This window comes from Heteronotia binoei, chromosome 2 (assembly GCF_032191835.1).
Source record: "Heteronotia binoei isolate CCM8104 ecotype False Entrance Well chromosome 2, APGP_CSIRO_Hbin_v1, whole genome shotgun sequence".
Lineage (NCBI taxonomy): Eukaryota > Metazoa > Chordata > Lepidosauria > Squamata > Gekkonidae > Heteronotia > Heteronotia binoei.
Genome location: NC_083224.1, coordinates 32187307 through 32258068, shown reverse-complemented (window position 1 = coordinate 32258068; position 70762 = coordinate 32187307). Strand labels below are relative to the sequence as shown.

Below are 70762 nucleotides of genomic sequence, written 5' to 3'. Positions count from 1 at the left end.
TTGTGGAGCACAGTTTGAACAAGTTTGGCTTACAGCAGATGTGGACAGCTAGTTACATTTTTAAAAATCTTGAGTTCCCATGTCCTGAAAGCAAGGCACCTTCTTTAACTCAAAATTCCAGTCATCAATAAATACTGTTCATTTCAGTGGGACTCAAATAGGATGCCATGACTGATCCCCATTGAAGCAAAAATGGAAATCAACCACTGTCACATGATACTCTAGGAACTTCCTACATCTCTATGATTTTTGCCATAAAGTTTTGAGGAATTCCTAGAGTGTCATGCAATGCTGATCCTTGGCAGTTTCTGCCCACCCAATCTCTAGGACTACCCGATTTTCCATTATTTTTACTTTACAAAGACCAGGGCTGCATCCAAGCCTCATAGTATAGAGTATGGTTGTGGAAAGTGCCATCAAGTCACAGCTAATGTACAGTGACCCTATAGTATTTTAAAGGCCAGAATTGAACAAGAATTGGTTTGCCATTGCCTGCCTCTCTGTAGCAATCTTGGACTTCCTTGGTTGTCTCCTGTACCAACCAGGTCCAACCCTCCTTAGCTTCCAAGATCTGACAAGATCAGGCTAGCCTGGGTCATCCAGGTCAGTCTCACAGTCACATGAACATACGAAGCTGCCTTATCCCACCCCCATATACTATGACCCTGTTGACTGAACACTTGAGGAGAGCAGGCAGAAGAACAGTGTCCCCACCTCCCACTTACGTGGGATTGCCAGCTCCTGAACATGATGGCATTCCATGGAGGCAAAGACCTTATGTACAGCCAGGAAGAGAGCATGTTTAGACGCTGCCTCCATAAGTAGGCACCATTTTCACAGCCAGGCAACCATGTGGAGACGGCGGGGTGTGCAAAGCTGCTATGCTTGTGTTCACTCTCTGTCTGTGGTCAGCATATGGAAGGGTCATGTGTACAGGGTTACTGAGTCCTACCACTGGTCTGTTAGTGTTGTGTTTGAGGACTAATGATGCTTTTACCTGTGTTCCTGCCCGGCTCATTGGAGCCTTTAGGTTGGAGCTTGGTGACTCGGGAATAATGAGCAGTAGGATCCAAATCCCTGCTGCCCTGCTCCAATCACGGCTCCCCTGCTGGTTTAAATAATATAATGGCGTCCTAGCATGGGAACCTTGAATTGTATATAGTTGGCCCCATTGGCCCAGTAAAGCAGTCTTAGAGTTCAGTTGTTACTATGCTGTACTGAATAAAGAGAGTATGTTCACTACAACCGCATCTCCTTCATGTGTTGAACCCACTATATTATAATTAGTGTCCCCTTTTCTAGCTCACAATGGCTCTCCAGGGTCTCATGCAGAAGTCTTTCACATCACCTAGAATCCAATCCTTTTAATTAGAGATACCGGGGATTGAACCTGTGACCTTGTGCATGCCAAACAGATACTCTGCCACTGAGCCATAGCTCTCCCCCAAGATCTGCTTGCTGCATCATAGAGCTACAACAAAAATAAAAAACTCTCTGTGTAAAATGCAATTTTAACTTGTTGTGAATAATAAGTATCAAAATACAAAACGAATATTATCAGTACATGTCACCAAGTTAAAACCTCTTAAGTTACTCAGTGCTCCTACTGTCTTTATGTGGCTGAAAGCCACTAAATTACATTCAGTTCAATATTAAAAGTAGGTGGTCTAACGGAGAACCAATCTGCTTTGCAAGCCGTTTCGGATCTCAAATCTTTCTTCCAGGGACCATTCTTATAAGTATTGTACAGTTTTCCAGGTCCAGTAGTGCCAAAACAATTCCTAGCTTTCTCTAATTAGCACGCGTAATAGCGGGAACGTCATAGTAAGTACTATCCTTATCAGCAATGCAGGTACCTTGGAAGAAGGATTTGAGATCCGAAATGGCTTGCAAAGTGGACCGGTTCTCTGTTGGACCACCTACTTTTAATACTGGACTGAATGTAATTTAGTGGCTTTCAGCCACATGAGGACAGTAGGAGCACTGAGTAGCTTATGAGGCTTTAACTTGGTGATATGTACTGATAATATTTGTTTTGTATTTTGATACTTATTATTCACAAGTTAAAATTGCATTTTACAAAGAGTGTTTTTTCTTTTTGTTGTGGCTTAGTCTCTTCTCCGTGGTCCCCTTTACATTGCTCCATCAGAGAGGACGGGAAGCAAGTTCTCAGCTATGTAGAAAGCCGTCTGGCACGTAATCTGTCCCTCTCTGGAGCTTTTAAAAATGTATTTCATGCAGAAGGCGAGAAGAGCACATAATTTGAAATGCAAACAAAAACAGGACTATGAAAATACACAAGGGTATAATTATTCTCAATCATACACTATTTTGCAAACTACAAGAGCATTCCATCCCCAGACTGTATTTTTATCTCTCCTTCTCCCAGAACTGCACAGATTTATCAGATGATGTCAATTTCTTTCAACATGTTGTTTGTCCTTCATGAAACCTCCATACTGTTTGTTAATCTTAAAGAATTTATGGAAGATCAACTTTTTAATTTCCTTGTTGAGGACTAAGGCTGCAGTCCTAAGAACATTTTCCTGGGAGTAAACCCTCTGGAACAAAACGGGACTTACTTCAAAGTAGACTTGCTTAGGATTGCTTCCTAAGATTCCTATTGTAAGAACTCTTTCTGGAAGTAAGACCAGCCTGAATAGGATTCTTCTTACAGTGCAATCCTAAACCAAGTCACTCCCTTTTGGAGACCTGAGTTCCAGTCCCCACTTCTAGCATGGAACCTCACTGGGTGAACTTGGGCCTGTCACAAACTCAGCCTGGCCTAACTCTAATGGTTGGTGTCCTAAACACCCACAGCTTTTTTTGTAGCAGGATCTCCTTTCCATTTTTTTGTAGCAGGAACTCTTTTGCATATTAGGCCACACACCCTGATGTAGCCAATCCTCCAAGAGCTTACAGTAAGAAGAGCCCTGTTATATCTTGGAGGATTGGCTACATCAGCGAGGTGTGGCCTAATATGCAAAGAAGATCCTGCTATTAAAAAAAGCCCTGGTTATACCCTTCTAAGGCCAGCACTGTGAGTTAGTATGGAATGGGCTGACACACTGGTGTTGCAGATCTCTTGAGAAATGCATGATAAAATAAAGTCTCTTTAATTGTCCCAGCAAATGGTGTCAGATCTCCTTATTCTGTGTCTGCCTGGAAAAAAAAAATCAGTGTGAGCACTGAAAACCAGATCCTGCGCATCCTGCACATGACATATGGTGGGCATGAAGCACATAAGTGCAAGTCAGAACCAACCTATCCCCACACCAGCAAGGGGCTTTCAAGGCAAAGGAGAAGCAGAGGTGGTTTGCTATTGCCTTCCTCTGCAGAGTCTTCTTTGGTAGTCTCCCATCGAAGAAGAAATTGGCTTTATATCCCACCCTATACTTTGAAAGAGCGGTCAAAATCTCCTATACCTCCCCCCCACCACCCAACAGACACCCTGTGAGGTAGGTGGGGCTGAGAGAGCTCTTACAGAAGCTGCTCTTTTAAAGACTACTCCTGCAAGGGCTATGGCTGACCCAAGGCCATTCCAGCAGCTGCAAATGGAGGAGTGGGGAATCAAACCCGGTTCTCCCAGATAAGGGTCCACACATTTAACCACTACACCAAACTGGCTCTACTAAGATCCGAGAAAATTGGGCTATACCATGCCCTCCCATGGTGGTCATTACATGAATGTTTTCCTGTAACTACTTTGTGCTCCCCCATGATGCAAATATGGCCTTAACTTCAACACAGTAGAGATTAGCAGGATTAGCACATTCCCGCAGAAATGCGAAAACCAGAGGATCATGTCATTTGTCCTGAATATGCATGAACTACATTTCCCATCCTGTCTATAACTGGAATTTCATGTTCTCCTCTGGGATTTGTACTACTAAGCTGGGTAAATACTTTACAAGCCCAAGAGGAGGTGAGGGAGGTGAAGGAGCAACATCAAAAGTAAATCGAAATTAAATATGAATGAGCTGATGCTGAATTAGAGAGTCATTTGAGGTTGCAGGCTGCTTTGCGGTCCTTTCTTATCTCGCTGGGGCGCAGGGATCATGTCACCGTCTTGATTCAGCTGTCGCACAATAACAAGAACAGCTAGTCTGTTGCTCAGTTTCAGCACTTGGAAATCATCAAGACCTGGAACAAAGGAGAAGTCCAGTAGCACCTTTAAGACCAACAAAGTTTTATTCAGAATGTAAGCTTTCGTGAGCATGCGCACTTCATCAGACAAATAGAACTTTGTTTTATTGACTCAGACCAACATGGCTGCCCATTGTGATCTATCAAGACCTGAGTTTGGTGTTGTTAATAAGCTGTGCACCTCCCAGGTTTCTAAACACTGATCTTTCCCACTCCTGCTTTTATGCAAAGCTTTGGGAAAGATTGTCACAAAGCCCGGATGGCCACCTCTGGATGGGAGAATTTGGATGTTCCCAATCCCACCCACATGGCAGCTGTTTTCTCTGCTGCTTCAGTGGCCACCTAAGGGATCTCTCCCCCCCTTAAAGTGGTGTATCAATATACTGACAGCATATACTGTTTCAATTAATGGGGAAGAAAATAATTGAAAAACTCCCTGGTGGTGCAAGAGGGAAGAAACTGGGGCAGGGGAAATGCAGGGAAACCCAATATCTAGAAACCCCATTGCTCAGGTGATGCATTGGCAGTCAAAGCAACTCCAAGGCTGCCAAAGGAAACCATCACCATGAGAAAGAAGAAGATGACAACAATGACAATGATGATATTGAATTTGTATCCTGCCCTCCATTCTGAATCTCAGAGTCTCAGAGTGGCTCACAATTTCCTTTACCTTCCTCTCTGAAAACAGACATCCCATGAGGTATGTGGGGCTGAGAGAGCTCTCCCAGAAGCTGCCCTTTCAGCTCTGCAAGAGCTAAGGGCTGACCCAAGGCCATTCCAGCAGCTGCAAGTGGAGGAGAGGGGAATCAAACCCGTTCTCCCAGATAAGAGTCTGTGCACTTAACCACTACACCAAACTGGTTCTCAGCCTTAAACCAAGCTGGCATTTATTCCATAGGTTTTAACAAGTAATGCTTAAATGTGTTTGTGTCCATGTCCCACATCGCATCACTGAATCTGACCCCTGGTCCATCAAGGCCAGTATTATCTACTCAGACTAGCAGCAGCTCTCCAGGGTCCCAGACAGATGTCTTCTCCATCGCTGATTTTCCCCATCACCCAACAGCTTTATCATTCTAGCCTGTGCCAAGAGAGCCAGTTTGATGTAGCAGTTAAGAGTGGCAGACTCTAATCCGAGGAACCAGGTTTGATTCCCCATTCCTCCTCCACATGCAGCCAGCTGGGTGACCCTGGGCCACTAACAGTTCTCAGAACTCTTTCAGCCCCACCTACCTCCCAAGGAGTCTGTTGTGGGGAGAGGAAGAGAAGGTGGTTGTAGCCAGCTTCAAGATGGGGTTAGATAAAAATATGGAGTAGAGGTCCATCAGGGGCTATTAGCCACAGTGTGTGTGTGTGTATATATATATATATATATATATATATATATATATATATATATATATATATATATATATATATATATATATATATATATATATATATATTTTTTTTTTAAGAGAATTTTACTTTTATTCAAGAAAAGAAAACATAACATCCACAAAAGAAAAAGAACATATAACTTAGTCTATGACTAAGCCACAAACCAATACATACATCATCCTCCCTTTACCAAACAACCACAACACATACCCAGCCACACACACTGGGAGACGGAGAGGTTTCAACAAGTAAAAAGTATTCAGTTATAATTTCACAATTATTTCATTCATATTTTAACAGAAAAGAAACTCAATGTTACTATCAAAACCATTGCTTCTTAACTAGAAGAAGGCATTTTCGTTACTCAATAAATATATCATGTTTCAATATAGTTACTCCGTATCGAATCCTTTACTTTTAACCCATTTATAAACAGGTCTCCATTCCTCCTGACACTTTTGCACATTTCCGTTTCTTAATCTTGTAGACATTAAATCGGCCTCTGCAGTTTCCAATAATCTGTTTATAAACTCGTCTCTGTTCGGGGTTTTGTCAGTTTTCCAATATTTGGCATATAATATTCTGGCTATCGTAATAATGTACATTAGCAATTTCAGCTTTGTTATGGGGAGTTTCTGCCTACAAATATTTAAAAGATAAAGTTCCGGCACATGAGTAATTTGCGTTTCCAAAATTTTTTGGGTCCAAATGTTAATTTGCGTCCAATACTTTCTAGCGGATTTGCATTGCCACCATATATGAAATAAAGATCCTTTAACTTCTCGACACTTCCAACACCTGTTAGAATATGTGGGGTAGATTTTGGCCAATCTGTCAGGTGGTGTATATAAATATATATGTATGTATGTGTGTGTGTATATATATATATATATATATATATATATATATATATATATATATATATATATATACATACTGTGGCCACTGTGTGATACAGTGTTGGACTGGATGGGCCATTGGCCTGATCCAACATGGCTTCTCTTATGTTCTTATGTGGTTGAAAGCCACTCTGAGACTCCTACAGTTATTTAAGCAGGTAGGGTTGCTAGCCTCCAGGTGGGACCTGGAGATCTCCTGCTTTTACAACAGGTTTTCAGCTGAAAGGGATCAGCTCCCCTGGAGAAAATGGTTGCTTTGAAGGGTGGACTCTATGGCATTGTGCTGTGCTGAGGCTCCTCCCCTCCCCAAAACCCGCCCTCTCCTGGATCCATCCCCAAAGTCTCCAGGCATTTTCCAACAGAGATCTAGCAACTCTGAGGGCAGGTAGTTGTGAATTTCCTGGACGTGGTGTCCCTGGAGGTCGCTTCCAGCTCTGTGTTTCTAAGTTTCCTCAGGATCACACAGACTGGTGGCCAACTCACTAGTTCCTCGCACATAGTGATTGTCAGTGCAATACTAAATGCAGCTCTGCCCTTCCATGGATTTAGAAAGATGCAATTTTGCTAAGAATTACACTGTATGATTGGAAACTGTGTCAATTTATCTACATACTAGGTATGCATACTGAAGATATTAATTCCTCTCTTGGGGGTGGGGGGGGAGAAAGAGTGCTTGCTTCCAAAGAAGATAGCATTGATATTTGTTTACTTCGTTTATACTCTACCTTCCTTGCTGAGGCTCAAGGAAGATTAATTAATAAAATGTGGAGAGAACAGGATCAAACATACCACCCACAGTGAATAAAACTGGATTACAAAATTAGAGACCAAATTACTAAAAGTAGTATAGTACCTGCAACCAACAATGTAAGAGAGATGGATTTCAGAAATAGGAGAACAATGTAAAAAAGCGGTACATGGAACAAAGCAATGGATACTGCCTAAACATTCACAGATATTAAGGACTAATTTTGTAAAAAAAATCCCCTCCTAAACAATTCCAGTTTATGCATTCTGCAGAAAAGTGTGAAATAACATGAAAGGGGATCAAAAATGCAGTATATATTGTTTGCGAAAACTCTGCCTGTTTGTTCACTATTTTAACAAAATGGAACTTACTCAGATACCTATATTTGGTTTTAATTTACTGGTCAATGATTTTATATTTAAGTTCTTTCTGCTCTGCACTCTGCCAACGGCACCTGAGCCTTCATTTGCATTTCAGGATGGAATATTTTACCTAGCTAAAATAAGCAATAAATCACAGCGTTAAGCACCCCAGCACAAGCACAATATTAGTCTAAAAAATGCTTCCCATACTGGACCAATAAGCAGATACAATGATAAACAACTTCAAGACAAATATTAATACCGATCTATAGTTTATTATGAACCAAGATCAGAAGTCAAGATCAACAAATCATATATATTAGCCGCATGTCTGAGCATACTGAATGTACACATTTACAAAAATAAAATTTGTTATAACAAAACTGTGTTCTTCTGCCTGATTAACCATGCCAAGGAACAAAATCTTGCTACCTTAAAGGCAGCTTCAGTATAATGATTGGTAAGAAGAAAAGAAGTATAAAATTGATTGGATCTGCCTCAATAATTGGACTTAATTGCAGTGATGTATGTATTCCAAATGGTCTAGTAAAACCAGCAGTATAAGAGGACATGATCAATTGTTTCTATCATTCCAGATTGGCCAGGACAGAGACATTTACCATGTGGAGTACATGCATATCTCCTTTCAAGAAGGGCAGGTGGACGATGTTAAGATGGGCCAAGGTAAAAGCTCTGAAATTCCAACGTGTAAAGACAGCTACATGGAGCAAAAACTCGGATTCCCCACTGCTGGGACAGAGTAGGCAAGACAAAAAGATGCTCTTTATCACGAACTAAAATTAAATTTTGAGAACCTGGTGGATTCTCAGAAAATGTGGATTTCCAGTGTGTATGCATATGAGCCCAATTCAAGAAATATCTGGGTTTCTTTTCTCATTGCCCTCTACATTCCAGGGCTGATACTGAGAAAAAGACACAGGGTATATGATTTCCAGGCACCACCAGTATTTCTCATTACTATAACTCCTCATCCAACTGTGAGTCATCCGCATTCTAAACTTTATCCTTTGTCCATGATCATCCTCAAAGAGCGGAATGTTTTGTATGGTGGATGCCTCCTGCACGCCCACCAGAGTTTCATATAGTACATATAGTACATTAGAAAAGGACTAAAAGGCAATGCAATCTGCATGTCACATGGGTTTTATATGCCATTTTTTAAATCAGGCTTTATTGTGTGCTCAAGCCATCACAAGAGCATGAACGCAACTGAGCAAAAAGTAAAAGAAGAGAAAATGGGTGGGAAAGAGAAAGTACTCACTAAGACATTCAATAAACCTCTTAGTTTTGTCTACTGCATCTAGACCAAGGGTGCCAAACATGCAGTTTGGGGGCCGAATCAGGCCCCCAAGCAACTGGCTGTCATCTGCTTCCTTCTGCATAACAGCTTGCTTTGCAAGGCTTGCTCAATTGCACAGGAGCTACAGAACAAAACCTCTATTTTCTCCATTGGCTGAGGCGCCTCCCTTGGAGAGGAATAGCTTGCTTTGCCAGGCGCTCTCAATCACACAGCAGAGCTACTGAGCTAAGCCCCTCCTCCTTCTATTGGCTGAGGATCCTCCCCCTCCTGGTCCCCTGAGGAAGGAAAGAACCAGAGCTTCCTTTGCCCAGTTCCCTGGATCCCATGGGAGAAATACAAAGAAAGCACCTTTAAGACCAATGTGCTAATATTTTAAGCATGTTTTTAAAAAATATATATTTGTGTTTGTCTGTGTTTGTTATAAAATTTATCTCTCTGCTACCTAATCTTAAATAGGTACACACAGGGCCCGGCCTGACATGGCCCAGCCCAAGCTCTCTTTTATGTCAGATCTGGCCCTCATAACAAATGAGTTCAACACCCCTGACTAGACATTGCTGTTTATCTGGCAAACTGCTGCGCAGGGCCGGCATTTCAGCTTCATCCCGAACATGAGTTGTAGGTATGTGCTATGCCGTGCAGTTTCTTTCTTATAGCAAGCTTAGCAAAGGCCTTAGTTCTCGTGAACTACAACAGCCAGCGTGTGGCCTGCAAGCTTATCATCAGAGCAACAGATGCAGGAGTTCCACTGGGGGACGTTTAGATAAATGCCTCGATCAGACGAGACCCACAGATGTGGCTCTCAACCAACAGCCATGTGACCAAATAAAGGCTGAATGATGAGTTTCTTCTCCATAAAAATATTTCTAAAAATTCTGTCTGCCAATGGATCTGTTCTGTAAAGTCCAAGCGGCATTAATTTTGCATCCTAGCACGATGTATTTCAGGTGCTTCTCTTTTCCAATGGATATTGTTTGTAAAGAAAAATGATGTGGCAAAATTATTCTCATGGAAACAAATAAATGTCATGATAGATAGATCCAAGCGGGCAGCCGTGTTGGTCTGAAGTAGTTGAACAAAGCAGGAGTGAAGTTGCACCTTTAAGACCAAGTTTTATTAAGAACGTAAGCTTTCGTGTGCTCTCTAATCGCACTTCATCAGACGAGGGGATCAAGTATTAGAAAGTTTGTCAGTTCAGCAAAATTCTCACAGGGGGCTTGAACAATAGAGCCCAGAAGCAAATATTGGCGGGGGGTGGGGGAGAAAGAGCACAATAAAATTTAGAGGTTCTAGATCTTTACTCCTGTGAGCTTCTGCCCAAAATGAGGCCTGCAAAATCCACTAAACTCTTGCAGGATGCCAGAAATGAAAATCTGCTTGAGCAATGGTATAAGACTGAACAGGACAACGCTGTATGATCCATGCCAACATGTCTACAGGAAAACTTATCTTCACCTATGCGTCAGCCTCCTTGAACACATCTCACATATGTTAGTAAGCCATGGCCTAGATGAAACATATGCTATTTTGTGAAGGATGCACATGCCAGAGGGTAAGCCTTTTTTCCCCACGCTAAGCACCTCCTTTAAAGCAGCCTCCTCAAAAATGCATTGGAAATGGAAGCGTTTAGTCATGTGCCTCCCTCTAGATGTACAAACTGAAGACAATTCAATGTGCAAATGTGTTTTCTGGGCTGTTGGGAAATGTACTTCTTGAGGAGTCAGAAGAGAAGAGGCAAGGAAGTAACCTTTGCTGCCCTTTTCAAACAAACCAACAGCAGAGACTCAACAACACTCAATAGAAGAGCAAAGCCAACAAGGACATTCTTGGACAGATTCCATAGACGGATCTTTTCTCCGAAAGAATCTGGACGTATGGAGGCAAGCCTGCCCACGATGCATAAAGCCTTAATTCAGTACTTGTGGCTCATAATAATTTGGAAGAGCAGCCTCTCTGCGAATGACTGCAAAGCTCTTTTGAAGAGATGCCTCAAACCCCATCTGTTCTGCAATAAAATTTTACACTGAATTAATCCTCCCCCCTTCCACTTTCCCAGCCCGTCCTCCCAGCATGCTGTTTGGCCCCTGTAACATCTCTTGCCGCGATCTCTGCCGTTCTCTTGTGCTTCTAGGAAGCCAGCTTTCCCAGGCAGGAAACCTCCTGAGGAGGACTCTGCACAACTCTGTTTGTAAAGAAGCCTGGCAGCTTTCCTGATTAAGAGAAGATAACAATGTGTCTAGCGAAGATAATTAGGGATCAGAAGGACCCCTTCCAAGAGCCAGCACTTCACAGCAGCAGCAGACATGCTGTTTTGGTAGCCAGTTCCGATGAAGCATTAACCCCTTTGCAATTAAAGCATGCCATGGAACGTCCTTTCCCTTGAGGCTAGCCTGAAGCCCACCTTTATGTGCCAGGCCAAAATATGTCTTTGTAACCTGGCTTTGAACTCCCTTTCAAATGTGGCTTTTATTATCTGCTTCCAGCCTGAAGGAAGGATGTTTATGGAGATCATTTTTATACCCCTGAATGTGTCATTTATGCTCTTTATGTCCTTGGGTTGGTTTCAGCAACTTGTTTTTAATGGCCCATTTTCATATTGCTTATTTTTACGATGTCAAGATTTCTAGGTCCCGAGGAGTTGGCTATGTTGCTGCAAAATAGTAAAGCGTCCAGAAGCACCTTAAAGACTAACAAATTTTATTGTAGCATAAGCTTTCGAGAAACACAGCTCTCTTTGTCAGATGCATAGAAGAGTCTGGTGCTACTTACTGGATTCATTACTAAGGTTTCTAGGGTATAGGGTTGTCAGCTCTGGGTTGGGAAAGTCCTGGAGATTTGGGAACGCAGCTTGGGAAGGGAAGGGTTTGGGGAGGGGAGGGGAGGGGAAGAGAGGAAACTCACTTGGATATAATGCCCTAGGGTCCACCTTCCAAAGCAGCCATTTTCTCCAGGGGAACAGATCTCTAATGCCTAGAGATCAGTTGTAATTCCAGGAGATCTTCAGCCACCACCTGGAGATTAGAGCAACCAAAAGAGCAATGTGGAAAGGTACAGCAGGGGAAAAGCACAAAAGCATCCACGAACAACCAACAACTCTGGAAAACTTGTGCAATGATATATTCAATACAAAAACATAAATGATAAATACAGTATACAAAGTCACACCAAGCACATTCCCCAAGACACAGTCTTATCTTTCGCGGGCAAAGTTCATAAATAAAGTGAATGTCTGGGGAAAACTTTCCTGAAAAGCAGGGATTCCAAGAGTGGTCTTTTCCGTCGAAATTGATATATAGCGATATTCCGCTGAGGAGGTGACACAGCGCAACTCCGAAATTTTAGAAGCGGCAGATTTATGAACAAAAAGCGATAAATCGCTGTTACACAAAAGCAGCAGAGTGCATTGGAGCGACAGGGAGGCGCATATAACCCTGTTTCACTGGAGGCTTTAACAAGCTTCACTAATCCTTAAAGTTCATAGAAAGCATTAGCTTAATACATTTTCTGCGGAATATCGCTATATATCAATTTTTGTCTTGAATGTATCATTGCACAAGTTTTCCAGAGTTGTTGGTTGTTTGTGGATGCTTTTGTGCTTTTCCCCTGCTGCACCACCTGGAGATTGCCAACCTTACCAAGGCATAAGCTTTTCGCAAGTCAAAGCTCTCTTTGTTGGTTACCTGAAGAAGTGTGCCTCTACATGAAAACTTATACTCAGAATAAAACTTTGTTGGTCTTAAAGGTGCCACTGGACTCAAAACTTTGTTTTGTCAGATATATATCTGATGAAGAGCTTAAACCAGGGGTGGCCAAACTGCAGCTTGAAAGCCACATGTGGCTCTTTCACACATATTGTGTGGCTCTTGAGGTCTTGCCCCATTGGCTTGCTTGGAGAAGGCATTTGTCTCTTTAAACCACTTCTTCAAGGCAAGCCAGCTGGTGGCTTGGAGAATGCATTTAAAATTAAAGTTCCTTTTTTTCCACCTCTCTCTGCATCCCCATCTACCTACCTACCTACCTTTCTTCCTTCCTTCCTATCTTGCGGCTCTCAAACATCTGACATTTATCCTATGTGGCTCTTACGTTAAGCAAGTTTGGTCACCCTTTCCAGAGCTCATACCCTGGAAACTTTGTGCGTCTCCAAGATGCTATTGGACTTGTATCTAGCTCTTTTACTGCAGACCAACACAACTACGTTCTTGAAACTATTTTTATGTTGTCATTTTTATGATTCTATTGCAATGAGGTGCTTTGAACAAGTCTTTGGATATATGGCTTCCAAATGCTCCACCAGAAGGATTCCCCCTCCCTGACTCGTAGAGAAATGTGGTTATGTCAGGGTTTGAACAAGGTTGCGCAAAGCAACCGCACTCATAAAGCCAACGGGAATCTTTCCAAATAAAGAAGAGAGATAATTTTTGTGATGCCCTCATCCTGTAGAACAGGTTTTGCCATTACTGCTGAAGGGCCATCCAATGCAAGATGAAGATGGCTGAACGCTGCAGTTCCGCCTGTGTGCAAGGGAACCATCCCATCTCTTCAGACATTCTGCATCTATATAAATATCAGGGGAACAATACAAACGTTTGTTAGTAAAACTGTCAAAATCCAGGGGGAAATCTTATCTAAATTAAATCCTTGGCATGAGGAGATGAAGCCTTCGCCTCAACAAACATAAAATGTCATCTGAAGAAATAAAATGTCATCTAGATGGAAAAGAATTATTCATATACTTCCAATAACAAATCCTTAACACAGTATTTTTCACCTAGGGTTGCCACCTTCAGCAGGGAAATTCCTTCCTTCCTTCCTTCCCTGCTTTTCTCCCCACTGAGAAACCAAAGCAGCTTACATCGTTCTCTCATTTGTTTTATCCTCACAACAACCCTGTGAGGCTAAGAGTACATGACTGGCCCAAGGTCACCTAGCAAGCTTCCATGGCATGAGTGGGGGATTTGAACATGGTTTCCTAGATCCTAGTCAGACACTTTTAACCACCACTCCACAGCATGGTATAGATCAAGGAGATCTGGAAGTGGTGAGTATGGAGGGGGGAAATTGGGAAGCGATTTCACCTAGAGTCTATATACCACAGAGTCAGCTCTGTGAAGTTTCCGTTTTCTCCAAGCAAACCGATCCCTGTAAGCTGGATATCAGTTGTAATTCTGGGATAAGTTCAGGCCCCGCCTGGAAGTTGGCAACCTTATTTCTACACTCATCTATAGCAATGTAGGAACCTATTTGCCATGATGCCACTGTGGAATGCACGGGAATAAAACAACTCCATGGGCTGGACTGATCGTTCCAGCGTTTCCCACCCATGGTGCACTCTCTGTGCCCTACGACAGCCATGGTTAATCTAAAGTCCCCCAATATCTTGCCACAGTGCAAGAAACCCTGTCAGCCATTGCATGATTGCTGGGCTGTATTTTGAAAGATGCCTGGAGAACAAAAAGGAGGAAGAGAAGGCCCATTAGTGGCTCCAAGGGTTAGTAGCAAGCAGAGGATGTGAGAAATGGTGGACTGCAGGAAGCAAACCAACCCTGTAAGGTAGTTCAGCCTGAGAGACAGACCACATGAGGGGCCCAAGGCCAAAATCATGCAGTGGGACGGCATGCCCCTGAACTATTCTGATGTTCTAACCACTATTCCGGTTCTCACTGGGAATACAGTGCTTAGACTCCAGGAAGCCAAGATTCTTAGCCTCCTGGAGATCTCCTGGAATTACAATTGATCTCCAGTCCAGACGACATAAATCAAATACCCTGGAGAAAATAGATGCTTTGAAAGGGGCAGGCCTTTTTCTGAGTAGGAACACACAGGAACGCAGTTCCCGTTGGCTTGGTGTCAGGGGGTGCGGCCTAATATGCAAATGAATTCCTGCTGGGCTTTTTCTACCAAAAAAAAGGGGGGGGGATTCTATGGCCTTATTCTGCGCCGAGGTTCTTCCCCTCTCCAAACCATGCCCTTCCTGCTAAATTTCCAGGAATCCCCTCCCCAACTCTGAGTTGGCAACCCTACCTTGGAGCCCCGTTTCCCCCCAAAACTAGTTCCTCTTTCTGCAGAACGCGATCAGCCACGAACAGGGGTTCTCGGAGCACGTGCAAAGTGCATTTCCCTCCTCGCTGCACCCAACGCACGCTCCACCCACCTGGCACATAGGGAAGGACTGTAGCCAGCAGGCCGGAAAGTGAACCCAGCCAGCCGGGCCCTCTGAAATGAGCGGCTTCAGCAGGGTTTGCACGGGAAAGCCTCGCCTCCCCGGGTCGGGTTCCTGCAGTAGGGCAGGCGGCGCTGCTGCCCCTTTAAGGAGGAGGCGGCGGCGGGTGGCTGTTTTTCGCTGGCTCCCGCTCCCTCCCCGGGCCTGATCTGCCGCCTCCTGTAGGCAGGCTCGTTCTGGGCTGCTCCTCCGGCCGGGGAGCGGCGGAGTCTCGCTCGCAGCCATGCACGGGCTAGGCCAGCCTTGCGCTCTGGCGGCGCTTTTCCCACCGGGGCTGCTGCGGGTGGTCGCCAGGAGCGTCGCCTTGCGGGAAGCAGCCAGCCGGAGCAGCCTGCGGGCTGCCGCGTGGCTCCTGAGCGGCCACCAGGTGCAGGCGGAGGAGGAGGAGCAGCGGGCGCCGCGCAGGAGCGACCCGCGGCGGGCCAGGTCGGGGTGGTGGAGGCCAGGCCGGACTCCCCAGCGGCGAAGCCCCCTTGCCTTCTGGCCGGCTTGCCCGAAGAAGCCCCAGGCGCTTGTCCTGCTCTTTCCTTGCCGGCTGCCAGATATGGAGGCGGCCGGTGCCTGCCGGCTGCGCACCGAGGCCGCCCTGCAAGCCACCGGCAGCGACCTGCCCGGCGGTGGGGGAGGCAAGAGCAGCCTCGGACCGCAGAAGGTGGGTGACGGTCGGGCGGAGGAGACCCTGAGTCAGTCGGGGGCTCCGGGGTATCCCGGCGCATGTAAGAGGCCGAGACTCACAAAACTGGTGGTGGCAGGACGGTAGGAGCTTCCCTGAGTCACTGCTGCTCGCTTCTTCAGAACGTGGGAAAGCCGAGGAGAAGAGTCTCTGAACATGTGCAGAGGGCTCTCTCCTCGCCGCAGCCCGCCTCAGTAGCCCTGTTAGTCTGTCTGTGGCAATCCAAAAGAGCAAGAGTCCAGTACAGGAGTGGCCAAACTGCGGCTGGGGAGCCACATGTGGCTCTTTCACACATACCATGTGGCTCTCAAAGCCTCACTGCCCCATTGGAGAATGTATTTAAATCCAAGGCAAGCCAGCCAGTGGCTTGGAGAATGCATTCAAAGTTGCTTTCTTTTTCTCCTTCCCCATCTATTTCCTTCCTTCCTCCCTCCCTCCTTCCCTCCCTTGTGGCTCGTAAACACCTGACATTTATTTTATGTGGCTCTTATGTTAAGCAAGTGTGGCCACCCCTGGTCCAGTAGCACCTTCAGGACTGACAAAATTGGTGGCAGGGGTGGGGGCTTTCCTGAGTCACTGCTCACTTCTTCGATGCAGCTTTTGTAAGCACCTGAGACAGGGGGCTGGGTGGGTGTCCAAGCAAGTTGAAGCCCTGAACCCTTTTCTGAAACATTTATAGCAACCTTGGTTCCCATATGGGCGGAAGGGCACTTGGGGATTCAGTTACTCATCCTTTGCATATATTATTAATAACGATGTATTTATATAACGTTATTGAGTGTTTGACACAGTCTTGTAAGGTAGCACGGTATTATTACCCCCATATTGGCGGGTGAGGATGTAGTGGTTGAGAACGGGGGACTCTAATCTGAAGAAGAGGGTTTATTCCCCACTCCTGCACATGCAGGTAGCTGGGTGACCTGGGATCAGTCACCGCTTTCTCTGAGCTGAGAGCTCTGTCAATCCCACCTACCTAACAAGGTTTCTGTTGCGGGGAGAGGAAGGGAAGGAGATCTTAAGCGGCTCTGAGAGAAGGGCACAGGGTATAAAACCAATCTCTTCTTCTTTAGTTTGCCCTGCAAGGGACTGACCAGAAAACCACCCCCTCCCCTACCAGGGAGTTTTTAGTTCCCTTGGAGGGGTGGGGGGATGTATTTTGCATGTGCGCCTGCAAACTTTCCTCCAGAGCTCACGCCTAGGCCTTTAGGCTCCTGGCTGCTCTTTTTGTTTGCTTGGGGTTTTTTTGGCTGTCAAGTCACAGCTGATTTATGTCCACCCTCATATGCTTTTTAAAACTAGAGATGTGCAGAGGTGGTTGGTCATTGCCTGCCTCTGCATAGCAACCTTGGATTTTTTTTGGTGGGCCCCCACCCAAATACTAACCAGGGCAGATCCTGCCTGATTGCCAAGATCTGACCAGATTAGCCAAGCCTGGGCTATCCAGGTCAACCGGCTGTTGTGTTACACCAGCATTATTATTTCTTAATGTGCTTTTGGGCAGGGCTCCGCAGTAACCTGACTCCCAGTTGTTGCACCTCTTTTGCCCTTCCTTCCTTCTCTCTGTGTTGTTGCTCAGAAAAGAGCTGAGTTTACTAATGAACCTTTGGCGCTTCTGGGAAACATCCAGAAAGCCACTGGTGTTAATAGAGATCCTGCTATAAAACTGCATTCCTGCATACTAACATACTTTAATCCAGAGAGCTGCCGTTCCCTGGCACAATTAAATCTCTAACAGGATTTAGGACCACTCTGTCCCACTGGGGAGGGGGGGCACAGAAAAGAGAGAGGGCTAAAGAATCCACCATTTACCATTCTGGAGTCCAGTTATGGAGTTTTAAAAACCCCAAGAATTAAAGGGAGCAAGTAATGTGTGTCAATAATTGCATGGTATACAATGTCTTTTTCTCTGGAGAGCCAGTTTGGTGTAGTGGTTAAGTGTGCAGACTCTTATCTGTGAGAACCAAGTTTGATTCCCCACTCCTCCACTTGCACCTGCTGGATTGGCCTTGGGTCAGCTATAGCTCTTGCAGGAGTTGTTCATGAAAGGGCAGCTTCTGTGAGAGCTCTCTCAGCGCCACCTACCTCACAGGGTGTCTGTTGTGGGGGAGGAATGTAAAGGAGATTGTGAGCCGCTCTGAGACTCAGAGTGAATGGTGGGATATAAATCCAACATCCTCCTACTCCTATTGCTTGTCCTGCACACAGTACAGAAAGGACAGGTTCTTGGAGCCGAATATACACTTACCACTGTTTTCACAACTTTGTTATCTGGAAATGCTCATTGCATCAGCAAATAAGGCCGCCTTGAGGTTTTCTCAAATCCTTTTTGCAGAATGTTGCATGCTAACGTTGCTGTGTGAAAACCACTGCTGACCTTTTCAAATCCTCACACCAGGGTGCTCTGTAACAGTTTGGAAATGTTAACATGTATGTAAATTACATTTTTGACAATGTAGATTCAGCACATGGGAGGATCCTGGCCCAAACTGCAAAGAACTGCAGAAGCATCAACTGAAACTAGTACATTCCCCCCACCCACCCAATATAACTATGCACGGGCTGAAGATCTTATTTAAACGCTGCTACAGCCTGCAGGAAGCTGCTGTGTGCCTGTTTTGTAGGCCAGATATCCATAGCCCTTCAAGATACTTGGGTTGGATCCAGGCAGCCCATTCATATAAAGAGGGGGTCCCCTTTCACCACCAAAAAGGCTGTATTGGGGATCATGGGATCTTGTATGATCAAAGATAAGTGAGGGAAATTCCTGGACATTTAAAACGTTAAAATATCAGGCTGAAATAGGATGTTTCTGCTTGGCATTTTATTTTTGTTCGCTAAATGTGAAGGAAGGTGTTTGCTACTCAGGTGAATTTTTTGTGACTTACATTCTCTGTGTTTGTTGAGAGATGTCTTTCATACTTCTGAAAGTGACCTGACCATTAAAAGGCACAAATCCCCCCCCCCTTTAAAATATGTTCTATTAATGCCCCATTCTTTTGAGACCCAGTTTGGTGTAGTGGTTAAGAGCAGTGAACTTTAATCTGGAGATCTCGGTTTGATTCCCCACTTCTTCACATGCAGCCAGCTGGGTGACCTTGGGTAGGTCACAGCTATGTCAGAGTTCTGTCAACCCCATCTGCCTTACAAGGGTGTCTGTTGTGGAGAGAGGAAGAGAAAGCCGCTCCAAGACTCCTTTAGGTAGTGAAGGGTGGGTTGTAAAACCAACTTCCCTTCTTCTTAAGTCAGAGTAGTTCCTGTGAACCTGGATGGAGATAGGCCATCTTTGTTTTTGTTTCACTTTCTGCTCCTTGAACTCCATGTCTGTGTTTTCTACTGGACTTGCGTAGGCCAAATGTTGTGGTCTGGGGCTTTGTTTAACCTCGGAAGCATTGCCCTTCCTTTAAAGCCTGCTTGCTTGCGATGTGTACAGTGCCAATGACCCTAACGCACCACTTGGCCCATTCTTGATGAGAGTCAGGAGCAATTGTAGAGTTGTCGTGTCCCTTAAATTGCTGGCCTGGTTCTTTTCAGCTGGAGGCACTTGATGCTATTTTGAGCAGAAGTGGCGAAGGAAGAAGAGCAGCATAGTAAAGAGGAGTTGAGCAGCTGCCAGTTCCCATCACTTAAGGCTCTTGGCCTGGATTCCTTTCTCTCCCCCTCTCTAGACCACCTACGAGTTGGTAGACATTTTATCCACCTGCCCCTGGGTTCATCAGAGCTCTTGGTATGACCTCAGTTGCTTATATTTTTAAATATGATTAGGAAATGGTTTTCAGAGGGGACAACTCCAAATTAACCGTGTTTGCAAATGACAGCCTGAAAAACAGCATTGTCACTGAGAAGAATCCCCCGTCCCCAGGAGTTGTGTTTTATGACTGCTATTTTACACTTTTGGACTCTTACCCCAAAGCACAGCTTTAAAGCTATGTTACTGTGCTGAACGGCAACCCTTACGCTGTTAATTGAGAAATGCATTTGGTTGGCTTCTGTGATTTCATTCCGCTAACAGCAGAGCTGCCTTCCAGGAGTGTGCTAGAGGAGGACTCTACCATTAGCAGAGAAAAACTACTGCATTTTTAGTTAATTGATAATTTGCTTTATAATTAATACATTTACACAGGGCTTTTTTGGTAGAAAAAGCCCAGCAGGAACTTATTTGCATATTAGGCCACACCCCTGGTGCCACCATTGTTTTGAACTGGACTTTTTGTGGGGAAATCCCAGTAGGAACTCATTTGCATAGTAGGCCACACCCCCTGATACCAAGCCAGCCGGAACTGCGTTCCCGTGTGTTCCTGTTCAAAAAAAGCCCTGCATTTACATAAACATACACGTTATCAGAACTTGATTCTTGATGCTAAATTAGCCTGGTCTCCCAGTTCTCTGTCTCTCTCTCCCTCTAGAAAACAATAATAGTACAGAGAGGGTACAGAAATTTAGAAAGCAGGTTTATATAAAGTATAATTATGCATGTCAAGGACAATCATATTTAACAGAATCAGAAAATATTTCTCTCTCCTCCGACATCCCCTTCATTATAATTATTAAGATATTATCTTTAAAATGCAATAATTACTACTGTTGGGGTACATTTATATTCAACACCTATCTGTTTTGCAACTACATCATTGATTTCTTCATTATTACAGTGAATTGCATACTTGCTGTTAATTTTTGCTGGTATATAATATATTTAATACTAAGGCAATTAGGAAAAGGTGTTGTCTCCAATGTCCTCTTCCCCTGCTTGCATAGTACACACAGTACACACTCCATCTCCCCACAGGTTTCATAATTGATCTGTTTGTCAAATAGGTTGTTAATTTTGCCATTATTGAATATTTAGCAGGGCTTTTTCGCAATATTCTAAGCATGGAGAGATGACAGACATTTAGTTTCCATTTTGCTGAGTAGATTATTCTAGCCACTGACACCATGTGTTTGACTGTACACTGAAAGACAGGGAGTAAGGAGAAGGGGCTTTGTGATCTGGATAGTGGCTGTCCAGAGCAATCCAAGTCCACAGATCAGTACACATTTAGACCTTGTTCAAGATGATTGTCCTGATGAACGAGAACCAAATTGTGTATCTGTCTGGAACAGTCGCTGCAGAAATCATTGTTGAATTGAAAAGAAGCTGTCTGTCGTTTTCCTCGTGACTATCCAGTAGTGTGTGAAAGATCCCACAGTCCCTTTTGTTGGGGGATTTTTTTTTTAAACATTGAAACAAATTAGCCTTTCTGCTAGGGATTAATTTCTAAGCAAATGTTTTTAAAAGCCCACGAACTATGTGATGTGAACAGCTGGTGCTATGTGTATCTTGTCTAGTTTGACCCTGAAGAATTGTATTAAAATTGCTTCTAGGGATTGCCACCTCTAGGTTCAGGCCTGTAGCTAAAGTGGGGCCTGGGGGTCCAGGCCCCACCAATCAACCCCCTGTTTAAACTGCCTGACCCCACCAATCAGTCCCCTGCTGTCCTCAGGAAGCTCACTTGCCAGCTGGTTCCAGTCATCTGTGAGGCACTCCTTGGCCTGGGACGCCCCCTTGGGTATAGGAGCTGGTGAAGGGGAGTTGTGAAAGCCCTCACAGTCAGGAAGGGCCTGGGATTGCCTCCTACCTGCGGCTGGCATTCGGGAGAGGGGGAATGATCACATTTAAATCTGCCTGAGTGTTATGAAAGTAGGGGAAGAGAACAATGCTAGCTGCTTCCATTTTTGATCTTTCCCAGTGCCGAGGAGCAGTCCCTGCTGAGTGAGCCACCTGGTCTCTGTCCGGTGAAGAAACGCCATGTGTTTGGCCCCCTCCAAACAAAAAATCCTGCTGTGGGCCCCACCAAACTTGAAATCCTGGCTATGGCTCTGTCTAGGTTGGGAAATACATGGGGATTTTGGGGGTGGAGCTGGAGGAAGGCAAAGTTTAGGGAGGAGAGGGACTTTAAAGGTAAAAGTAGTCCCCTGTGCAAGCACCAGTCATTTCTGACTCTGAGGTAACGTCGTATCACGACATTTTCATGGCAGACTTTTTACAGGGTGGTTTGGCATTGCCTTCCCCAGTCATCTACACTTTCCCCTCAGCAAGCTGGGTATGCATTTCACCAACCTTGGAAGGATGGAAGGCTGAGTCAACCTTGAGCCGGCTACCTGAACCCAGCTTCCACCGGGATCAAACTCAGGTCATGAGCAGAACTTGGACTACAGTACTGCAGCTTTACCACTGTCAACCCTCCAAAGCAGCCATTTTCTCCAGGGGATGTGATCTTGGTCATCTGGAGATCAGCTGTAATAGCAGGAGATATTCAGGTGCCACCCAAAGGTTGGCAGCCCTTCTTCTAACTAATAGTCTAATGCCACAGATCTGATAGAGCTCCCTCCAACCTGGGCTGTTTTTACTAAATTTGCTCTTTCTTCTCAATGTTGGCTCATGACTATCCATCTTGAGCTGAGATACTCGAGAACTGCTATTTTCTCTAGAAAATAAAAGGGTGGGGTCATGGCTCAGTGGTAGAGTATCTGCTTGGCATGCAGAAGGTCCCAGGTTCAACCTCCTGCAGAGCAAGTCCCGCATTTATGGTACCCTCCCACATGAACATATGAAGCTGCCTTATACTGAATCAGACCTTTGGTCCATCAAAGTCAGTATTGTCTTCTCAGACTGGCAGCGGCTCCCCAGGGTCTCAAGCTGAGGTTTTTTCACACCTATTTGCCTGGACCCTTTTTTGGAGATGTCAGGGATTGAACCTGGGACCTTCTGCTTACCAAGCAGATGCTCTACCACTGAGCCACTGTCCCTCCCCCCAGTGATGTCACAGTGATGTGACAGACCTCTGCCTGAGACCCTGAGGAGCTGTTGATAGTCATGGTACTTACCTGAGAAATTACAGGTGTGATGTGGGATAAGGCAGTTTTGTGTTGGCATCCATTGAAGCTGATGGTCAGTAGACTGTTGCAGACAAAAGAAAATACTTCTTTACACATCAAACAATTTCAATGTGAAATTTGCTGCCAGAAAATGTAGTGATGACCACAGGCATAGACAACTTTAAAGGGCAATTAGATTCATGGAGGCTAGGTCTATCAGTGGCTACTAACCACGGTGACTGAAGGGGACCTTTAGTTTCAGAGGCACAGCCTCTGGATCATAGTGCCAGGAAGCAACACTGGGGAAGGTCTTGGCCTCTATGCTCTGTTGTTGGCCATCTAGAGGAATTGATTGGCCCGTGTGAGCCAGGATGCTGGACTAGATGGACCATTGGTCTTATCCAGGAGGGCTTTTCTTATGTTTTCATTGGAAGCTGGGTAAACAGCATGGGGGGGGGATATAAATGCCTTCTCCTGTGTTATGGTTCCAAACAATTATACCTTCCCCTCACCTTGCTGTTGTCTTCCAATAAAACCTACACCAGAGATCCATTCCTGATATCTCATTTTGTTTGGCCTAAGACGGTTGTCCATCTGGAATTCACTCTTCCAGAACTGTTTCTAGTAGCTGGATTATTTCAGCAAAGGGACTGCTTAGCGTTTAGCTCATAGACAGCAGCCGTTCCCCAGTGATCCATTTTCCTGAATCTTCCATGTGTGTTACAAGCATATTGCATAACAGAACAGGGGCTGAAAAAATGCAGGTCTTTATGGAGAGCTGAGTTATTTTACATTAGCGTCTCTCGCTCTAAGTGGTGTCAGATGGCTTTCCGCGTTACCAATCATGCTGCCTGCGGCAATACAGTGCTGCTGCTTCTCCCATAGGATTTGCGCTCTTTGGCTGAGCCACTGAAGCGTGAAGCAATTTTTTTTTAAAAAAAAACCTACAGCATAATAGCTTGGATTTAGATTGCCCGTTTGCCTTTGTGAGTGCAGACCTATGAGGCGCTTGCAGATCTGGGACCTGCTTCTCCTTGGGCGAGAGCCAGTAGTAGACACAAATTTGGTTTCAAGTCCTAGTTATTGTGCTTTGTAGAAAGATTCAGACCAGCGGTGGCCAAACTGCGGCTCAGGAGCCACATGTGGCTCTTTCAGACATTGTGAAGCTCTTGAAGGCATTTCTCTCTTTAAATCACTTATCCAAGCCAAGCCAGCCAGCAGCTTGGAGAATGCATTTAAAGTTGCTTACTTTCCACCTTTCCCCCATGTATTTGCATTCCTTCCTGTCTTGTAGCTCTCAGACATCTGATATTCATGTCTTGTGACTCTCAAACACCTGACATTTATTCTGTATGACTCTTACACTAAGCAAGTTTGGCCACCCCTGATTTAGACTCTAGATCGACTATATTTCCTCAATTACAAGACTAGGTCCTCCCCCCCCCCGGTACATTAAAAGCAAAGAAATGGGTTTGTCTTACATTTGCATACATGTTAGAGTTGCATCCAATAGTTTTGTTTTGCATGGATAACACTTTAAGGAGGTCATCTTACACTCAGATTTACCTTCCTTTTGAGTCAATGCGGTAGCTGCCTTCTGCTGTGCTGTGGGTTTGGGGGCTCCCCATGGACATGGGCAGAGATATTTCCTAGGCCTGCTGGTAAGTACCTGAACTTCTCTTAACAAGAGATGCCAGGAACTGAGCCTGGGGTTTTGCCTACTCTTTGGTTCCTCCCTGCATTTTGCTTTTCTTTCCCATCTTTTGTTCAGATGAGCCAGTGGGCCAGAAAGTATCCCACCTTTGTAATAATATGCTCCAGGCAGCAAATAAAAAAAATCAAAGATACCACAATACAAAACAGAAACCCAAAGGACGGCACTGTTGTGCTGGTAGCGGTCAAACACAGGACTGTCTTTTCTTCACTGAACACTGCCAGAGTGCAATATAATCCAAGCTATTATGCTGTAGGATTTTCTTCACTGGATTCTCCCCTCTGCCGGAAGATTAACAGTGTGGATGAGTGTGTATGTACTGTGGTGTAGAAATGTGCCCAGAGTTTGAACAAAGCACTGCATGTACTGTGAGTAACTAAGCTTGAATTATCTGGATGTATCAGAATTCTAAATGCTTTGTTCTCCCCTTCTTATGTAGATCACTTGTGCGCAGGCATAATGCAGGCGTGATGAAATATCTGAACGCAGCCTCTGCGTTTTCATTAAAGCTTCAGTTCTTTCTGTATCCGTAGGATACCGGCAGATCCCCAGGAAATGACGTTCCGGATCCCAGCAAGGAGAATGGAAAGAAGCCAAACAAATCTCAGCAGCTGAAGAAAGTTTTTAAGGAATATGGAGCAGTAGGAGTTGGGTTCCATATTGGAATTTCCTTGATGTCTCTGGGAATGTTCTACTTGGCTGTGTCAAGGTACAGTTTACATTTTGTTGTTGTTCAGTCGCACAGTCGAGTCCGAATCTTTGCGACCCCATGGACAAAGTCACGACAGGCCCTCCTGTCTTCCACCATCCTCCGAAATCTGCTCAAATCTGTGTTAGTTACATCAGTAACACTGTCTAGCCATCTCATCTTTTGCCGTCCCCTTTTTCTTTTGCTTTCTTTCCCAGCATCAGGCTCTTCTCCAGTGAGTGCTCCCTTCTCATTTGGTGGCCAAAGTATTTGAGCTTCAGCTTCAGCATCTGACCTTCCAGGGAACAGTCTGGGTTGATTTCCCTTAGGACTAACTGATTTGATCAATTTACATAGCTTTCCATCATTGTTTATGGGAGACTGGGCATTTTATATAATGTTTATCCTCCCACATCAGATTGCCTAAGGTCTGAGTTGTTGGGTCAGATTTAAGCTCTATATAGTCTAGCATTTCATTTCTTACAACTAGCTAGGTAAGGGGTGTCGAACATGCAGTTCGGGGGGCCAAATCAGGCTCTTGGAGGGCTCCTATCAGGCCCCCAAGCAACTAGCTGTCATGTGCTTTCTTCTCCCTCTCTTTCTTCCTTCTGCATAACAGCTTGCTTTGCAACGCTTGCTCAGTTGCACAGGAGCTACAGAGCAAAACCTCAGTTTTTTCTATAGGCTGAGGCTCCTTCCTTGGGGAGGAAGGGGGGAGGAATAGCTTGCTTTGCCAGGCTCTCTCAATTGCACAGCAGAGCTACTGAGCCAAGCATCTCTTCCTCTGTTGGCTGAGGCTCCCCCCCCCGTCCCCTGGGGAAGGAAGAAAAGAGCCAAAGCTTCCTTTCCCTGGATCCCATGGGAGAAATACAAAGAAAGCATCTTTAAGAACAATGAATGCTAACATTTTAAGCATGTTTTATGTTTTTTAATATATATATATTTGTGTTCTTTATAAAATGTATATCTCTGCTACCTAATTCTAAATAGGTGCACACATGGCCCGGTCCAACATGGCTTGGCCCAACATGACATGTTCGGGCCCAACAAGGTCTCATTTATGTCAGATCCGGCCCTCATAACAATTGAGTCCAACACCCCTAAGCTAGATTATTCAAGAACCGGTGTCCCCAACCTTTTTGAGCTTTTGGAATTCTGACACAATGTGGTGGGTACAGCCACAAAATGGCTGCTAAAAAAATAACTGCCTCAGGCAGGGCTGGGCACAAAATGGCTGCCCAAGCTTACTGTCAGTCATTCAGTGAATGTCCTAGTGTGGTGGTGATATCTGTTACCAAAGCAACATTTTAAAGAATCTGCACAGCCAATGAAATTTCTACTGGCCAGTCAGAACCATTTCTGAGCAAAAGTCCTACCTGACCATTCCTACTTTCTAAGAAGATTTTGTGAGCACCAGAAAAGGTGCAGCATGCTAGGAACCCCTGTTTTGGAGCCTGGGTCTCTAAATTTGTGAGCCTATGGGCACTGTTAGGATTTCAAGACCATATAGTGGGCACCACCAGGGCTTTTTTGTAGAAAAGACCCAGCAGGAACTCTTTTGCATATTAAGCCACACCCCCTGACACCAAGCCAGCTGGAACTGCATTCCTGTGCATTCCTGCTCAAAAAAAGCCCTGGGCACCACCACAGAATGGCTGCCATGGGATAAAGTGAATGCTCCTCTTGGAGGGGGGGCGGGAAATGGCTGCCATGAGGACAGAAGAGTCAATAAAAGTGCTAGGATACAAGCCAAGCATTTTCCTATGATGGAGGTGGTCATTTCAGTATCGGGGGTCCTTTCAAACACAAGCTTAAGGTCTATTGAGTTCTTCCTACACTAATTAAGTGGAAGAAATTCAGGATCACATTTATTTTGGAGCAGAGATGTGGGGAATAAAGATGTGGGCACCAGGAAACGTATTGGTAGGCAACATACTGGAGATTGTTCATCAAGAGATTCCTCTTAGATATTGTGATATCCGTTGATCTGTTCTCCGTGTGCTTGCCTAAAGCTGAGCTAGAACTGTGGTGCTGTAACTATTGGTGTGCTGAGCTACATCTGGGTTCAGATTCCCATACTGCAATGAAGCTGACTGAGTAACCTTAGATCAGTTATTTAACCTATCCAACAGGATGATTGTGAAAATAAAATAGGGAAGGGAGAACCATCTCTGACACCGCGAGCTCCGTTCAGAAAGTGTGGGCTAAAAATGTAGATAGTGACATTGATGACATTTTGTGATAGTGGTTCATTGATTCAAACATATGTTACGCCAGGAGTAGGAACTTTTTATTGGGGGAGGGGGCAATTGCAAAAAGAAAGAAAAAAGCCTCTGCCTGTGTTAGTTTAAATTGTTTACGATATTTAGAGTCAATCCTTCATCTAAGCTGTGGAGTCTTGTGAGCAAAAATTCTACTTTGTGAGCTACTGGCATTACAGTTGTGAGTGAGCAAATTGGCTACTGCATAAATTAGTTTGCTCTGGGGCCGTCCTTCCTGAGCTGAGACAAAAATGTGAGAGCCAGAGGCTAAAAAATTGTGAACTAGCTCACGCTAGCTCAGCTTAGAGGGAACACTGCTTATAGTTCACCTTTCTCACTGAGGCTCAAGATGGAATACACAGTGTTAAATCAACATCATCATGTAACCAATGCAATAAGATTGAGATTGCGGAAAGTTGAAACAAAGCATAAGTATTAATATAACATCTTAAGCAATGCAGAAATTACATAGAAGCAGGGATGGAATTCTAGCAGGAGCTCCTTTGCATATTAGGCCACACCTGATATAGCCAATCCTCCAAGAATTTACAAGGCTATTTTTTGTAAGCTTTTGGAGGATTGGCTACATCAGGGTTGTATGGCCTAACATGCAAATCCCTGCAGAGTAGGATGATACAAAACAGCAATAGATACTCTTATCTACTATTTGAGCAGAGCTGGGTTTCCAACTGCCAGACTTGCAAAAACCCCCAAAAAACTAGGAAGAGTATCTTTCTCCAAGGCTTGAAATATACAATTCACTAAACACCAGGAAGAGTATTGCTAAGCAATAACAATCTGAGATAGACAATCACAAGGGGCCCTTGATTGATTGCTGTTTTCAGTTGGTCTTGCAAGGAGCCAGGGAAGATGGAGTTTGATTAGAGTGACTCTCCCTATTGAATGCACAAATCCCGTTTTCCTAATAAAAACCACATACCCACACAAAATTGGATGGTTAGCCTCACAGAGGGGGGAAAAAATGCAGGAGTGTAAAGAAGTCTGGTTTGGCAACAATCCCCACACCCTGGGCTGACATGAGCACAATTTGTATAATCTTTGAAAATATACCCTTAAATAGGTAATTAGATCTGTTACGGTAGGAAGGGGGAAACCGTGAGTTTTTCCTCACTGGAAAACTCCCTGAGAACAAGAGTTCCTTGGGAGGTACCCTGGTAACCAGCTGCCATCACTCAGACCTCCTGAGAACATCTAGACTAACGTGTAATCTCGCAGCACAGTACTAGAATAACAAAATATCTTACAACCAACCTGGTATCACTGTGAAGTCTAACACATGGGGAAGAGTGAGAGAAATAGCCCAGAAGAATAGATTATGCTAAGTGACATTTTTTAAAAAAAGTCTATCTTTGAAGCTATCGGGGTGGCAGCAAACTAAATGGAGGGAGAGACAAGGATTGTACATGAAGACCTGCAAGAAGAAAATTAAGCCCCAGCAGCAATACCAGCATCTCAGGAATCTGCCTTATGCATGTCTCTGAGGGGATGACGGGAATGAGCCATGCCTATTGCCTTCTCCCGCGCTGCTGATCTCAGTAATGTTGCCAGTGCCTCTTTCACTTGGGTTTAGTGTAGAGAGCCACTTCGGTGTTGTGGGTAAGAGCGGTTGACTCTAATCTGGAGAACCAGGTTTGATTCCCCAGTCTTCCTCCATGCACAGCCAGCTGGGTGACCTTGGGTCAGTCACAGTTCTGTCAGAGCTCTCTCAGCTGCACCTACCTCACAAAGAGTGTCTGTTGTGGGGAGAGGAAGGGAAGGAGATTGTAAGCCACTCTGAGTGAAGGGCAGGATATAATTTTTGTCTGGAATCCAGGGCTAGAGATTTGGTCCTGGATTCCAGACAAAATGTTGGCATGCAGGCTGGGGTGGCCTATTCCTGTTCTGCACAGTGTAAAGAAACTGTCCTAGAGCCAATTTGGTGTAATGGTTAACTGCGTGGGAGAACCAGGTTTGATTCCCCACTCCCTCACATGCAACTGCTGAAGAGACCTTGAGTCAGTCACAAGTTCCTGCAGAGCTGTTCCTCTCGGAGCTCTCCCAGCCCCACCTACTTCACAGGCAGTCTTCTCTCTCAGATGAGTTAGTGTGAGCTAGCTCATCATTTTGTTGCCTCTGGCTCACACATTGTCATCTCAGCTCAGAGTGGCCCCAGAGCAAACTAATTTATGCAGTAGCCAAATTGCTCACATACAACTTTAATGCCAGTACCTTCAAAGTAGAATTTTTGCTCACAAGACTCCACAGCTTAAAGGGAAGATTGCTCACAGAGTATCTGTTGTGGGGAGAGGAAGGGAAAGGAGATTGTAAGCTGCTCTGAAACTCCTTCAGGTAGTGAAGGGCAGGGTACAAATCCAGTCTCTTCTTCTAAATTTACAGCCCATCAGCTTTATTTTAAAATCTTTATATCAACAATAGGTAGCCTGTAAAGCCCTTTAATTCCCTCCCCCTTTTTTTTGTTTGACACAAGCCTTTGCATAGGCCATTATTCAAATACATCATTATTTGCTTGGATCAAATCTCAGTGTGCCGTGGGGGGAGGGGCAGGGGAGTCCTCTAGATTTGCATTCTTTCAGCATGTTCTCATCTGATGGTTGTTTTTCCAGTATTCGAATATACCAGTTCTGTGTTTCAATTCATAGCCCCTTTAAGTGCTGACATTTTTCTAGTTACAAATTCTGGAGGGAATAGCAAGTCCAAAAACCCTAGCTCACAGTGGGAAGTACACTCAGTGTTCCTTATCAGCTCACTACAGGTCAGGCAAGAATTCAGCTGGACAGCTAGAATTGTGCTTCTGCATTTAACTCTCCTCAAATATTTGTGACTGCAGGCAGGGGGGTGTTTGCCAAATGGTCAGCAGAATATTGCCTTGGAACTCAGATAGTTTTAGCTGGTGATTGCACAAGTTTATCCAGTTTCTGCTTATGCAGGGTTATATTGTAGGTGTTGTGGCTCAGTGACAGAGCATCTGCATTGTAGGTTCAATCCCCAGCATCTCCAGTTGAAAAGATCAGTCAGTAGGTGACGTGAAAGACCCCTCTGCCAGTCAGTACAGTATACTGACTATGAAGGACCAAGGATCTGATTTAGCATAAGGGTACTTTATGCGTATTGTACTGCTCTGGTCAGCTAAAGTGCAGAGCTGCCTTCTTTCAACCAAAGTGCATTTTCTGGAGGAAGTCTCCATGCTTAGTTAAGCGGAAATCTGTCACTTTTTCATCCTGCTCTTCTAAGGAGCTCAGAGCTCCCCACATTTCATTCTTATAGCAGCCCCATGAGATAAGAGAGTGAAGCCCTGTTCCTGTTGTACAGGGAATGCATGTACATCCTGCGTAAGGAAGAGTCAACATATATCCACTTTACACATTAAAACAGGGACCTCTCCCTGGATAAAATGTGGGGGGCCCATCAAACATTCAGCTGTACATGGACTGAATGTAACATGAACATTACTCAGTGCAGGTTGAGCAGGGGCTTGGACTGTGATTCTGTGTATAAAGAAAAAATTTAACTTATGGACAGGACTACTCTCCACCATCTCCAGATTTGGCAATAGATGATGTGGAGGACCTCTGCCAGAGGACCTCTGGAGAACCGTTGCGTCAGAGTAAACAGTAGTAACCTTGATGGAACAAAAGACTCGTTCAGTGTAAAGCAACTTCATGTATTCAGCTAGAGTGGCGGCTCATGGTTAAACTTCATGGCGATGTGGGAATTTGAATGTTACTCTATAGACACCTAGAAACAGAAATGAGACAATGTATATATAGTATGTTTTAGTTTGAAATCTTTTTTTAAATGCTTGAACATTTTAATGGCATTGTTTTTCTTTCTTCCCTCTCTAGTGGAGTCGATATGACTGCCCTGCTTTTCAAGCTGGGCTTCGATGAAGCTCTCGTACAATCCAAGTTGGCCGCTGGGACAAGCACTTTTGTATTGGCCTATGCTATCCACAAACTGTTTGCTCCAGTCCGAATCAGCATCACCTTAGTCTCGGTGCCGTTCCTGGTCAGATATTTCCGGAAGACAGGCCTCTTCAAACCTCCAGCTCCAAATCCTTGATTAAACCCTCAGAGTAGACTGATGCCTCATTTCTTACTATAAGCTTCTAAAAATTGTGTGCAGTAGTGGCAGCAGCCCTCTTTGGCTGCAGAACGTTGCAGTAGTGTGTCATGAAGAATGTGTAAAAAGCTGGGGGGGAGCGGCGTGGATTAACAACAGCTAAGATACTGCAGCTAAGGTACTGCATGGGAGGGAGGGAGGATGGCATGGTAAAACTCCATGTTGTCATATATCAGAGGGCCAGTACTTTGAAGGGAGACCAGCGAAAAGACTGTAGAGGAAGGCAGTAGAAAACAGCCTCTGCTTCTCACTTGCCTTGAAAGCCCATTGCTGGGGTTGCCATAATTTGGCTATGACTTGACAGCACTTTACACACACATACAAGGTATTGTACAGAGTTTCATTAAGGAAGGTGAAATGCATTTTACACACCTTAACATTAAACAAGCAGATCTACATGCATGGTAGGAGAGTCAGATATACTGAAAGTATATTGCATTCCAGATAATGGGGACAATAGCTAGTCCACTTCAGAACTGCAGTATGCAGTTGGCTATCCACAAACTGCCGCTTAACAGAAACAAAGCTTGCAGAAGTCTGGATGGGGATGGTACCTGTAGCCTTTCCCACAAGGGGTCTAATATCCTAACCCAGATTCTCAGAGATCTACTGGGAGTTCGCTCCAGCCTTGTTTAAATTACAGTGAATGCACATACATCCTTCATGTATATGCAGTTTACAAAAAGGACTGGGACCAGGCCACATAAAATGTGTTTGTATTATAATCAACTGTGCCTGTGTTGAATGTGGCATGAAGCTTACTCAACACATACAAAGAAATATTGGGTGTATAGCATATATATAGTAAAAACATGGACTAACTTGTGAAAAGGTCTATCCGTTTGCTCTAAACTGTTAATTTAATTCTTGTCTGTGTAGAGGTAGCAAGGATTTGGATCCTGAATAGATGCATGAAGTTACACAAGCTGTTTAGGGAGAGCCAGTTTCGTGTAGTGGTTAAGTGAGTGGACTTTTATCTGGCAGAACCAGGTTTGATTCCCCACTCCTCCACTTGCAGCTGCTGGAATGGCCTTGGGTTAGGGTTAGCCATAACTCTGGCAGAGGTTGTCCTTGAAAGGGCAGCTGCTGTGAGCCCTCTCAGCCCCACCCACCTCACAGGGTATCTGTTGGGGGGGAGAAGGGCGGGGTCTTGAGTCTGATTGAGAGAGAACGGCGAGGTATAAATCTGCAATTCTTCAAGTAAAGCCCTTTAACATAAAAAATTGCTGGTTAATACTCAACAATTAGTGAATACTCAGGAGAATGTCTTAATTCTAGCCTTGTTACAGTGAATACCTGTGTACATGTACATCTGTAAGAGATAACAAGTGAAACTTGGGGTGGTGGTGGATGAATGTGGTGTTTCAATCACATTCAACTGTACACATTAAATGTAACATGAGAATTACTCAATGCATGTAGAAAGATCAATATACAGTGTACATGGATTGTATGAATGTTCACTAACTTAGAAACAAGGCTTCTAATTAAACCAAACTGTCAGTTAGGGTGAACTTAATAGGGAACTCATAAACAGAGACTGTTGGTTTCTTCAGTATATATCCGCTTGAGTCCAAAGGCCAGAGTTGCTTTCAAAACAGAAGAGCAAACTCCACAGCACTTGAACTACCAACAGCAACCCTCCCTGAACAGGATATGTTACTGGTACTTGCAGAATGGGCTGGCTTTGTGAAGTAGGTAGGAGGGAAGGATTTGCAAACTTGCACCCATGAATATTCTGCACCAAATGCAACTATAGTAATCAACCCTTCAAAGTATGTAACATAAGCAAAAATAGCTTGCTCTACTATTCAGATATACACCTCTATGGAAATAAATTACTTCCTCCCTTTGAGGAAAGAGTGGTGTCCAGTTCCAGATCTAGGCCTCTCTCACTTTGCCACTAACAAGTCCATCAGGCCAGAGTTGTGCTCCCCACCCCCACCCTCCTTTCATTTTTGCATAAAGTCCTATGTCAGCATTAGGTGTGTGAAGTTACTTAGCATGTCTGCTTTGACACACAGGATTTCTTAATCCTACAATAAGCAGCATAGCACTTTCAAGCTCAGACCCCTTTGCCTCAGATCCTACAGAGCAGGGGCAGCGAAAACTGCTTAACATAAGACATAAGCATAGAATAAATGTCAGATGTCTGACAGCTGCAACACAGGAAGAGAGGACTTTAAATGCATTCTTCAAGCCATTGGTTGACAGGGTTGTGGGAGCTTCAAGAGCCACAAAATATGTGTGAACGAGCCACATTTTGGCCACCCCTGCTAGTACAGAGGGGGTTAAGGGAGTTATCTGGGTTGAGGATAATATGGAAAACATATGAAATAAATGTATTTAAGTTATAAGTGTGACCTTCCCACTCCAGCCTGTCAACAGACACAGTTAACAGAGTGGGCAGGTGCTTTAAATACAAGAATGCTTGTACAAGTTTACTGCTTTTAATCTGGGAATGATGCCCAAACCTTACCTATCAAAATCAGCCACAACAATCCCAGTCCACAATATCTCCAATCCCTTCCTCCTCCAAAACCCAACTGCCATTCCCACAGTTAAACTCCCCTCAGGTTCTCCCTCCCTCACTCCAGCATTCCATTCAGCTGGTTTGAATCTGGTTGGTTAGTTCAGAAAGGGGGGGGGGGGGGAGAGTGCCATTTTCTCCTAACACAGATGGCAAATCTTCCAGCAAATTCCCAGTCTTCATCTTTATTACTAACAAGCACTCCGGATGAGTCATTGTAGCATTAAATATAGTAGTCACGTTCTTTTGAGCAGTTATAGCAGAATAGCCAAATTGGTGTGAGTTGGGAATACCAATGCGCCTATTCTGCTATAAACCGTAGATTTATTCCATAGTGGCCTTAAAAAAGGAGGTAGAAAAACATCAATGACTATTTCTTTAGTCAAATTTTGAGCTCAGTAGGGCTGTTTTAGCTGATTCATTAGACCTTTCCACATTGCCTTTGATTTACGGCCAGGCTTTCAAAGGCTAAGCAATAACATTGTTTAAGATTCTTCTGTATAAGTGAAAGTACAGGGGTCTAGACTCCAGCACCTTAAGGGAGGGAGGAGGCGAATCCAGCCAATGAGAACTCAGGCTCTTCCTGCCTAGCTTGAACCTTGTTTCTGTTTTTTGAATATCCTTAAACTACAGCTGGATGTTGGCAATCAGTCAATGGACAGAGAGCCAAAAATACTATTTCATTCATTAAAGTGCTTTGCCACCGTAGACATTCTTGCAGTAGTCCTGCAGAACCTCGTTTGCTATTTGTTTCCATTTCACAGATGAAGAAAATTGAGGCTTGAAGCACAGAAGTTTCTTGGAAGGGGGCCAAAGCTAGGCCAGGACTGCACCTGGCAAAAGTCTTGCATGTTTAAATCTAGCCCTTTATTTGCACTGGATGAAGCTTTTATTTTATTTAGACTAGATGTCTATGCTCTGGTTTTCACCCCAGTGCCAGAGTAGCTTACACTATACAATAAGCTGTATTCAGGAAATAACTTTGATAACAATGTGAAGGCAGGGACAGGAGGCCACCTGAAAGCCATATCCAGTTACATTGCAGAGCCCCTCTAAAAAAACCACTATGCCACTAAAAATGACTTGTTAGCCATTGTATCTACAGCATTTCAGCAGCAGACAACCCTATACTGGAGATCTTTGGAGGGGCAGCACATAAAACAGGCTATTAATCATTTTGTATTTCAGGAGCCCTATGAGTCAAGCATAAAATGGTACAGCATATAGGTAAGTTATCCTCAACACATCCCCTATGCAGTGCTCAGGGTCAACTCATCCCAAATCAACTCTTTTAGGGAAATAACCCATCAAGTTGCTTTAAGTTCTGAAGCTCACAGCATATTGGCTCAAGTCTTCTAATACATATTTCCTAATGCTGCTATTATATGAACTTCAGACTGCATTAGGTAACAGTGGCCCACTGAATTAGTGCCTACAATACACAGAGATGCTTTGCCTCACTTCAGAACATGTCAGGTGGCTTTAACATCAGTCCACATTGTTACATTTTAGTACTCTCTACAGAGGCAGAGGCAGATAGTAATCCCCACTGACTTGGAATGCAACACTGCTATGCATGCTTACCTTACTGCATTACCAGCCTTACTACTGACTCCTCATGTTCAGCACAAACAGTGGAATGGATTCTGAGTCCATTCTGCTAGCAAAGGAGTTCTTTCATACCCTCAAGGCACCAGGAGAATAGATGGCTAGGATCCAACCCACATGCTGATCCCTTGTTGTTCCTAGACCTTGGGATTGTGTTGATAAACAAATCTTTATTTAATAAAAGCTTTATATATCTTGCAACTAAAGACAGGACAGACAATTAAAGAGACTTTACAATTATCAGCACATTTGGAGAGGCAAATTCAATCAATTTCATATCACCACACTTACTGTAGTCTTCAGTGTCATTGCATTGTTCCGGTAACCCACAGAGGGACAACTTGTGAATTCCAGGCAGAGGCCCTGTGACCAGCTGTGCCTGAGTGGGTTTGGATCATGTGCAGCTGGACTTCAAGTAAAAGGTATCCATATCCTGTGCAACTGCACTTGCAAGCCCCATAAAGTTTGAGTTGCAAAGCTAGGGGGTTCATAATCAACAGCTCCCAGTGCCTTTATCAAGTCCAACTCTATGAAAGGTGTGTTCCAATAGGTGTAATTAAATTACAGATACTGGCTGCCACAAACTACAATACTGCAGTGCTCGCTTGGCTAAGACTGGATAGCTTTAGTGGTAGTGGCTTCGGTGATTCGGTGCCTGGGAGATTTTGTAGAATTGGCTGTAATCCAGGGATGTTTGAGCACTTCTTCCAGCGGCAGTCTGTGATACGGATTGTGCTTCAGAAGCTTGGAAATCAGATCTCTTGCTCCCTCTGTTACAAAAGGAGGAAATCTGTACTCCACCTTAAAGCAAAGAAATAGCTGCCATTAGATGCAACATCACAGCAAAAACAAATCTGAGATGTGTGCGGACTCTTTCAAGTATTGCTTGCCATTAGCTATCCACCATCTTTATCACTCACTCAACCTTTGGCAGCTGTATCTTCCTGCAATCCTACCATTCAGCCTGGTTGGTAACTATAGCTGTATCTCCTTCCCTGTCCTCTGAACAACTTGATTTAGCTCAAAAGAGAATCCATAATCTTGCTTGGGCAATGCAATCTGCTTTTCTATTGGAGAATACAATAGTAGGAAGTTGCAGGGTATACTAGTAGAACCACTCCTACCTCTTTCTTCTGTGATCTAGTAGGGAAATGAGTTCTTGCCAGTAGGCTGGGTGTTGATAGGAAAGACAAAGCAGAGGCGGCGGCAACAGAATTAGAGGAGATTGAATTTATACCCCGTTCTTCACTCGGAGTCTCAGAGCGGCTTACAATCTCCTTTCTCTTCCCCTCCTGACAAAAGACACCCTGTGAGGAAGATGTAGCTGAGAAAACTGCTCTTCAGAGAGCAGCTCTTTCTAGAACTGTGACTGACCCAACAGTCACGCAGCAGGTGCATGTGGAAGAGCAGAGAATAAAACCCGGTTCTTCCAGAATAAGAGTCTGCACATTTAACAACTACATCAAACTCTCTCTCACACCAAACTGGCTCTGACAATCCTGTCGGGGAGAAAACATGACCCAACAAATTGCAATTTCCTACCTACCCCACTGCACCATGGTTCCCAAGCCTGAGAAAAACCCACCCAAGCCTGGATTGATTTGCTGAGGTAAAAAAAGGTTTCTGTATAAAGTGAATTAGAATAAAATTTATTTAAAAACACAGGGGTAAGTACTAACAATCAGGAGATGTGTGTTACATTTTACACTGTATGTGCCTCAGGGAAACACTCCTGGACAGGTTCATATCACTTTAGCACAGCTTTCTGCTGCCACTGCATACTCCAGGCTCAACAAAATCCTGTTGATCTACTGCAACATTTCAGTACACTTAGTTCCCTCAGCAGTGAAATTTAACCACTAATCTGATGTCCCCCTCAGATCCTGTCAGCCTAATCCTCTAACTCTCATCCTCTCAACCTCCAGAACCTAACTTTCTCCATCAGCTCCTAGCTCAGCCCCAGCAGGCAGATTTAGAGCACTTTTGATTGCCTGCCATGTCTCTGAGGCAGATTATTTAAACTCTGCCTGGGTTCAGAAAAGCCATGTGACGAAGTTCTCTCCAGGAGACAAGATAATGAAGAGGTGGACAAAGTGGCATTCTAACTCACCTTTGAAATTGCTCTGTAAGTTTCCTGATATGTTTTGGATTCAAAAGGAGGCTTTCCTACTAGAAATTCATAACAGAGAACACCAAGGCTCCAGAGGTCCACCTTCTCGTCATGGGTCCTCCCTTCAATCATTTCAGGTGGTAGGTAGTCGAGGGTACCACAAAGGGTTGATCTCCTGGAATAAGAAAATATGTTCACTGTAGCAGACTAAATGTTAACTAGCTCAGAGAAATAAAGTACTCTGAACAGATGCAGCTACTAGGCTGGCCCCCCTCTCCCAAACACACTCTTCTAGACCTGCAGTCTCCATGCTGATTAACATTCATTACAATTCAAGCCCAACCAAACTGATTAGCATTTTTCACAAGCATGCATACAGTTTAAGCCTTTGCCATCTCCTTGTTCCCATGAACAGAGATTAGTGCAACACCAAGATAGGTCTGGCTCCATTAACCACAGCTCAAATGCTCAGAATAGCCTCTTTCTGGAAAGCTTCAGTAAGTCGGATTTTTTTGTCCCATCATTCCTCCAAGGAGTTCGGGAAGTGTGTATTGTTCTCCCACACTTCATCCCTGTAAGAACCCCGCAAAATACTCTGGCTGAGAGAGATTAATACAAGCAACCACAGATATGAAACTTGTTCTCTTCATTCCCAGCATGATGTTCTATCCATGACACCAGCATCTAATCTGGGGCTCTGTAGTTTGATCTCCTTAGCGTACATTTTTCAATTTAGGCAGCCAAAAAAAGTTTGAAATAAAAACTGCAGTTCAAGCAAATGAGTTCTCCATGCGCCACTCAACTTGCAGAACCAGACACATGTGGCATGCTATTTTAATTCACTTGAACCCCACCTTCCTTCCGGTAGAGACCCAAAGGAACTTATCCTATTCTCCTTTTCTCTGTTTTCACCTCACAACAGCCCTGTCAAGGTATGTTAGGCTGAGAATGTACAACTGGCCCAAGGTCACCCAGTGAGCTACCATGGCAGAAGTGGGGATTCAAAACTGGGTCTCCCGGGTACTAATCTAACACTCTTAACCATATACCACACACACACACATCCTCACTGCCTATAGAAAACAAATCCCTAGTGCCAGTTATCTTCACCTCAGTGTTCCCTCTAAGCTGAGTTAGTGTGAGCTAGCACAGTTTTCTAGCCTCCGGCTCATACATTTTTGTCTTACCACAGGAAAAATGGTCCCAGAGCAAACTAATTTATGCAGTAGCTCCCAACTTTAATGGCAGCAGCTCACAAAGTAGAATATTTGCTCACAAGACTCCATAGCTTAAAGCATTGTGTTCTGCTGCTGCATTCTCACAGTGTTCACGTTTGGTTTGCAAGTACTCTCACCTAGAGGAGGGAGCATGCACAGACCACCCAAAGTCAGCAATCTTCAGCTCTCCAACTGATCCCAGCAGCAGGTTTTCAGGCTTTATGTCTCTATGAATTACTCTTTTTGAGTGGCAATACAACAGCGCATCTGCCAATTCAGTGACATACTGAAGGGGGGAAAAAAATCAAAATGGAACATATTTCTTAAATCCTGTTGAACTAAGCATTTATAGATACTGTTCATGTGTTCTAGTGGCATATTATATTGAAGCCACGCATACAGGATACAACTTTAAGAAAACACCAAGGCTTCGGTCCTATGAAACTGTTCCCCTTGGACTTCTCTCTAGCCACTACAGGTTTTTCTCTGTTGCAGCACTCATGTCCTTTGCCACTAGTGCTTTTTAGGTGCACAAGATCATATTTTTTCAAGGAGCCCTTATACATGTCAAGATGCTAGTGGCAAAGGAAGCAAGAGTTGCAACATAGAGAAACAACATCCACAGAGACAGGAGAGAAATTCAAGGGGAATGAAGTTATGGGTTCCAGGCCCAAGAGCCTAGAAAAGAAAGGAAGATGGGAAGCAGGAATGTCTTGACATTATAACTTCATCTGGTGATGAAGACAAACAAACACTTATCAAGCAATTAAAGCATATCATCCCCACGGCAGAACACTGGACCTGAAATGTAATTTTATGCTTCAAATGGAGTTCACATTACAAAAATTAGAAAAGTTTAACCTGTGGTCAAACCTACAGTAGCAGTTCGCTGCTCATCAAACTTGGTAACCTTCTGAAGCTCTTTGTACACTTCCCCAAGAGGTGCATACTCAAGGATTAGGTAGACTCTTGTTGTGTCATGGAAATAGCCATATAATCGGAGAACATTGGGATGCCTACAAGAAAGCAAACATGTGTTTCTCAAGTGCAGCATCATTCATTTTCTTCATCACTTTCCAGGATTGCATACAGAACATTTTCTGATCAACTGCGAGTGCAATCCAAAGCAAAGTTATGCCATTCTGCATCTAATGAAAACAATAGACATAGAAGGGGACAGCTTTGCATGGGAGGGTGTTCCACTATTCAGTTTATTAGTTCCAGGCTGGAGGCAGTTTCTGTGATTCTGGGGCCCTGGATAAAGTTCAAGTTCAGGCCTCAGATTCACTGTTATTGCCATCACCATCCCACAGCAGCCTGCCAAGGGGTGGCCATCAGCCTGTACAAGTGGGCAGGAACTGCTGCTACAAGTGGTTGCTGGAGCCTGCTCTTTTCTCTCCTCCTTTTAGGGAGAGGTGGAGCTGTGGGTGGTCAGGGCCCCTCTCAGTGTAAGGCCTTGAGCAGCTGCCCATCAGTTAAGATCACCTGGATCCAGGCTATAATCCAGAAATTTAATTTACTAATTGAGATCTTATAACACCTCTTTTGTCTATCACTTTAAGCACAGGCTTAAGATGCTGAATATTTTCAGCCCCGCCCCCCCCCCCGTAAGTATGTCCCTTCCACCAGTCAAGACTTCTGCTTTGAACTACAGACTACTTTAGTGTTAACTGCAGTGTAAAGAATATACAGTAATGATGACGAAAATGTATAACTTGGTAATCATAGTTTTCTGATTTGGAGTGTTATCAGCCCAATACTCTTGTAACAAAAACAGTATTATCAGAGAAAATATTTCTACACTGTGCTAGGGGTCAATATGACCTCTAATCTGGGGTTTATGTTATTTTTATTTTCTTAATCTTTCCAGCAGGAGTCAGGACATTCAGAAGGGCACTCTTGTAGAAAATTGTGGAGTAATGATTCAGCTCAGGAAGTGACTTTTGTTAGAGGAAAAGCCTTTCCTACAGTGATTTTCTTCTTGTCTTCAAACAGATGTTTGTATGTGTTATTCTGTTACCCCGTTCTACAATGCCAGCCCAGTTGTATTATTTTCTCTTAACAAGAATCATATATTATAATCTTCCAACTGATAAATGTTTCAGTCAACTATACTCTGTCTTGAGACCCAGTGAGAGACAGATTGTAAATGAAAATGCCCCAGTAGGTTTTAATCTCAGCTTTTAAACTGGGCGGGGGGGAGTATACTAATAAGATGTAACTGACCCCACTGTTTTTGAGAAGTATATAAAATATGACTAGATACATTTCTTTTATAAAGATTTTTTTTTACTATACTCTGAGGTACTATGGGAAAAAAACATTAAAAACCTGATTTAACAGCACACTGCTGTCACATGATTTATTTACCCTAGTAAAAGTGAACTGATAACTGCAAAGACAACCCTTTCCAAAATGGGCATTAAAATACTAAGGATCTACCATACCCAGCTAATTCAGTTTATTTGGGGAGGCTTCACAATGACTGCTACATGGAAAGAAACCAAAACTGAATTCAAGCTATGTTTTTCAAAAATTAGTTGGGGAATTAGCAATCCTGAAAACATCTGTAATGTACCAATCTTACCGAAGATGAGACTGTATTTCTACTTCCCGACGCAGTTGATGTTCAACACCTGCCTTTTCCAGCTGTATTTTAAACAAGACCTTCAATGCCAAGATGAATTTGCTCTGCTTCTCACGAGCCAGATACACATTTCCAAATTTTCCTTTTCCCAAGGGACGACCGATTTCAAAATCATCAAGAGACCACTGTTTTCTAAAAGATTTAGAACTACATATTAGATTTCCAAGAAGACTGAAATTATTTGCTTCCGAAGCTGCCAGTTACTCCATGAATACATTCCTGTCCCAGGCTCTTCTACTTTAATTCAAATCCATATGAGAAATTTCTGAATGCAATACACAAGTAGCACTTAGTTTCCTGTGTGGTATTTACAGATAAGTTTTTGGGGTTTTTTGCTTCACACATATAGCTGTAAGTTTCTCTCTCAGACTTAAATATATAAATAGATAGGCCTGGAATTAGAGCATCCCCACTAAATCAGGCTAGGGATCTCTAGTCCAGCCTGCTTCTAATAAAGCCTTCATGGGACAAGGACAACACTCCCTCCCTGTTACCCACCAACTGGTATTCAGGAACACAAGTGGGGGACCCAATATACTAATGGGGGGATTCCTCCCCCATCTCCCTCCCATAGCAGTTCTAGGCCCCACCACCCACTTTTAGCTTGGTGATGACAGCTGCTGTGCCTGGAAGCTGTTTTGAGCCCAGAGAAGCTCCTGGAGAGCCCTGACAACAGCCCCTGGCATCCACTGTGCATGGGCAAAAAGCCACTCCCAGCATCCACCATTACCATTGCCAGGCAAGGAGACCACCACCACAGCGCCCAGGCATGAAGTGACCACCCTACCAGTTGTGCCAGTAAGTGCATTCTCCACACCTGCACAGAAAACACTACTTTCCTTTTGAGGGGATTTAAACCCCACCCCACACACCCATGTAGTTTGAAAATTTCAGATTTTTCAGCAACCTAAGGGAACCTGAAGAGCCCCGTGGCACAGAGTGGTAAAGCTGCAGTATTGCAGTCAGAACCCTCTGCTCACAACCTGAGTTCGATTCCAGAGGAAGCTGGTTCAGGTAGCTGGCTCAAGGTTGACTCAGCCTTCCATCCTTCCAAGGTCAGTAACTTGCTGAGGGGAAAGTGTAATGACCAGGGAAGGCAATGGCAAACCACCCCGTAAAAAGGTCTGCCGTGAAAACGTTGTGAAAGCAACGTCACCCCAGAGTCGGAAACGACTGGTGCTTGATCTTTCCTTTCAAGGGAATCCCAAAATCTGTTTGGTGTCCTGTAGCCCCTATCTATGGATTTAGGTAGTAACATAATACTAACAGTACGTAGATATAGCCTCTGATTATGGCAAACCTATTCTCAGTTCTTAGGAATCACTTTTGATGTATTTGGATGCTATGAACTGGTTACCCCCCCCAAAAAAAGCCGCTTAGCAAACAGCTATCACCACATTGCAATAATTTATATAATTTAACTCTTAAATACTTTCTTTGACTGTCCTGAGCCAAATTCATTGAATTTCTCATGTCAAAAGAATACATTTTCTCTGCTCACATTCATAAATTTTAAGCCACAATTTCTAAACCAATTAACCTCACACATTTCAACCTTTCTTCATAAGAATGGTGCTTGACACTTGATCATTTCAACATCAGTAGCTTTGTCCCATACAAATGGAGCATGCCTCCCCCCCACCCCACCTGTTACACTGCAAAGCAAACTAACTTTCATTGTGACAGCCACCATGATTCTAAAGAGTTGTTTCTAGGATTAATGTCAGGGTATATAGGAAATAAAGATTTTTAAAAAATACTTATTTACAGTGAACTTCATTTGGTATTTCTTTGCCTGTTCACCCAGCCCACTTCAAGCATACATTTCACAGGAGAACAGAGACAGTTAACAGAAATAGCTGCGGAACAGGTGGACAAGTAATGGAGAAAAGGAGAGAAAACTAGACAGTGCCACACAGTTTCATAATAGCTTTCCAATTTACTCAAAGCATCTCCACTGGAGAAAACTGACTGCCTTGATCTAAAAGGCCCATCTCAAGGCCTTTTAGAGAGGGGAAGAAGCAAGAGCATATGGAGCAGAGGTCCATCAGTGGGTATTAGCCACAGCTTATTGTTGGAACTCTGAGGCAGTGATGCTCTGTATTCTTGTGCTTGGGGTGGGGGGAGCGCAATGGAAGGACCTCTTATTGGCACTTGGTTTTTTTGGCCACTGTGTGACAGAGTGTTGGACTGGATGGGCCAATGACCTGATCCGACATGGCTTCCCTTATGTTCTTATGTAAGAAAGGCCAAGCTGAAAAGAGGAAGAAAACATGTTTAGATTAGAAAACCCAAGATGGCCCAATCCCATCAAAAGCTAAGCAGGATTTGCCCTGATCAGTACTTAGATGGCAGACCATCAAGCCAGCCCAGGGTTGCTACAGAGAGGCAGGCAATGGCAAACCATCACTGGCCTTGAAAACCCCATGGAGTCATTATAGATCAGCTGCCAACTTTACAGCACTTTCCACCACCACAAAAAGAGATAAAGCCATTATGCATGAACTTATTCTGCAGCCCCATGGAAACAAGTCAAAGATATGAGCTTACTTTTTTTCCTCATTTTTTGTTTTAGATGCACCAGTGGTCTCATGCTTTTGATTTGATATGCCTTCTGCTTCTGGCTTCTTTGCTGCACACAGGGAAAAATTGAACACTTTGAATCAAGCTGATGCCTGATAAACTAGCACTAAAACAATAATTGTTGAAGAATACACCACATCCCCCTGCAGGATTGGAAATTTTTATGCTTCGCAGATAATTCCGTGTTATAACTTTGGGGTTTAAGCACCTGGGCATTCACAAACCGTGGCAGGCTAACTGGCATACAACTTCTAGCCCACTAATTTCTCATAGTTGCATTCAGACCTTCCTCCTAAGTACATGGTGGGGGGAGTGGAAAGTTCCTGATCCAAATCTCATTAGTCATTCATTATTTATTAAAATATTCATATCTACCTTTCCTTTTTGGCTCAAGACAGATTACAAATTGAATTTAAAGCATACAAATCAAATTTAAAATATATAAGGTACAATAAAAGCTTCCAATAACCACTCCTCATGGGGGAATCATATTGATCATAAACTCCCTAGGTGAGCATCCAAGTTTAAGCCCCCTCAGCTTGCAGTCTGAGGGTTACTCTGGCTTAAGTTATTAAGTTCCCATAAGGAGCACTTTTAACATCCAAGAAGCCCTAAGCAAGTTATTCCAGCACTATACAGTGCTCTCCCTTCTGCCCTCCTCATAACAAATCTGTTACTGCACTTCATGGCTGAGCATTTATTTTAAACAGGAAGGTTCCTCATGTACACACTCAGTTCTAGCTAAGTCCCCACAAGGTGTTTAGGATCAGAGAAACATCTGCAGCAGTCTTAGGGATCCTGGCAAAATTCAGTGATGTCCACCTCCACACAACTAAAGCTGCTGCAATGCATGCTGCATCCTCTTCCTTTCTCTGACCCCCTAAAGGAATGCCTGCAGAAGGTGGCATGCTAGCTCTGCTCCCTGCCTCTATGGTTTGAAGTGCATCATTGCAACAGAATGCTAAAGGCAGCAGCAAAGGATGGAGGTGAGCTGTGCCCTTGGGGCAACCTCCTACTTCCCCAAGGCCTTCACCAGGGGAGGACTGGGAGAGAAGGGAAAAAAAGGCCCTGAGAAGGGCTACACTCCAAGCCAATGAGGAAAAAGGGATCATGCTCACTGTGGACAGCTGCCCACCAGCAACAATGCCCCAGCTACTCTGAAATGCCTCAGAAAGTGGAGCAGCTGGCTGCTTGGGTAGTGCCCCCACCCCCAGCACAGAGCTCATAGCAGCTGCCTTTGATGCCCCATGATTAAGAAGGAAACAGCCCCTTCTCCCCATCATGAACTACAGGAAGAAAGCTCAGCAGTGAAACATATCTTAAGATAATGTTTTTCTTAGACTTTCTCAGCACAATTTTTACACATATCCCCAGTTTAGGGCAAAACAATATGCATGCATCTAACATTTATTCATGAGCATTGCAGTACACACAGAAGACAAGTTCGACCAATCAGCAGCAGTCCTTACCAGACAAGGAGGGCTGCTGAGCAGCTTCAGTTGGTTTATTTTGAACCCTAATCGTTGTTGTTGGTTTAACCTGAGTTGTTGGATGCTGCTGCTGAATTAACTGGTTGGGAGGTTTTGGGTGGGGAGTAGGCAGTTTCCGGCCCTTTGACTGAATAGGCACTCGCTGGGGAACATTTGATGCAGTCAGAATGCGCTGTGGTTGGGCTGCATCTCCAGGTGCCCGATTCTGACTCACAGGAACTCGTTTTGGGCCATCCACAACACCTGTCTGAAAAGGAACACATGTTATCTGTCAACAGCAAGTATCATAGGCCAATTTCCTTATGAATTTAGAAAAAAATATGAATTAGGCTTGTTTTGCACATGATGAGACTACTGAAATACATGGATAATAATGTAAAAACAACAATAAGCATTAAGTGTATCTCAGTTTCCTTGCTCAAGCTTGAAATGCCAACAGGCATTCTATTTAGGAAATGAAAAATGTCTCACTCACTAAGGGCATTCTCAAAACAATAACCCAACAACAACCTGAGACCTCAGAAGTATCAACATTCACTAGAAATGCTGTGACCTTTGCAAAAAACACAGAGACTCCTTTCTCCAGGCCAAGTTGAGATGCAATCTGGAGCAACAGCTGCCAATACCAAAGCATCCCTAAAGCATGGGAAAACAACACTATTTGCTAACTCAAATTATAGAGATAAGAAGCAATAGGTGATTTATTGCTCCTCAAAAGTGGTCGTTTCCACTAACACAGTGCATCCCATTCTCTCCTCTTAACTTTCCAGAACAAGTATCTGATTAACATCAACAAAACAGTTCAGAAGAAAAACCATGCCCTATATATTTACAAGCCTTATTTCAGAACATAGCAGAGTTTGAGTCCAGTGGCACCTTTAAACCTAACAAGGTTTTTTCGGGGTATAAGCTTTCACATGCACACACACGAAAGCTTATACCAAGAATACAAGTTTGGTCTTAAAGTTGCTACTGCACTCTGCTGTCTCCAGACCAACACAGCTACCCATCCAAATCTATTGCAGAACATTCTTATATATTTCACCTGTATCTTGATGCACTCAGGAACCAAGGTGGACAATAACAAACAAAAACTATCTACTGAAATCATTAAATAGTTGAGTGTTGGACTAGTATCTGTGTTCAAATTCCCACTCACTCTATGGAAGCTTGTTAGGTGACCTTTGGCTAGTCACACTCTTTTAGCCTCTTACCTCACAGGGTTGTTATGAAGATAAAATAGAAAGGAGAATGATGTAAACCAACTTGGGTTTCCATCAGTGCTTAGTTCTCATGGCTCTTTATTCCCAGGGTAATGCTGTTTGCCACTTTGGGGCAGGCAGCAACCTTTCTCCAGGCCAGAGATCCTGGAGGGGTTTTTGCCATCTTCTAGGTGCAGAGTTAGTGTCACTGGGGTTGTGGGGGGAAGGTATTTGTGAGTTTCCTGCATTATGCAGGGGGTTGGATTACATGGCCCTGGAGGTCTCAATTCTATTATTCTATTCCATTAAGGAGAAAGGTAGGGTACAAGTGACATAAACAAACAAACAGAAAATAACAGAAAAAACACCTGCTATTGTTAGCCTTAATCTCATGCCAAGAGGTCCTGATTGTGCCTTCTATTATTGCAATATGTGTCCTGACAATATCTGCAAGACAGCACTTACCTTGATATTATGACTTGGCAGCGCATTCAGGTTCTCTTTACCAGCTTTGTCCATTATTGTCTAACGGAAAGGGAAAGCCAGTCATTTAATGCATACAAGGGTTACAAATCAGTTGAGCGTTCTACTCAAGCTACCGTTTCCACCCAATTCTCAAACTAGCGCGCCTTCAAAAAATTAAACTTCAATTTCTTAGACGGGAGGTTTCCCTCCTCACTACATCAAGCCTCACACATTGTCTTAAAGTACCACGTCGGGGATAAAGCCAATAAGCAATAAATGAAGTTGTACTGTTCTGACCGGCAGCTCTTACAATGTGAAAATAATAATAATCTGAAAGCAACGCTACCTCGCCCCTTTGAATTTGAGACTTTTTTTCCGTTAGCCCCACGCGCGGCCACAACGTTTTTGAGGCTTTCCTTCTCACGCTCTTGTCCCTCTCCCCATACATTCACTTCATCCCAATTAGCACTTCTGCCCACCAAAAACCCTCGCAAAAACTCACCGCCCCCTCCACTCTCCTCCAGAGGCCACTAACGCTTTCTGAATTCAAACCTTTTTGGCCCCGCCCCTTACATCTCCCTTTAAACGGATGCCGCTCTCTGATTGGCTTGTTGCTCCCCTTCACGCGCCGCCGCCGAGCCCATCGCGCGCCGATTGGCTTCATTACAGCAACGCTCAGCGTTGAATTGGCTTCCCGATAAAACAGGAGGCGGGGAGAATATTGTAACTGCGGAGGAAACGCAGTTTCCGGAAGGGCGCCTGCATAGTATGCGCATGCGCAAATTCTCCGTTCTTCTGCAACTTTGTTCTCTAGGCTGGGACAGTTTGCGCAACGAGGCGCTACGCGATTAGCGTAAGTGAGAACCCCCCCCCCCGAGGGCTACGCAGCGATGAGTTAACACACGCCGCGCTTTCAACGTTACGCCAATTCCGTTCAACCGCGGCGCGTGTTAACTTGTCACTGCGCTGCCCTTGAGGATTTCCTCGCTTACGCTAGTCGCGTAGCGCCTCGTTGCGCAAACTGTCCTAACGGTATCGCGCAGGAGCAACCTGCTTTCCTCTTGAAACCGTGAGGGGATCTCTTCAGCGTTGGGGAGGCAGCGCCCAAGAGCCTGTTTCTTTTTCCTTTTGCGGGGGGGGGGGGGGGTCAACTGAAGCAGCTTCTTGGTTATTCATGAGGAAGGGCCCACACTAAGGGGGCCTTACCTATGGCACAGTAACCAAGGGTTATGAGACAGGTGCAAGCTGACATGAACTGGTTAGCCTGAAGGCAGTAAGGCTGCTGGGTTGCAGTTGACGGACAACCGGCTACGCCAAGCTGGCCTGGCATAGTAGTGGTCTAGTATAGGGGTGTGCCAGGGTGAGCATGGTAGGTCAACAGCTGCAGACAGTCTTTGTTTGTGCCAAAGAGTTAGCATGGCAGACAGAAAAGTGGCTATTTTGCATGACTTATAGGAAGAGGTTTCTTCCAAGAAGTCTGCCCAATTATCTGTGAAATTTCAGTTTGCCTCCCCCCCCCCCCCTCCATGTGCAGTAACTTGCAACTAGAAAAGTGTTAGGTACTCTGGCCTCTTCAGGACTTGGTGGCCATTTCTGGCAATAAATGAGGCAGCAATTCACAGTATGTGTAGGAAGAAGACTCAGAATAAGGAGAGAGACTGAATGTGGGTTTTGACACGTGAATTGGGTGTTGTTGCTAGCCCATCTGAGTTCAGCCAGAGCATAACAAAAGGGGTATCTTGAGCTGATAGGAACGATTAATTCTAGCCTTTAGGACACATTCTAAAAGGAACTCAACCAATTGTGCTTTCTCAGTGATGTCAGACCACAGTGAACGGGGTCTAAAATATATGTGGAAAGAATATTGCCTCATTTTGTCAACACAGTGATGATTAATTCTGAAGAAGTTCTTCGCAGTAAGAATATTTGGTTCCAGATTCAAGCTAGAGGCACCTTGCAATGAGCAGGTGCTTTCTTCAAACGAAGTGTGAAAGAACAGTGAGCCAGGCTAGGTTGTCTTTAATAAGAGTCACTTCAGGATGAAGTGGATGTGCCATTGTTCTGCCAACCTGGCTATTGATAATTTTGTCGCACAGTAAGCAACTGTAGATAGATAAGAGTGATTTGGGGGGAAGAAACCAGGCAGACATCAGATTGATGTATGATCCTTTAACCTTTAAAAGAGGTGTGATAGAAGGATGATTTAATGAGAATTGCACGTCAGGAAGGGATTTCAAAGGATTGCATGAAAAACACGTAATAGGTTAATATTAAGTATTTAGAAAAGAATGTCAAATCGCCACATGTCTCCAGCAAATGATAGGCGGCCGTTTCTGTGGGGCATGAGTAACATGGGCTCCCCCACCAACGAACCTTGGCCAACAACACGACTGCCATTTCTTGAGGCTGACGTGAGTAGAACGAAGTTGGGAGTCCAGTATTACCTTTTAAGACCAACAAAGTTTTATTCAGAATGTAAGCTTTCGTGTGCATGCATACTTCATCAGACAATAAAATGGGGTACAGTGGGCAGAGTTACATATAGCTGGTGGGCAGTGGTTAAGCATGGAGGTCGTGGGAAAGGGTTAATTTGGTTCTGCTGATGTGCAGACAAATGTCTAGGAAATGCCTGAGGCTGCTGTCGAGTTCATTGATGTAAAATGTGTTTGAAAAATCTTCATTTTCTTTCAACCTATCTACTGTTACAATCCTATTATGGGAGTATCCCCCCCCCCATCGCACTACTCAGAACCTCCTTCCAAGTAAATATGTATAGGCTTGGGCTGCCCTATAGCAATTTTGTGCACACTTAACCAAGACCAAGGTTAAAACTCTTGGGGCTCTTTAGCTTGGAGAAACATTGAGGGGGTGACATGATAAAGGTTTACAAGATTATGCATGGGAGAGAGAAGGCAGAGAAAGAAGTACTTTTCTATCTTTCTCGCTATATGAGAACTCGTGGACGTTCAATGAAATTGCTGAGCAGTCAGGTGAGAACAGATAAAAGGAAGTACTTCTTCACCCAAAGGGTGATTAACACATGGAATTCACTGCCACAGGAGGTGGTGTCGGTTGCAAGCTTAGACAGCTTCAAGAGGGGAATGGATAAACACATGGAGCAGAGGTCTGTCAGTGGCTATTAACCAGTGTATTGTTGGAACTCTCGGTCTGGGGCAATATTTCCATCCTTCTGAGGTCGGTAAAATGAGTACCCAGCTTGCTGAGAGTAAAGTGTAGATGACTGGGGAAAGCAATGTCAAACCACCCCGTAAAATGTCTGCCATGAAAATGTTGTGAAAGCAACATCACCCCAGAGTCGGAAACGACTAGTGCTTGCACAGGAGATTACCTTTTCCTTTAAAGATGGAGCTCTGTCTGGGGCAAGTGATGCTCTTTATTCCTGGTGTGGGGGGGGGGGGCAACAGTGGGAGGGCTTCTAGTGTCCTGGCCCCACTGATGGGCCTCCTGATGGCATCTGGGTTTTTTGTCCACTGTGACACACAGTGTTGGACTGGATGGACCATTGGCCTGATCCAACATGGCTTCTCTTATGACTATTCGGTGGCACTTCTTTCTCACTAAGCATGCCATAGGCTACGGCTTTAAGTAAGCTTGCCATTACTCTTAAGGGAAACCCATTCTTGCCAGACCGGCTCAAATCCCATTCCCCTTCTACGCAGCACTCTCGCCATACTCTGCTGGGCCGCTTCGCAGTTTTCATTTCAATCGGCCTCTGGCCGGCGGCGCACGCGCACATTCGTCCTGTGTGACTCCGGCTGGAATCGTTTTCTCTTCCAGCTGCGGCTGCAATCGATGTGTGGGGACTCGATGCAGCAGCCTGTTCGGCGCAGCCTCCCTCGGCTCAGGCTGTTGCCTCCACCGCCTCCTTTGCCGTTGTCTTTGCCGGCGTATCCGCCGATCGATGCTATCGGGTCTCCAGCTGCCATTTTAAGCGAGGAGAGACCCCGGCCGAGAGACGGACTAGTGAGTATTGGGTTTAGCTCCTCCATCGCTTGACTGCACTTTACCGGAGGGTTAGGGCACGCCACCTCTTGCGGCTGGCAGCCCGGAGGGTCCTCTGCGCTCCTTTTTATTGCTCACCCGCCTCCATCCCGAGCTCTGTGTTACGCTGCTTTGGTGGGCTGGGAAGGGAAGGAGGCAGGAGGGTGATGGATTTGGGGAAGATCCGGGTGAAGGCTAGAAGCAACGTGGATCCAGAGAGAGGCGCGAGGACCGCCCGGGAAATTGCTAAAGGCCGTTATTAGGGAAACTCAGTCACAGGGACAGACTCATTTGCTGACATACGTAAACCTTGGAGCATCGAGTGCGGTAGCACCTTAATTTAAAGACCAACCAGATTTTCAAGCTCATACTCTGGAAAGAAAAAAAAAACCCTTGTTGGACTCTTAAGGTGCAACTGGACTCGAATCTAGCTGTTGTACTGCAGATCAGCACGGCTATGCTCTATGAAACTATAAACCTTTCAGATAACGTTTTCTGGTCGCACCAAGGTAAACCTGATAAACTGCACTCAGCCCCTTAACTAGTCCGGTATTCTAGTTCCATCGGTGGCCAAGAAATAACTAATTGGAATCTTGCAAGGAGGATATGAAAGCCACAACCTTCCCCATTTATTTGGCTTCCCAGCAACTTACTTGGAAGGTGGTTTAAATGTTTTACTGGTTAAAAAAAAAATCAGATTTACAATAAAGGCTAAACAATGTAATAACATAAGAGCATAAGCGAAGACACAGTTTTATAACAATGCAAAGAGCACAGAATTAGCCACATACAAGTAATAAAATTTAAATAGTCGACAGTGGGACTAAGAATACAATTATGCAAACATTAGAAGTCCATAAAATCAGTACACCTGCATATTAAAGGCATCTAGGAGGAAATGTAGTCCCATATTGACAAAATATCAGACTGTTCATTAATGGTAAGATAAGTGGCAATAATCCTTAAAAGGCATCTCTGCCAAACTAGAAAGGAAAGAATAAACAGAAATCCTATTAGAAGTAAAGCAGATCATGATAGTATTGATTTCTTTGGAAGAACAGTATGTTTGGAAAGATATTCCACTATTCAGAACCAGAAGATTTTAAATTTGTCTTGAGAGCTGTCTAGCCTCCTGTTAACAGTAAGGGGAGATCTTACTTAACAGGAAGCAATCCAAGAGTCAGGTCTTGAAGTTTTCATGTCCAGCTAACCCTTTTGTAGCACTATCCTCCATTAATCTATCCAATCCATTTTCACTGTTATCCAAGCCACTGGCCATCATTGTCTCCTGCGCTAGCAAATTCCATAAGTTAAGAAGTTTTCTGTTCCTTTTTTGTTTGACCTTTGTTACCCATCCACTTTATGGGCAAAATACTCTGTGGGAGGTTTGTTTTGTGTTTTTATACTCATGGTTGTCTTTTAAAAAGTAATGTCTAACTAAATGTTTTCCCAGTGATGGTTATTTGTTGTTATAATAGTTATACAATTAACATACTAGTATTTGATACTTTTAACTCTTTTTCTATCACTTCTTAATTTTCTTTAAATGTTAAAAAGATAATATGTATGTAAATAAATTACGTATAATTTTGAGGAATATATTGAAATGAAAAATTATTTAAGTATAATTACCAAAAAAGGGGGCAAAGCATTTCTGTTGTGAAAGTGCACAATTGAACTAGGTTTTTTTTTGTCTTAATTTGCTCAATTTGGCTAGTGAACAAATTGTATTAGCTTATTTTAGTGCTGTTTTATATCTGCGCTGTTTCCCCCCCTTCATTATTTCATGCTGTTTTAAAAGTCTATCAGATTGGAACAGTTCTATGCATTGGTTCTGTGTGTGTATATGTTGTCTGAATGTATTTTTATGAATTTCATTTCTCTTTGTTTCAGACTGTTGGAAGACAGCCTTCACTCACAATGTATAGACCAAAAGTAAGCCTGAAGGACAGGCAACAACTTTACAAACTTATTATTAGTCAATTACTGTATGATGGATACATCAACATTGCTAATGGTTTAATAAATGAGGTAAAGCCACAGTCTGTCTGTGCACCGTCTGAGCAGCTGTTGCATCTTATTAAACTGGGTAAGTTTGCAAACAGGGTTTAAGACACTGTATTTAAGATCAGGTATTTGACACTGTTTTCTATTATTTACATTTTTGAATGCTATTGCAGCTGGCATTTTAAGTCATTTCCATTTCTGGGGTTTCAGTATTATAATTGAACAGTCTCCAGAAATTATGCTGAGTGAATAGGACCATTAATTATTTCAGATTTAAAAGAAGAAAATCTAATACATTCTGCTTTCAAGTTTTCAGCTGAGTTGTAGGAAACTTTTTCTGAGATGCTTTCACTCTTCCATCTGTCTGAATGAAAACAGAGTCTAATTTGTGCCAAAATCCATTTCCTTTGATAATGCAGATCACTGTTTACCCACTCAGTAACTGTGTTCAGCTTCAGTTACTTGTATCAACTCTGCACTGAAAGAAGCATTCTTGAAAGAGGCATAGAAATGCAAAATTAAACCCTTGTAAGTCTGTTGAAGGTATGTAAGTCTGCACAGTCTAAAGGAGAGACAACCCTTAATCTCAGGTTAGGTTTATAAGAATACTGTTGGAAGTCAGATGGGAAGCATTGCTGGATTTACATTATAGATAACAGCCTATTGATACCAGAGCTCCTATGCAGGCTTGAGAAATACTGCTGTTACCCTTCAGTAATACCTTGCCTTCTCAGAGTTTAAATGTGTCTGCTTTAGCAAAACTCTCCTTACTTTTTCTTCTTCCAGGAATGGAGAATGATGACAGTGCAGTTCAGTACGCCATTGGGCGCTCAGACACTGTTGCTCCAGGCACAGGCATTGACTTGGAATTTGATGCAGATGTTCAGACGATGTCCCCAGAGGCTTCTGAATATGAAACATGTTATGTCACATCTCACAAAGGGCCATGTCGCGTAGCTACATATAGCAGAGATGGACAGCTGATAGCTACAGGATCAGCTGACGCTTCAATAAAAATACTTGATACAGAGAGAATGTTGGCAAAGAGCGCTATGCCTATTGAGGTAATGGCTGAAACAATAATACAAGAATGCTTGCATTTGTTCCTTTTATTTCATCAGGTTGGGGGCTCTAGCCCCCGCCCCCTTCAAAAATTTTCCTATTGTATAGACAGCATTGTTGGGTTTTGCTTTATGTCTGGCTTCAGCAGTTTGTTGGTTGCCCAGATTATGTTGTTCAGTCCCAAGGCTGACAAGGGCAAAATTCTGACTTTGATCCAGAGAAGGAAACTGAAGTCAGTGTGATATTGTTTGTGCAGTTTGCTTTTGAGAACTCTGGGTGCATCTGACCATTAAAGACAGAAATGTTCTTGAGCAAATTTCACTACAATGTTTTGGAATGATGAGCATGTTTAGGTCAAGCCAGTTCTTTCAGTTCACTGGCATATGAGCACCTGATCTTCATTTCTTTGTCATGCAGCTTCCCCCTACACATCTGTTTAGCTGTCTATCTGCAATCCTGCATACTTTGCAAGATTGCATAGGGCAGATTTTTATGAGGGAATATGCAGCCTTTGAGCTTGTTGAGTTTCTTGGGTGCAAAATTTTAATGATGTCTGGGGGAAAACTTTGTTTAGAACTGTTTAGTTTGCTAGAGTGTCTCATTGCAAGTATCTACCTGACTGCTTGCTCTTCTTTCAATGGCACTGGTATAGTAACCTGATTCTTAACGTGGATCATTTTTATTGCCAAGGTGCATTCTTGAATACAGCAGTGTTTGACACCAGTATCTTTTATGGGGATGCTTTCAGTGCCTTGGAGCCATCAGAAATTTTCACTGACGAAGGAGTTTCTGTGTGCTGAGCATTATTGTCTTGGCACCTCTCCATGCTACTCCAAAGATACAACCTGCTTTCCCCCCCCCTCCCCCCAGAACTGCACAAGGGGCCAGTCAGTGAAAATGTATTTATCTACAACATTTATTTCCCACCTTTTTGCTTATAGAAGGACCACCAAGGTGGCTAATGATTTAAAATAGTCATGATAAATACATTATAAAACAATTAAAAGAACTAATTAAAACATATTTTTTAAAATCATACAAAGCAAAATATTAGTGAAGAGGGGAGGGATCATTTGAAAGAATACCAGATGAAACAATGGAGTCTTCACCCACTGTAAGAAGATGACAACAAAAGGGGCAGACAAATTTCCCTGGGAAAAGAGCTCCAGAGCTTGAATGTCAGAACTGAGAAGGCCCACTCCTGAGTTGTTACCCACCTCATCTCAGAAAGCAGGGACACCTGAAGCATGACCTAATGGTTTGCCACTCTTCTGTATGCAGAAATCCTCTGTGGTGTCCAAACCAATGGATTTCAAATGCCATAGTGACTTAAGGTAACCTTCACATTTCTGATGACTCCAAATCACTGAAAGCAGCAAGCCTCTGAAACCCAATGCTAGAAGGCCATGATGGACAAGATGGACCACTGGTCTAATTCATTGGGGCTTCTCTTACACTAGCAAAGCCACAGACTTGCAGATTTGAACTAATCCTGAACTCTCATAGCTTCAGCTATCAGTTAAAGAATGGATGTAGTTGATTTCTTACCTACAAGAGTCTGTGTGACATTGTCAAAGAGCCTTTTCTAAATCACTCCAAAAGAGTTGTATAACCTATGCTGAAAAGATACTCAGTAGAACCTGCTGAGCCACTGTGTCCTCCAGAGCGGTAACTCCTTTCAGATAAATGTGTAATACAGGCTATTCATAGTGTGTCTTAGTCCTTACAGCTAAGATGCTGCAGGTTTAGCATTGTGTTTCTTTCCCCAGGTCATGATGAATGAAACTGCACAGCAGAACATGGAAAACCATCCTGTTATTAGAACTCTTTATGATCATGTGGACGAAGTGACATGTTTGGCTTTTCATCCAACAGAACAGATCCTTGCTTCTGGATCAAGGGATTATACACTTAAATTGTTTGATTACTCAAAACCATCTGCTAAAAGAGCCTTCAAATACATCCAGGTTAGACACTTGTGCTGTAATTTTTATACAGTGAAATAGAAATAATTGCTTTCACTTTAAAATATTTTCTGAAGATTTGCTTATTTTGTTGATTGTGGGTGCAGGTATTTACAGAATCAATACCATCCTGGGGCTGAAGAATCCTCAGTTCCATAGTTTTTAAAAAAGAAATTAACTTAAATGTCTGTCCACAAGTATGAGAATTTTCAGCTGCCTAAAGATTAGATATGGATATGAAGATGTAGTCTCCAAGACTACAAGATGTAGACTACAAGAATGGTGGGGGGAAAGGTTTGCTTAATTCCCTCTCTTCAAGACTTATATGCTCTGATTCACCCCTGCCTCCTACAGTTGGAGAATTTATAAGCCACCCCTCCAGAGAGGTGATTGTGTTTGGTCCCCATATCTTTCTGCAATAAGAAAATAAAGTTGTAGAAAATCACTTTAAGCTGAACATAACCAGAGGAGAAGAAATTAACCAGTGTCTCTCTACCCACTTATTGCTCAAAGGGCAGTGTGCCAAAACTGTTTTGGATTTTAAAAAGAAAAGACTTCAAGGATCGTAACATATTCTCCTTATAGCACATATAGTTTGGATCTGATTTGCAGACTGTTGAAAAATAGGAAGTCAGGTTTTCTGAAATGCATGTGCTACTCTAAAAACATAGATCAGTTGTAGATTTGGTGGATCTTGATTCTGTGGGGCAAAAATAAATGACTTGTCATCGCTCTGTTTTCCCCGCTAAACCTAATTTAGTTTTTTCTTGTGTGGGGCTGAGTATGGTCTTGGGACATTTACAAAATGGGAAGATTAGGCACAGGTTCCTTAACTTTTTAATCAGTTACTTTCTCTTTAAAACCTACTTCTTAGGCTCCTTGGCTTCATTGGCTGGCATGGGTGCTCTTCTGCTGAATAGCTGATCAAGCTGCTGCCCCATTCTCCCCCCACCCACCCCTGGCCAAACAATCCATTTGGGGGCCAAAGACTGCTTTCTTGGTGTTCCCCCACCACCACCGTATTACAGCTGATTCAGGGGTCTTGTTTTTAGGATCCTAGATCCCCTCTAGTCCAGGGAGTGGATCCAGGAGAAAAGCTCCTTCATAGAAATAAAGCTCAGTTAGTAGTCCTGCCTTCACAATGGCGCTGTATACTTTCCTGAAAGTTATGGGGGGTGCTGGGAAAGTGGGTGCCATGAGTCCCACAGTTACAACACTGGGAATTATGGACCTAACTAATATTTGCAGAAGCCTCTGGGAGGCCTCTAAGAATGAATGGATTACTGAAACCCACAAAATGTTTTTTTAAACATTACATGAATACATTGTCTCATGCAATACACATTGATAATTGTTGTTCTATGAGATATCTTTGAGCAATAATATATATGAATTAAAATCTCTTTTTAGGTAGGCTTTTCCTCAAAAACGCTGTCAATAAAAATCCAAGTTTTCAAAAATATGATAAAATATTGATTTTTATCCACCGTCTTCTGTGGGAATGAATTTCTTCTGTGCTTCAGGCAGCAGCCAGCACAATATTTGTTAGTTCTGGAGTAGTAATAACAGTATGATTCATTTTTTGTTAATTGCCTATTTTCCAACTAAACAGGAAGCAGAAATGCTACGTTCTATCTCTTTCCATCCTTCTGGAGACTTCATACTTGTTGGTACCCAGCATCCTACCTTGCGACTATATGACGTCAATACTTTCCAGTGTTTTGTATCTTGCAATCCTCAAGATCAGCACACTGATGCCATATGCTCGGTTAATTACAATGCAAGTGCTAACATGTATGTGACGGGCAGCAAAGATGGATGCATCAAACTATGGGATGGTGTTTCAAATCGCTGTATCACTACTTTTGAGAAAGCTCATGATGGAGCTGAAGTATGTTCTGCCATCTTCTCCAAGAATTCCAAGTATATTCTGTCAAGTGGAAAAGACTCTGTGGCTAAGCTGTGGGAGATATCTACAGGGAGAACACTGGTCAAATATACAGGTAGGTAGAAGCTGACACCGACAGCAAAAAAGTTGTTCTTGGAAAGATCCCAGTAATGCAGTCTTCTTCATTCATACAGCTAAACATGCATTAATACTTGTTTTGATGTTGTAACGTTTTTGTTCATATGTAAGCCTAACTGCTCTTGAGCTGAGTTTTTCAACTTCAGCTTCTCAAAACTGGATGCTTATTTTGGGGGGTGAATGTGTCTTTAAATCAGATTGCACACAGTCCTGTAATCTAAAACAAGAATGGTTTACAGTGGGGGAAATATTGTTGTGCAACCCAGAAGACTTGGGTTATTTGTCTGCTTTGTGTATCTAGTAATTATCATTGGTGTTGTCTCTCCATTTTATGTTGGGACTAGTAGTCTGTCAGAATTGTCATGCAGAAAATTGTAAATAGCTTGAAATTATTCACTGTAAAGTCTTCAGAATCAGGGAAAAGATCCATAAGTTTTTCTTTGGTTTGTGAGCAATAATTCATGAGGAATAATAATTTCCCCCATAGATGTAAAATTTAAGATACAGCCTGCAGTCAGCTTAGCTAGGGTCTTAGATAACTCTTTAAGTAGGCCAGGAGACATTCTTGGAAGATTCATGCATATATTTCCTTCCCAGCAGTATCATTTGGCACATAAATGATACTGCTCATTTGATTATTATCACTGGGCCAGAACAAGCAGCATCAAAGTGCATTTCTGTTTGCTATCTTTTCCCTCTACTTCCACTGTGAAATGCTGCTATGGTGGCATAAAGCTCCAAAGAACAAAGAAATAAAACTGTTTGAATTTTCCTTGTCACGTTCGCTGCCTTATGCTGAATCAGACCATTGATTAATTAAGGTCAGTATTGTCTACTCAGATTGGCAGTGGCTCTCCAGGGTCAGTCACATCAACTACTACTAGATCGTATTAACTAGAGATGCTGGAGATTGAACCTGAGACCTTCTGCTTACCAGCCAGAAGATCTACCACTTCTTGTCCCAAAGAACTTGACAAATCTACCTTGTAATTTAAGACTAGTGTTTAGCAATTTTAGACCAGCAGAGTGCACTCAAGTGTTAGCTTATTGGAGGAACTATAGCGCCCCCCCCCACCTGAATACACATGGAGTTGCTTTATACTGAATCAAATCATTGGTCCATCAAGGTCAATAGTGTCTGCTCAGATTGACAGTGACTCTACAGATATCAGATAGCTTTCTTATCATCTACTGCCTGGTCCTTTTTTTTTTTAAGTTAGAGATGCCAGGAGCTGAACCTGAGGCCTTCTGTAGGCCAAGCAGAGGCTCTTCTGTTACAAACCCTTCATTTATGCATATTGCAGGTGGACTATACCCTTTTGGGAAAGCATCTTGATTTTTAAGCATTCTTACCCTTTTAAAAAGCCCTAAATAAATGCTTACCTGCCAAGCTATTTTAAGTGGTACGTGGTTAGGTAGTTTATTGAGAAAATGCCTGTTATGGGCCTCATAAACATTGGGTTGTATATACATATACACACACACATTGTGCTTGGCTGGATTTAACCTGGATAGCATGGAAAGCAGCACATATTGTGGTTCACTGAATTGCGTATATTTGAAATGAAAGGACAAGGATGTATTTAATAATGCCTAGTGTTTCATTCTTAGGCATTATTAAATACATCCTGTCCTTTCATAGTGTTGCATCCATAATACTGTGAGAGCAGAATTTTCTCACTCCATGCAGTAGCCCACTGTGCCCTCCAAATGTTGTCCCAAAAATATTATTCCAGTTAGGATTCCCAGCCCTGTGACAGCAAATGCCAGGAGATTTGGGGGACTGTGTGTAGGGAGAGTAGAGTTTCAGGAGGAAATGGTGTTGCTTCTGTATGATGCTCTAAGAATCTCCCCATATCTCTGTGGTAATTGCCATCAACACAGTTCTCCTCACATTTTATTTTACTTCTTAAATTATCAAAGGGGAGAGGTTTTCCCACTGCCAGCAGGCAGATTGCAGTTCTAACAACAGGGTAACCATAGGAACAGGACTGGTTGCGGGGTGCAGTGGAAGAAGAGAAACTGCAAAAATTACTTTCCTCATTTTTCAGTGGTATAATATGAGGTTGGTACCCAGCCCATAATATGTGTTAGATACCTTATTGGGATACATATTTTATTTTCCTTCTTGGATATCATTGATTAAGTGTATCAAATGCATGGACATCTTAAAATACCAGCCCCATACAAATTGACAGAGTTTGATTCTGAACTTCAAAATCTGAGGAATGAAATCCCAGCGATTTCTGGAGAATACTGTTGAACATTTATAGTTGTTATCTGATCAAGTGTTGGAAGTAATTCATTGCAGCTAACCATCACCAGAAGTATATAAATTCTGATACCATTAAAGCCTTTAGGCCACCTGCCTCAAGACCAGGAAAAGGGTTTTGCCATTCATTAATGAAGAGCATATAGTTGGTGTGAATACCTTGAGAATCAAGTCCTGCTTCATCATGCTGGAGCAAGAGTCCAGCTTTTAAGATTCACTATGAGTGAATCAGTAAGTGTGTGTTGATTTTTCAGTAATCTATGCCTAAGGTGTTCTCCATTTAGTTGATGTTAATTAGCAAACAATGTGACTGTTTATGTATCATACCTATTGTGTATTAAATACTTCAAGATTTATGGCATGGTTGAGATACAGGGTAAAGATGGAATCTATAAGGAAAAACTCCCAATTTGCCATGTTTAGGAAAGAAATATCTAATTAATGGTCTGATTATACATCTGATAGTTTCCATGCCGTTAAGTGCAATTATGGTTTGAAGGCAACACTGATATCCACCCCTCCGCCAGTACTGTGCAATCAAAATGTTTGCTGCCACTTCACTATTCCAGATTGCTTTCAGATACGTCACAAGGGCCATTACGGATTCAAAAATATGATTGCATTTCTTAAAAAGTCCATTTTCTGAAATCTCATCCATTTTTAATTTTTGGGCAAGGTTACCATATATGATTAAAAAGTTCTCTTAGCAATACTGCACCTTTAGTAGGGTTTAATACCACTTTCCATTTAGTCTAATGTTTAATGATATTTGCATTAGGAGACTGCATCATGCAAGTTTGAAAAAATGTGTATGCTGATTTCTTCTGGGATCCATTTCCCTAGATCTCTATACTACTCTGTAATGTGACTAATTTGTATCAGGTTTGCATTCTTCGCTAGCAGCCATGGCATCTGAAATGAACCTTTTCCTGTGTTCAAGGACTCATATTGAATATCCGCCCTTTAAACAGTTGTACAGTTGTTAAACTACCAAGTGTCTTCCTGCATGCAATGTGCAATAGCTCTTCATGTCACTAACCATCTTCCAAAGTAAAAAAAGAATTTTTTTTTTAATATTAGCATTTAAGATGTAATATAAAGAACCTGTAAAGAAGAAACAATTCTCAAGCTGAAGCTCCCATAAAAGCCTCAGTTCAGATTTGTACAGCTAAAGCCATGTGCTTTTTATGGTTGCTTTTTGTTGTCAATTCTTATAACGGATGCATCTAATACCTTGTGTTATCCAAGATGGAATTAACTTGTGGGATTTACTAAATTGTAATGTGTCCGCTCACTTGGATGATTTAAAAGATCACCCATCAACAGTGACTAGAACTTATCACTAAACATAACCTCTAAGTCCAGAGGCAGTATCTCTGAATCCAGATGCCTGGGGCTGTTTAAAGGAGGGCTTCTGCTATCACGCCCTGCTGGGAAGTTTCTTTGAGTGGTCATAGTCACTGTGGAAGCTTCATGCTAACTTACATTGATATTTTGTTTGAACCAGCAGAATATAGTGGATATAATGAAAAGCAATCCCCTTTTCTGGAGGGGAATAGTCTAAAAGTATTTTAAAAGGCTTCTTGCTTTCCAGATTCTGGTTGAATCCTAGCCCTCTGGGATTCTATTTAAATCTATTGGTTGCAAAGCCTTAGGTAAATATATATCTTGTCATGGTTAGGATTAAAAGAAAAATATTCAGTAGTCAAGCAGCAGAATAATTCTTCCAAGCCATAGACATTAAAGTTTATACAACAATACACTTTTTAATGTGCTCTGTAAACTAGCATAGCCTAATCTTGACTTGTGAAAAGACTCGAAACAAGATGCCAGTGAAAATCTCACACTGGGTTTAAGAAATATTCTAACCTACAGATGCTTACTTAGAAGTGGATCCCACTGAGTTAAATGAATAAGTATAGGAGTACAAGCCTTTGTTTTCACTGACTATAATGTTTATACTAGAGATTCTCCAATCCATGGGGACCATGAGTATTCCTCATAAATTCTCCATGAATTTTTCGCTGTCCTATCTCAGGCACCTCATTTTTCTTTAGTCTTAATTATAGTATGTTTTTGTCTAGATTAGTAGTGGTTAAACTATTTCATGTTTTTTACTGGGGGGAGAGGGTGTAGAAATGTGGCTTGGGGTTCTGCAGGATATCACGACATGTTAACGGAATAACAGCCTCAGCTGGAAAGGGTTGAAAAACCATCCTTTACACAGTGTCATGTGCTTCTGTTAACTTTTTAGTCCCTGTTATGCTTTGTTAATTGATGGTACAATCTGATTTTTTTAAACTTGCTTTCTGTTCCTTCCAAATTTATAATAACTATATTCTCTTAGTAACAAATTCTAAAACATCTGTAGTAATAAATTAGGTGTAAGAGAATATCTTGTCACCAGTTCTAAAGTTTCTGTTTACCAAAACTGAAACTGATTTGTGATCACACATCCTTGTAGAAAATTTAGAAACCAACCAAAACTTCTAAAGAACTGAAGATTCTACTTTCTTTCTCCACATTCCAAAAGGATGTGAACAGAGAACATTCTCCTTTTAATTAGTTTGATTTAGTGAGATTAATGTGAATAGGTTTTCAAATGATACCTTGCAAGTCTCTGTATTTATATCATTCATTATAGATTGAGGTTTGAAAGAATTGATTGTTTTTGCCAAGTTAGAAATAAAGATATTTTAAAATCTACATTTAGGAAAGAAAGAGTGTGAAAGACTGCAACCTAAAAAAAAATTGACCTCTTAACTTCAGTCCCCTTCCAAGAAGGTGACAATTGAATAGTTGAAATACATTTGTTCATTGCCTCAGCCAATGCTTAGTTCCCAGAAAACATTTTGTTATACTTCAATGAAAATCCATTAGGATTCAGTGTTTTGCTACTCTTAACTTGTCTCATGGTCTACCTTAAGTTCCTTTACTGTAATTAGTTGGTTCAACCTATTCCTTTCCTCATCTGAAATTTTAGGAATCTGGACGTTAGAAAGAAAGGCATCAACCTCTTTTTCTTGGGGTGAGTCAGACCTGTATAATTGTGAATAATATATAACCAGTTCTGAGGAAGTTAAGAGTTATTTCCATTTCCCACCCCAGCGTGAGGTCTTGGGGCAGGTTACTTTTTCTCCAAAGAAAGGAGAATAACTGATTCTAGAAAAAGTATAAAACATTACCCTACTCCAGCTTAACCTTGGATGTGAAATGCAACCAAACGAAGTTTGACATAAATTGAGTTAAACTTGCAGTCAGTCAGTAAAATTAGTCCTACATAGGACAAATTTTAGTACTTTTTCCTCGAAATTACGAATATGTGATAGTTGCTAGTTCTCTTAAAACCATACACCTGCTGCCCCTTGTTGATTCATAGGTGAAAAATCTTCAAGTTCATAAGAGCAGTCTGAGTGCTGTACACAGGCCAAAAACCGAATTGGCAGAGGGTGCAGAAAATGGTTTTTAGCCATGCCTGGAGTTGGAGAGCAGCTACTTGCTCCATAGGCTTCCAAAAAAGGAATTGCTAAAAATTCATCCAGCTACATCCAGTGTTTTTATATATATTGTTTTTGGACAGGAGACAATGAATTGTAGACTTAAGGATACTGTTCTCTCTAAACAAGGCAGACATCCTAACTAGCAAGAACCCTTCTCCCATCTGTTTTTGACCAACCAGAATAGGTGTGGCTATGGGTGGCTAGTTTTTGCCCCAAGTACACAATCTTTTTTGGCAGGAGTGAAACTGAGGCTCTCATACTTCAGACTGGTTCTGCATTTGCAGTGGCACCTGCCAGCTTTCATGGAATCCAAGCAAGGTTGTTTTTATTTTTTCCCCTTCTGGAAGTGGATGGCAACCTCATCAGAAGTGGAGCTGTTTCATATGAGGCAGAGCCTGGTTAGTGATTCACCACTATGAATAGCTTTGTACGAGACTTTGTGTATATGTGGTGGTAGCCAAGAAAAAGGATTTACTTGCCATTGCCACAGTTTTTAACAAATGTGTTTGCCATAATTGGTCAGCTTTGGTGCAAGTCACATGCCGTGCAAGTTCTAATCCTCTCCCTTCTACTTCATTCACCACAGGTCACATGTAAAATTGGTGAATTTCTACTAACAAAGTAGTTAGAAAGTTCACTTGGGAGCAACTGTCTTGATGGCTATTTTGTCAGAGTGGCTGACCAAGTCTGGGGGAGGGGGGATGCTCCAGAGCAGGGGTGTCGAACTCATTTGTTATGAGGGATGGATCTGACATAAATGAGACCTTGTTGGGCGAGGCCATGTTGAGTTGGGCCGAACTATGCTGGGCTGGGCTGGGCCAAGTGTGTACCTATTTAAGATTAGGTAGCAGAGATATAAATTTTATAAAGAACACAGACAAACCCAAATATATATATTTTTTTTAAATTTAAAACATGCTTAAAATGTTAGAATACATGCAAATAGTAAATAGTACTAAACCATCAAATGTGTACATAGCTGAATGGATTGGATGCCTGCAATACATTCCTAGCCAGTTTTAAAGATGCTTTCTTTGTATTTCTCCCATGGGATCCAGGGAACCGGGCAAAGGAAGCTCTGGCTCTTTCCTTCCTTCCCTGGGGAGCAGGAAGCCTCAGCCAATAGAAGGAAAAAAGGCTTGGCTCAGTAGCTCTGCTGTGCAATTGAGAGAGCCTGGCAAAGCAAACTCTCCCTTCTCCCCAAGGGAAAAGCCTCAGCCAATGGAGAAAACAGGGGTTTGCTCTGTAGCTCCTGTCCAAAGCAAACTGTTAGGCAGAAGGAAGCAAGATATAGGGAGAAGGAAACAGATGACAGCCAGTTGCCCGGGGGCCTGATAGGAGCCCTCCAGGGGCCTGATTCGGCCCCCAAACTGCATGTTTGACACCCCTGCTCCAGAGTCTTAGAGAATTAAGTAGATTCCATGACATTCATGAGCATACCAGTCTAATTGTCCTGCAACCCAAGTGGTAATATAGAAGGGCAGAAATGTTTGGCTCCTGCTTTTATCGTGACAGTGGGTCTTTTATACACACTGATTATTGTCATGCTTTATCATTTGATGGAGGAAAGTGTTCAAAAATCACTCTTTCCCCCTCTAGTATGAGTCTTCAAACATTTAATAGAATAATTCCTTTGCAGCTATTTTTTAAAACTTTGCCCGGAACTCAGCATTCAGTCTTAAATCCTTGAAAGTAGAGAAAGCAGCAGGTGTTTGTATTCATCTTTTGAAGATCTAGTTCTGTAGTAACTGGGCGGTTATTAGGTCTACCAGTGAACTAGTCATGTAAGCACTGGGATGCCTGACCTGAGATCACCTGATTCTGCTGAGTTACAGTGGAAATAGTGCTCAGCTGGGGAGACTGATCCCTTCTTAACCACACAGCTCATAGAGAGCAGGTCTTGAGAAAGCTGCTTTCTTTTGGCCAAACCCACCTTACTGAGCTGTGAGGAGAAGACATAACCATTGAAGAAAGAAAGGAATACATATATGATAATTCCAACCTGAGGGTACTCAGCTAGAAAAGTTATGAACTATTTACAGTTAATTACACCTGTTTGAGCACTGATTTTTTGGGGGGGAGGGAAAGCAAAAATTGATAGAGAATACTAAATATTTCTTTAGGATCTAAAGAACAAGTTTAAATTATGAAGTTTGTGTTGAACGTTTTTGCAGGAAAACGTATGCCTTGTGATCTAAAAGGATCAGTAACTCCATCGAAGTTCCCTCTTTTCTCCCCCACCATTTAGTATAGACTAGAGGAAAGTCTATTTATTGTAGAAGAGAAAGTAGCCCAAAGATAATTTCTCATTTAGTTATGAACCCATTTTCTTTCACTCATAAAATCTATTTTTCCTGACCCCCGGGTTCCTGAAATCTTCTGCTTTTTTCTCTGTCCTGTCTGCGTTGGAACCGCTGTGGAACATCACTCACCATTTTTGGTCAGGCCTACTGTATTCTTTCCAGGATCTAGTTCAAGGGAAACCAGTTCTGGCAGCAGAAGTTGGCTGTAGATAGTAATGATTGGCCAGCACTTAATGGCAACCCAAATCTACCTAGGCCTATAAGGTCATGATTGTGTCCAGTTTCCCTAGAAGAGTTATTCAGACATTAAAGATCTGATTGCGCCGTGGAGGAAAAATAAAATTATGAACAAGCTTTTGAATGCATAAATATAAAAGTAGTATTTCTAGCAGAGTGATTCCCCCCCCCCCCTTTTAAAGAAGAGGGTATAAAAATACAGGGTGGGTGGACAGCCCATATCAAGCATGGGATATGGTGCAAAACTGGAAAAGGAAATCAGCATTCAGCTTGGGGGCAAGTATATTTGTTGTCTGCACTGTGAAGGTGGGGGGAAAGCCAGTTTATCCGGCAGCAGAAAAGATGCGCTGACTACCTATATATACCCCTCTTGCTGGGGATTCTTGGCTTTCTTTCCAAATGTGTCACTTATCACTTGTCTGACTTCCTTTGAATTTTTCAGTTTCTCCTTCATTTTTAAAACTCCTTTCCTGTTAGTGTAAATCTGTTTTCAAACTCCACACACCCGCATTCTGTAACTTCTATAATAACTGAGGTTTGGCCTGCCTTACTCTTTGTGAACAAAATGATTTTGAATAGTTATATATCTTTATATTAACCACAGAGATATGATTTAATCAATATATTTTAAAGAATTGAATTTGCAGTGGGGTAATGTTCAATGTGAAAGTAATAACCTGGAATCAGTCAATTTTAGCAGTACCCCTAGTTCTTCTCTCAGCTGTATCAATAACACCATTTTTCCCTTCCCATTTCAAACATCCCTTTTAAATGGTCATAGGACAATGCAAGAGGTACTGTTGTCCCCAAATTTCTTCTTTTCGGGCTGTGGGCATGTTTTTTATTATTATTATGGGTTAATCACTACCTATGAAAGGCATGAACTCTTGTTCCTCAGTGCTTTCACAAGGTTGGTTAGCTAGTTAGGAAAGCTCTTCCTTCAGAGATATAAACATATAAATTACTGTTTGTTGATTTGTTTCCAGTGGCTGCTCCGTCAATGATCTTGTCAGTATCTGGAATGAGAGACTGACCTTGACTATTGATATAGTAGCTTATTGGTATCCTTGTTCTCTCCTTTTGTATTGGACCTCCCTTGTATATGAGAACCAAAACATACAATATCGCCAGTACAGGTGGCAAAAGACTTGCGACAAATCTGACAGAACTTGGCAGAGAAGCCATTTGAAGGACAGTGGTGGCAAAGAAGGCATATCTCTGCTTGCATTGTATTTGTGCGGCATCTTTCCACAGAACTGCTCTCGTTGATGTAATGGGTGCTGTGATCTCCCACCCCAAGACTGAGTCACCCTGCTGTGACACCTTTAGCACAACCATTTTGGTCCCAGTCACTTACATTGGTTTCTGCTGATCTGTCACTCTTGCAGGGTATGGTATGCAGCTCGTGGAACACTATATAGTCTTAGGTCATCCATAATGGCTGGTAAAAACCAGATGGGAGAGGCTGCTGCTAATGGAAATTGTTAAATATGATTGTGAACTGATCAGGAACAAAAACAATCTGTCCTTGTGTCTGTAACAGCATCTTGACCTGCAGAAATCAGAAGGTGAAGCTTTTACAGATAAGCGTTGGGTACCTGTGAATGTCTTCAAAAAGTGGCCATTAAGGTTTCAGGGGATGGCCAAAGAATTGGCAATCTGTTGCAAGAACTTCATTATGAAGTAGGAAAACTCAGATTCCTTTAAACTGAATTCTGAACAGTCCTTTAAAGAAAAACATGTTTTTGCTTGATATTGCCAGCCTTGAATCTTAACTGTCCATCCTTATGCTTTTTGTGGAAGATGTCTGATCAGACAGTTGCATCATAACTCTTGGCTTTCTGGGGTAGACATGGGTCAAATTACTCTCCCTTTTCTGCCTCACTTCCAGCCTGGGTATAGGACCAAGACTGCCTTCATAGCTCTAGTGGGCAATTTGTGCTGATTATGTTAGATCTCTCCACAGCCTTTAAGACTACCAGGCAAATCTTGTTAGATCCTGTGTGGAACGAGGTAGATGCAAATGGCCATGTCTGGTTCATTTGCTTGTGGCCAGAAATTTTGAAAATTGGCAGATGAAGGCCAGTGCTATGGGAGGTGAATTACATACACACTGTGTAGTTTTCATTCTATCTCACTTTTTTCTTACTGTACTTATGGGGCTGTTGAGAGATCACCTATAGTGAATGAAGTGAAGTGATAACTATGTTGAATTCACCAAACTTTATTTTTGTTGTGTGTTGTATCAAGGAATTTTAATATTGTTACTGAGACAATGGGATTCATTGGATAAGGGGGTTTGAATACAGAATCCAAATATGATGAATGTGATAGTGATTGCAGATCCCTGTGTTATGGGAAAAGGAAAAGCACACATTGTTTGTTGGGTCTGTCCTCCTTTAAACAACGTGCAGTTGAGGTGGGAGTGGGTGGGTCTTGGACCTGGCCTTGGTCTTGTACAAATCAGGTATGTGTTGAGGCCAAGACAACGTGGAATCTCTTGGTGTCTGGTCCATCAGCTGCTCTCTGGTAATGGAAATCAGTGATCTAGCATTCACACTTCTGTAACCTGTGAGGTTGATTATAGTGTACATGGGCTGCCACTTCAAGAGCTTTCAGAAACTTCAGTTACTTCAGATTGTGGCAGCCTGCCTCCTGCAAATTGTGGAGGAATAGAAGAGAGACATTGGGTACTGAGCAACTGCACTAGCTTATTAGTTTCTAGGTTCTAATTTGAAATATGGGTGTGGACCTTTTGAAGTCCTAACTGGCTTAGGGCCTGTGCATGTTAAGCCTGCCTATCTACATGCTGCAAGTTACCATTTGTTTGGAGCAAAGTATCTTCTCTGGACCCTGCGCTGTAGATGCTTGTTTGTCTGAGCTGATCTGTGCAAGCTTTTAGAAAAGTTGGCAAGGCTTTCCTCCTCGAGGATATCCTTACTGATTTTATGGTACAGGGTTGGAATCTGATACTTAGCTCCATGAGGCTCACTGGGATACAATAAAGCAGATTGATCGGCTTTGTTTTGTAGTTGTACTAATGGTGTTACGTATGTTGCTGCATCTGCAGGAGCTGGCTTAAGTGGACGTCAGGTTCATAGGACCCAGGCAGTCTTCAACCACACAGAAGACTATGTGCTTCTTCCCGATGAAAGGACCATCAGCCTCTGTTGCTGGGACTCAAGAACAGCTGAACGAAGGAATCTCCTTTCCTTGGGACATAACAGTATTGTTCGCTGCATCGTTCACTCACCCACCAATCCAGGATTCATGACGTGCAGCGATGACTACAGAGCTCGGTTTTGGTACCGAAGGTCAACCACGGACTAAACTTACGTTTCTGAAATAGCTATCTGGATTTTATTCTATTTTTTCTACTTTCTCTCTCTTTTTATTTTGAATTTAAACAGTTTGGACTACATTTTCTCAACAAACAAACAAAAATCCTTACTAGAAGGATAGTGCTAAAGTTGTGTCCATATGTTCAAAACGGCAGCTTAAAATAGGCAGGTTTTTGTTTCTACCTGTACATACCTTAAATCCAAGTTGCACTCAGCAATCTCTAGCCAGGCTTGGTCTTCTGTTTTTAAGAAGTCCTGGCCTCCATTGTTTTGATTAAGTGTGCCATTAACTGCTGTTTGTATGTTTTTATTCCTTTTCCCCTTCTGGTCACCTAGCCATGAAGTAGATTTTGGTGCCATTTTTTTGGGCTTTTAAAAAATTACTGTTCTTTAGATGATGTAGGTCAATTAAACTCAAAGTTCTCTGATTAAATCTTGGTTTTAGAATTGTGTGTTGATTTTTGTGTAATTAGCTCTTATCCTATTTGTGCTTAGTTTACCTCCCAGGTTTGCCTGTGTCCTTTACAAAAAGTTTATATCTCTGGTGCCTGGCATTACCTTTTTATGGCACACATAACCTGGCCTGACAAAGTAACATTTGTGTCAGTTTTGGCCCTCGTAACAAATGAGTTTAGATACTGGAGTAAACTGCTTTGTCAGTCAGACTGTGTGGAAGCATCCTATTTTGGAATTCTCCCTTGGGCTAAATTTTCCTTCCAAATTGAAGACCAAGTCAGAAAGAATAAGTTTTCTGTTTGTTTGGAGGATTTTTTTTAACACAAAGAA

At 42.9% G+C, this 70762-nt stretch overlaps 3 protein-coding genes across 7 annotated transcripts; 2 read left to right on the top strand and 1 right to left on the bottom strand.

Annotated features, from left to right (window-relative positions):
* The first annotated feature begins 15248 nt into the window (after nucleotides 1-15248).
* On the top strand, nucleotides 15249-31364 carry FAM210B (family with sequence similarity 210 member B). Its single transcript, XM_060230764.1, has 3 exons — nucleotides 15249-15728; nucleotides 24855-25030; nucleotides 31134-31364. The coding sequence occupies exons 1-3, from the start codon at nucleotides 15300-15302 to the stop codon at nucleotides 31348-31350; spliced, it is 822 nt and encodes a 273-aa protein (XP_060086747.1). The 5' UTR covers nucleotides 15249-15299; the 3' UTR covers nucleotides 31351-31364.
* A 4334-nt stretch (nucleotides 31365-35698) lies between these two features.
* Nucleotides 35699-47952, bottom strand: AURKA (aurora kinase A). Of its 3 annotated transcripts, none has more exons than XM_060230761.1 (9): nucleotides 47765-47952; nucleotides 47263-47322; nucleotides 45575-45842; nucleotides 44073-44154; nucleotides 41463-41654; nucleotides 39753-39891; nucleotides 39013-39161; nucleotides 37659-37833; nucleotides 35699-36349 (listed from the first exon to the last, which is right to left on the bottom strand). In XM_060230761.1, exons 1-9 carry the CDS (start codon nucleotides 47924-47926, stop codon nucleotides 36158-36160), a joined length of 1419 nt encoding a protein of 472 aa, XP_060086744.1. In that variant the 5' UTR covers nucleotides 47927-47952; the 3' UTR covers nucleotides 35699-36157. The 3 variants fall into 3 exon arrangements, with proteins under 3 accessions (XP_060086744.1, XP_060086746.1, XP_060086745.1); XM_060230763.1 differs by having other exon boundaries at nucleotides 47609-47778; XM_060230762.1 differs by having other exon boundaries at nucleotides 47573-47776.
* A 333-nt stretch (nucleotides 47953-48285) lies between these two features.
* CSTF1 (cleavage stimulation factor subunit 1) lies at nucleotides 48286-70409 on the top strand. 3 transcript variants are annotated; one of them, XM_060230758.1, is made up of 8 exons: nucleotides 48784-49673; nucleotides 51061-51246; nucleotides 53158-53353; nucleotides 54058-54335; nucleotides 56103-56300; nucleotides 57910-58300; nucleotides 63579-63623; nucleotides 69706-70409. In XM_060230758.1, exons 1-8 carry the CDS (start codon nucleotides 49551-49553, stop codon nucleotides 69963-69965), a joined length of 1677 nt encoding a protein of 558 aa, XP_060086741.1. In that variant the 5' UTR covers nucleotides 48784-49550; the 3' UTR covers nucleotides 69966-70409. The 3 variants fall into 3 exon arrangements, with proteins under 3 accessions (XP_060086742.1, XP_060086741.1, XP_060086743.1); XM_060230759.1 differs by lacking the exon at nucleotides 63579-63623 and having other exon boundaries at nucleotides 48286-49673; XM_060230760.1 differs by lacking the exon at nucleotides 51061-51246 and having other exon boundaries at nucleotides 49656-49673.
* The last annotated feature ends 353 nt before the right edge of the window (nucleotides 70410-70762 follow it).

Excerpts from the sequence above, each read along its gene's own strand:
- FAM210B (XM_060230764.1), top strand. The coding sequence starts at position 15,300 with ATGCACGGGCTAGGCCAGCCTTGCGCTCTGGCGGCGCTTTTCCCACCG. Across the intron at positions 15,729-24,854 it reads GCAGCCTCGGACCGCAGAAG|GATACCGGCAGATCCCCAGG; the intron begins GTGGGTGACGGT and ends CTGTATCCGTAG. Across the intron at positions 25,031-31,133 it reads TTCTACTTGGCTGTGTCAAG|TGGAGTCGATATGACTGCCC; the intron begins GTACAGTTTACA and ends TTCCCTCTCTAG.
- AURKA (XM_060230761.1), bottom strand. The coding sequence starts at position 47,926 with ATGAAGCCAATCGGCGCGCGATGGGCTCGGCGGCGGCGCGTGAAGGGG. Across the intron at positions 45,843-47,262 it reads TGCCAAGTCATAATATCAAG|ACAGGTGTTGTGGATGGCCC; the intron begins GTAAGTGCTGTC and ends GTTCCTTTTCAG. Across the intron at positions 36,350-37,658 it reads CTTACAGAGCAATTTCAAAG|GTGGAGTACAGATTTCCTCC; the intron begins GTGAGTTAGAAT and ends CTTTGCTTTAAG.
- CSTF1 (XM_060230758.1), top strand. The coding sequence starts at position 49,551 with ATGTCAAATCGCCACATGTCTCCAGCAAATGATAGGCGGCCGTTTCTG. Across the intron at positions 49,674-51,060 it reads TGCCATTTCTTGAGGCTGAC|CTGCGGCTGCAATCGATGTG; the intron begins GTGAGTAGAACG and ends TTTCTCTTCCAG. Across the intron at positions 58,301-63,578 it reads AACACTGGTCAAATATACAG|GAATCTGGACGTTAGAAAGA; the intron begins GTAGGTAGAAGC and ends CTGAAATTTTAG.